The following is a 72089-nucleotide window of genomic DNA, read 5'->3' on the forward strand; positions in this document are numbered from 1 at the left end:
CATTACCTTCCAAAAGATCCTGATCCTAGGAATGTGGTTATTTATTTTCAACGATGTGAATGTCTTAGTTGAGTATTATTTATTTGTATGCGGTACATTTCACTGTGGATTCTTTGGTAAAACAGTCCCAATTTTGGCACAGGCTTTACAAACAGACTTTTATGATATGGACTCGACAGTAATGCCACAACATGCAAGTAACTGTTAATTCTAATGCCTGATCTGACCAGGGATTTCTGATATATAATGATTCATGTACAGTCAGATTTTCTGTCTATGTGCCAGTAAATCAAACCAGTGAGTGACTTAACAGATTATTTTCATCCTACTAAGAGAAACATTGTGAAATAGACCCTTATCTAAACTGTGATTAAATTAGACATAGAAAGCTGAAACGGTCTAAACGTTACCTAGTTTTTATTGCATTTTCACTGGCTATTGCCTAAAAAGAGGTATCTGGGTCAAGTGTAATACCACTAGGAGCCGCTTGAGGACACTAGTGCATGGTGGCTACCGGGTTTAAGCCTGGTAACCCACGAATAAGTCAGTTCGTTTGGTTGAGGGAAACCACATGGTTGAACCATAGCCCGCGTACGGAAAGCCTGTTCACTCCCTATTAAGCCCAATTGTACCGAATTTCGGTAGTTCCACCAGAGTTCCACTGGGGGGCGATCGCCCTGAGTGCAAAATGAATCGGAGTCTATGGAGCTAGACGGCTAAATTTGTCTCTTTCACCCGATTGCCATTGAGAAATCTCAGATTTGATTGTAGATTTTGCAAGTTCAACATGGGTTATAGGTCGAAAGTTGAATGAACGAGTACTTATGTCCTTTCGATTTCTTACAGGTTGAGTTGTTCTTGCCCATTACACGCTAGCATTCTGCTAATGAACGCTGATTGGTCAGTGAAGGACTGATTACGACCAGAGATACCGATTGATGGCATCGTGGCATCTGAAGCGGGACCAGAATGTGTGTGTGTATTTTCGGCATGGTCTTTTAAAACAACAAAACAAAAACTCTTCTAGCGCGTGTATTTACCTGTGTCAGCGGTGTTGTCGATGAAAAGAAAGTGCAGAGCGTGAAAGCACCAAAGTGACTGAAGGATTGCTGTAAAGCAGTATCTCTGGTGGAACAATGTGTATGACGTCATTGACATTTTAAAAGACTTTTTAAAGCAAATGAGTGAATCTAACACCCAGCAATGAGTAATTTCTTTCCCTCTCCTTTCAAATATACAACATTCAAATTACTAGACAAAAAATTATATCCTGAGAAAAGTGGATTTTTAGGGGTATAGCTCCATTGACCTCCATTCATTCTGAACTCGTCCTGTGAGCGCCCTCATATGGAACCAGAGTGGAACTGCAACCATTTCAGAAGCCGTAGGTTTACTGAGTGAACGTTCTGCCCATATTAGACATTCTCTGGTTGAACTAATGCTACCTGTCTACTAATTGGAAGTCCTGTTTTGAGAACTTGTAGTTTACGCTCAAACGTAATGTCTTGGTGTATTTGCAATGAATAATGACTGATGTTAGCGATTTTCTTTTCTTTTGTAGAAAGGACTTTTCATCATATATATCAGTTCACTTATATCACTATTGGACCATACCACTCTTGTTGTTTTACTTTCCTATGTTCATTATATGTGCATCGTTTGGATCCACTACATGTCTCCGGGAAGTGAGAGGTATGGATCTGGGTATTATCCCGCTGTAGCGAGGCTACAGGCGCGTGGCCTTAATAAACGTGTCGTTAAGGTCAGCGAGGCAAACGCCATTGATCTTCACCTCTCACTCACTGGATTATCGATTATATCATTGCATCGCTCTCAAATAACCTTGCGGATTTATACTTATCTCATCACCATCATTTGCACAGAGACAAAGACTGCTTGTTTGCTTATATTGTTTATTTTTGGGGCAATTTTATATAATATATATATATATATATATATATATATATATATATATATATATATATATATATATATATATATATATATATATATATATATATGCACTTTTGGAATAAAATAGGTAGAAAATTATATTTGGTGAGTGAAGTGGTTTTATCTTTCAGTACTGGTCGAATTTCTGTTGAACCCCCTCAGAGTAACACCCTAAAAATGACTCTACTAAGGTCATTTCCAGTCTGACCTTGGTGCACTTAAACTCCTCGGTTAAAGCAGAGACTGGCAGCTGCAATACTCCTTTACTATAAAGTCCCACTCTGCTGAGGCAGCGTGGAACTCCCAACCATTTCCTGATGTATGAACTTATTAACGCTTCCAGCTTATCCACTGTTGTCAAAGAAACCTCGTACACAGTCAATGGCCACAGCAACCTCGGCAGTAGACCAAACTGAAAGCACCAGAGTTTTAGTTTGCCTGGGAGAGCGCAGCTGTTTATGCTCTTCAACCCTTCCACTGCTTGTCGTCTAACTTCTCCCACTCGAACTGTGTCCTTTAGATCCCCATCGTACCATCTCCCAAGACTCTTCACTTCTCAGAAACTGTTGGAATTGCCTCACCATTAATGAAGTATGTTTTACTGTATCTACTACCTTGCCTTTAATTATCGAGATGCTCCTTGATTTAGAGGGCTTAAATTGCATTCGTGCCCATTCAATATTATCTGTTAACTTCCCCAATAACCGATTAGTGCAGGCTACTATTGTAGTCATGGTTGTCATGTCATCCATGTATGCTCTGATTGGTGGTAGTCGCATCCCAGAAGCCAAGCGCTCTCCTCCTACTACCCATTTTGATGCCCTAATGATTACTTCCATTGCCATGGTAAAAGCCAGTGGAGAAACTGTGCATCCTGCCATTATTCCAACCTCTAAGCATTGCCATGTAGTGCTGAATTCTGGAGTTGAGAAACTAAATTGCAAATCTCCAAAATAGGCTTTCACTAAATTTGTTATCGACAATAACAAATTGTCGATTTTGATAGTTCAATATACCTACTTTATTTTTGACAAAACATCCCATTCTATATATTTAACATATGAGCAGAAATTGGCGAACAAAAGCTTATTTGATGTGACAGTAGTCTATTTTACTGTAAAAACTTTAAAATCTATCCAAAACTATTAACGAAATCTTGTCTAAACATTCATATTTCATCTGTAACATATCATTTTTATGATGTATTAATATAGGGCATATAAATGTTAATTTGCAATTTAATATGTTGCTTTATACAAAGACATTTTATTTGAACATATTTCAGTCGATTTGTACTCATATCAGTATAGCAATATAGTTTGGGAAACGCTAAACTAGTAGACGTGTTCATGTTCATGTAAAAATAGCATGTTGTAGTGCCTGTAGTAAACAACAGCGCAAATCTGTGCCGTTCATTCACACATAGACACGCGATTCATATTTAAACAGTCTTTTTGCGGTTTATATACACTATATTGCGATTAGAACAAAGCCCTTAAGAATAAAGAACTTACTATTCACAATCCTCAGCTGGATCCATTGCTCCTTGAAATGAAACCAAAACCAGCACTTCTGAGGTAAATTTTTCCAGGAATATTTTACTAATACACTATTATTATTCCTCACAGTGTCGCATCCATTTGTAAAGTAATTGGATCTGATTAAGCTTGGTGTGTTTTAGCGAGTTGATGTGGGCGGGTTTGCATGGATTGCCTCAGATCATTTGCGTTTCAATAGCGCGCGCTCTCAGTAGGCGTGTTCACATTAGCAGATAATGAGTTGCCATGAGAACGTCTGACATCGCTCTTTTCATACAGATTACATAAACAGAATATTTGATTTCGTTTTGATTTAGATCATTTAAAAGTAGACACTTTAATTACTATAAAGATATATTGCTCTTACCTGTGTGACTAGTATTCGCTGAGTTTTGTTTAAGTTTAGAGACGTGCTCCAGACAAAATCTTCACTGAGACGGAGAGGCAGAAAGCATACCCTGTTTATTTTCTTTATTTTACAAAACCACAATATTTTGTTGCATTGTAAGTGGACACATAAAAAAGTAGACATTTAACAGTTAATTCTTTAATATTTCTTAAGTCTGTATGACCATAAATGACGTTGTATTTTAAGTCTATTTTGCTGCTATGTGAAAAAAAATCCAGCAAAACACGCCGGCGCGTTTGTCGACCCCAGAGGCTTAAAATCAATCTATTCTGAGTTGTCATAATCGAAATATATTTAAAAGTAAAGAATATCAAAAAATATCTTATGTTGTAATTAGGGCTGTCAAAAAATAACGCAGATTAATCCGTTCCGTATTGACCTTTGACTGGGAGCCGTTCTAGCCACCATTCGACTAAAATGAAGGAGGGAGACGAGAACGCGCTGCCTGGATCATTTACTTATAAAAAACGGCCTGATGGAAGTGTTGATAAAAATAAAGTCGTCTGCATTGTCTGCAGCAATGAATTTGCATATCACCAGAGTTAGTCAACTCTAAAATACCACATCAATGCAAAGCATCCGTTAATGCAAACGTTAAATCCGGAGGTATGACCTAGCACGTCCCGTGATACCAACTCTAGTAGTCAACGTCATCTTCAAACCACCACCATCTTAGCAAATCTGTATTTGACACGACTGAGAAATTCCCTTGCTAAATGGATCGCAATGTCTTGCAGACCATTTTCAGTGATAGAAGACAGAGGGTTAGCAGAGGTTTTGCAAATTGCCTCTTCAGACATAACATATAACCAGCCATTGCGAAACACCATTATGTTAAGAATCCAGCAGCTGTACGACACTGAAAACAAAACAAAAGGAGATGTATTGATGGGAGTGGAATATATCGCGCTGACAGGGGATCACTGGACTTCAGTTAGCAATCACATTTACCTTGGTGTTACGGCAAATAATAATAAAAGAGTTTTTGAACTTTAATGTCACTAATGCTGATTATTCATTGATTCATTTGAATTGAACTATTTAAAATACTTTAAAAGCAAAAATTATGTATGCGATTAATTTAGATGAATTAATCACAGAGTATGTAATTAATTAGATTAAATTTAATCGATTGACAGCCCTAGTTGTAACACAACTTACCTCAGTATCTCCAATTTACACTTTATATTCTTCAGTCCAGTACAGAGCATCTTCCCTCCTGAATCCTGCAGATTATTATTGTTCATGTTCAGCTCTTTTAGATTGGTATCTGATCCAAGAATAGTAGCCAGAGCTGAACAGCTTTTGTCTGTTAAGCCACAATCATTTAGCCTGCAAGACAAATAAATTACATCACGAAGTTAGGTGGAACATTTTTATATACAAATATAAAATATACATTTACATTATTTTTATTATATATATATATATATATATATATATATATATATATATATATATATATATGAGATACACACTGACAAAACTATCCTTTTCTATATATTAATTTTGATAGTCAATAATTTGCTCAATTAAATGAGACATGCTTAAATACAAATATTTTTGTTAAGATTTATGAAGTTATGCAAGAGCATATGTGCTTTATAGCAGAAGTTGAAGAGAACTACATAGTGAAAGTTAGTGAAAATAACTATAAACCAGTGTGTTGTATGATAACAATACTGTTGTGCTTCATCCTCTGCTAACTCAACCGCATAAATCCTAATGTATCATATTTGATACGTGAATGTCAAGACCTCTAAATTATCAATTTGATCAAAACTTGGCTGAAAAAAAATATGCTGAAAATCTACTACATGCCTTCTGTCATCTGATTGGTAGTTCATAATTTTTAGCAAGTAAACGGCCTTTCAGTTTAATTCTAAATCAGTGGTTATTTTTTCTTCTTTTTTTTTTTTGCTGTGAAATCTTTACTGATTAAAGTAAACCCAAGAGAAGAAACCTAAGATTTTCTTTATAGTTATTAATGTTTCAAGATTACAATTAGATTAAAGCAACTTTTTTTGTTGTTGAAAAAAACATGTTAAAATGTATATATCAGATATGATTCAACAGGCTTTTGATAAATGTTTATTTGTATCTCTCAATCACGTATGTATTGCATTGCAATATGTTTTGTCCGCCACAATTAAAACTACAGAACTAAAACTTATGAAATTTAAGATTTAAAATACAATTTTTTTGGGAGAAATAAAGTAACAACTGATAATATATGTATTTTAAATAATCTGTTATACCCTGGATTAGACCATAACATGACATAATGTATTAAGTGACTTACAGAGCTCTTTTGGAGGCTTTGATGACTGCCAATAATCTAATGACACACTCGTCTGATTTCTGGAATTTCTGAAGCTCAAACTCCTCCAGCTCTTTCTCTGATGTCAACAACACAAAGACCAAAGCAGACCACTGGGCAGGTGAAAGGTCACCAGATGAGAGACTTCCTTTGCTAAGCTGGGTCTGAATCTCATCCACCAGAGTTTGGTCGTTCAGTTCATTCAGACAGTAGAACAGATTGATGGATCTCTCTGCAGGAAGATTATCTTCTAATTTCTCCTTGATGTACTGAACTATTGCCTTGTTGCTCTGTTCATTGCTGTCTTGCTGTGTTAACAGACCTCGTAAGAGTCGTCGATTGGACTGGAGCGACAGGCCGAGGAGGAAGCGAAGGAAAAGGTCCAGGTGACCATTGTCACTCTCGAGTGCCTTGTCCACTGCAGTCTTGAGAAAATCAATCATGGTTTCATTTTTGTTTTCCTGTTCTGTAGACTCATGATCAAACACACTTGTCTTGTTGATGTCCAGAACCAGATGTGCATAAAGGGCTGCAATAAACTCTTGAATGCTCAAGTGAACAAAGCAGTACATGGTACCAAGAATGATCCCTGTTTCCTCCTTAAAGATCTGGGTACACATGCCTGAGTACACTGATGCCTTATAGACGTCAATACCACAGGCTTCCAGGTCTGTGTCATAGAAGATCAGGTTGTTTCTTTCCAGCTGATGAAATGCCAGTTTCCCCAGTGAAAGGATGGCATCTTTATCCCAGGAAACATCTGGTGTGTATTCTCCATCATACTTTCGGCGGCTCTGCTGGATCTGAAAGCGGAGAAAGTGTGTGTACATTTGTGTCAGAGTCTTGGGAGTGTCTTCAGTGTTTGATTCCTGCAGTGTTTTAGAGATATCATCAGCCTCAGTGTTTTTCACATTATTATTTCTTTTCTCCTCCAGAATGTTCTGGAGAACAGTGGCTGAAATCCAGCAGAAGACTGGGATGTGGCACATGATAAAGAGACTCTTTGATTGTTTAACATGATCTATGATTGTGTTGGCTTGAATATCATCCATGAATCTTTTTTTGAAGTACTCTTCCTTCTGTGTGTCACTGAATCCTCGTATCTCTGTCAGCCGGTCGATGCAGTCAGGAGGAATCTTACTGGCAGCTGCTGGTCTGGTGGTGATCCAGACGAGAGCAGAAGGAAGCAGATTTCCCTTCATGAGGTTCGTTAGGAGAACATCCAGAGAGGCTGGTGACGATACATCACGCCACGTCTCATTACAATCAAACTTCAGAGGAAGGCGACATTCGTCCAGTCCATCCAGGATGAACAGGACTTTGAATGGATTCCTTCTTGTAAGGTTCAGTCCTTTTGTCTCTGGGAAAAATTTAGTTATAAGGTCCATTAAACTCAGTTTTTCTTTCTCCTTTAAGTTCATCTCTCTGAATGGAAGAGGAAAAATTAAGCGGATATCTTGATTTTCTTTTCCTTCAGCCCAGTCCAGAACAAACTTTTGCACAGAGACTGATTTTCCGATGCCAGCGACTCCTTTTGTCAGTACAGTTCGGATCTCCTCGTCTTGTTCAGGTGCTTCAAACAAATGTTTGCATTCAACCTGTATCTCTTGTGCTTCATGACGCCTGGAAGCAACTTCAATCTGTCTCACCTCATGTTCAGTATTGACCTGTTCACTGCCACCCTGAGTGATATAGAGATCTGTGTAGATGTTATTCAGAAGTGTGGAGTCACCTTGCTTTGCTATTCCTTCAAACACACAGTGATTCTTCTTCTTTAGGCCACATTTCAGCTGAGGAATGAGGAACAGCTCATCTAAATACAGGAACAGAAAACAGATCGTTTTAGTCTTAATTGTCTCTCCTACATTTATAAGAGACAATCAGACAGATGCTCATGAGTCTCTTACCTTCTAGAGCATCAGCAGCTTCATCTTGCTTCATCTCTCTCAGGTAATGTAGTGTGAGATCAAGAGCTGCTGCTTTGATACTGCATCCATTCTCATTAAAGTCCTTCACTAAGTGTTGTGTGTTCTCTTTTTGTAATATTTTCCTAAAGTTTTCCAGTTCATGCTTCAGAAATATGATTATTTTGCTCTCAATATCCTAAAAACAAAGCAAATAAAATAAGAGACAGAACAACACAATTTAACCAGATCCACATCCATATTTGGTTGAAACTATTCATTCAGTAATTACAAATATTTGTAAAAGAAACCAGTTAAAAACCAAACACATCAATCAGCTGCCATTTAACACAAAATTTACAAAAACAACACTTGTCTTTTTACATTTTGATTATGTTATGGGTTCTTAAAATGTCTATTCTATTATTTTTGCAAAAAAGTTCAGTAAACTATTTGTTTGTTATAAATATAAACATGTATGAAAATGTGTTTTTCTACCTGGAAGATGCCTAGGAGATTGTTCTCGTTGTTCCTGTGAGTCTGAACGTCTGAGTCTAATGTCTCACATTGAAGCCTGTTAGCCAATAAAATAAAATACTGCATTTTCAGGCAAAATTGTATTATTATTTTTACCAGAGAACAAGAAAACATTAGCAATTTAAGTTTTCACAGTTAAAGTATAGGATCTATTTAAGTATAAACATACAGTGAATTCTGCATTGACAATAGGTATTTTGATATGTTGTGCAGTAATTATGTAAGCAGACTCAAATAAATGCATATTACAAAAAATATAATTATTATTCAAATAAAAATGACAATCTTTTTGCTGATGCTCCCTTTGGGTTTTTATAGCACTGCTGTTTTGGAAATATATTTGAACAAAGTTTTATGATAAATATTTGCTGAAATATTTTCTAACAGTCTATGTGTGATGAAATACCTTTTGTTAGTTGATGGTTTTCTCTCACTGAAGTTTGGTCCATCATCTTTTGAGCAGTCACTCTTCACAGACACCGAGCTGGACACATGTGAGCCTGATCTTACACTAATGACACAAAGAGCAGGACGATAAAAACACTTTACTACAGGAGATACTTCAGTCTCATTTGAAATGGTTTAATGTAGGGCTGCTTGAGTATGGCAAAAATCATATATAATCAGACAGCCGTTATATGTGTTGTTTAATGCGTTTAACATGTGGTGTTTTCCTCAGTGAATAACCTACATTGCACAGGTAAATTCTCCATCTGTAAATGCTAGAAATCTGCTAAACTTCAGACTTCACTGAACGAGCGCCGCCGCGCACAAAACACAGCGCAATAGAATAGGAGCACAACTAAAAATATTGCTACATTTTGCTAAAATATATATATTTTTTTACATTAAATGTGCCATATGTAGAATTTTAAACCTACAAGTAAGTGGATTTTTATGATAGCAGAATTGAAATGTGGTAATCAAATCTAGACTAATATAGTTACTAAGCTCAGATGAGTGAATGTGTGTTCCTCTTTCCTGTGAACATTTAGTACTTTTTTTTTTAGTTTTTTTTTAAGTTTATGTGTTTGTTTGTTTTTTGGCCATATGGCAGAGCCCTAATAGGTATCACAAAAAATATAATTCAAATCAAATAATTTTAATCTTTATGTTGATTGTAATTTGGAACGATGTTTGAAAGATAAAGTTTCATGATAAATATTTGCTAAAATATTTTGTAACAGTCAATGTGTAGAAATAAAAAAATAATAAACAAATGAAATACCTTTTGTTAGTTGATGGTTTTCTCTCACTGAATGTTGGTCCATCACCTTTTGACCGGTCACTCTTCACAGACACCGAGCTGGACACATGTGAGCCTGATCTTACACTAATGACACAAAGAGCAGAACGATAAAACACTTTACTACAGGAAATACTGCAGGTTTCATGTTTAATTAAGCCCAGTTTAACACAAATCAAATCTTGGTCAAAAATGAATATATATATATATATATATATATATAAACACCCCGCCTCATAATATATATATATTATGAGGGGCCGTACAGAATTCCTTCATTCACTCTCACACACATACATTCTCCTTTCACATGCATGTGTATATAATTTTGAGTAGTTTTTAGCCCAATGGCTGGGTAAATATAGGATAGAACACAGATTGGGCTAATATTACCAAGCATAATGGCTTGATAGACGGGATAGATTCTGATATATATATCAATAGATATATATGAGACAGATATGTATATCAATAAGGATTAAGTTCCCTTCATTGACACTAAACCAAAGTAAATGCGGCGTCTATATTTTAATGCAGTTGTCACGATTACCTAATTTGCCAATTAACCAGTTTTATTGATTGCAATTCAGACTTGAAGATATGGGAACATTTGAATAAGATACACAGTGTTTGTAATTAGACATTCCAGCACTTCAATTGTTATTTGGAATATGATAACAAAAAAAAAAAAAACATGATTTATAAATCCTTCAAAGATGGTCCCCATTTGTAAAACTGAAAGAGTATACATACAAAGAGTTACAATATAAACAGTAGATGGCAGCAGAAGTGTGGTTATTGGATCATATTATTATCATATCATATTCCACTTTCCAACCCGTTTTGCTTTTGAATTTATAATTAGGCTAGACATTATAAAATCACTAGGTTTAAAAATCAGTTGTCAAAGTTTATCTGGTAAAGTTTATGTATCGCAACTCCATAACACTTGCTCAACTGGACTTTCATAATTCTAAGCCCGTGTGTTCACCAAAGCGTTTTTAGCCGGCTGAAAACGCTGGGCGCTCTGCTGAAAACACCTAGCTGTGGGCGCTTGAGAGCGTTTTGGCAGCGCTGTGTTTTTTCAGTTGAGACGATTCGTTGATATGATACAGAATATCCACAGCACAGTTTACTTGTAACTGATTCCGTAGATAATTTGTTAAATTAAAATCTGGGTAAAAAGTGACAGTGATGAGCGCAGCGTTTTACCCAAAGTTGAACATTTTTCAACTCTCGGCGACCAGTAAAAAACGCCGAACGCTCAGCGCTTGAGCGTTAAATACTCGCTCAGCGCCTCGTTACGCTCATGGCGTTTAAAAGCACAAATGCTTGGTGGTGCCATCCCCCCCCCCCCCCCCAAATATTTTTTAAGAAATATTTGTTATTTATATATAAAATATTTAAATGTATATATAATATAAATTATATATAAATATATACAGTATATACATGCAAATATTTCTTAAATACGTGCATATGTGTGTGTATTTATATATACAAAATAATTATACACAGCACACACAGATATATCATGTAGACACAAACTTTTGTTTTGGATGCGATTAATCTTTTCCCAGCCCTAATAATTTGACAACTCTGTGAATATGAAAATATACAAACACTGAGATTGTGGGGGGTTTTTCTAATTGCAGTTTCACCAAAAGATGTCGCCCTTGGGCCTTGGCCTATGAACCTCTTGAAAATGACCGCATTATGCGCATAGAACAACAACGAAAAAACGTATCTAAGCGGTCTTCCTTTTCTTCTCAAACAAACTAACTGCATCTTAAACAGCCCAAGTTTCAAAATTTCCCGGGGGAGAAACCCCCAGACCCCCGTAAAAATAAAAGATTCAACATGCAGGGCTAAAAAAGCCTGCCCCGGATCATTTGCACTACTAACGACGCCCCCCTGGACATGCATACACGACGCAAGGGCGCCCGCGCTACAAAACTAACATTTTTATTTAAAACATTGTCTGAGTATCATCCCGCCGTCTCTTCTTTTTCCTTTTTTCCGCCCCCGACTCTTGGTGCCTTTTCGAGGCCATGTCTGAGGTCGGTGTCTGCCAAATTTGACATTGATTGAGGCATAATCGAACAGACCACTGGGAGGTGGGGAAGGGGGGGCACCAGAGGGAGACTGGCACAGGAGATTCACCTTTTTCTCGACTAATTTGGTCTAGGCCTATATTACTTTTGTATTGCTTTTGTATATTAACATGCTTTAGACATGTTTTATTTGTTATTTATACTTGTAGCCTATTGTGATGATTTTTCACGACCCAGATTTTTTGGTGCCCCCCCAAGCACTTGGTGCCCTACGCGCAGTGCGTGATGTGCGTGTGCGGAGCGCCGGCCCTGGTCGTTGTACAGAAAGAATGTTGTGACAGTTGGTCGGTGTGGTATTAGTCCCGCCCCTCCTCCACTGTGATTGGACGGCTGGGTAAAAAGTGACAGTGATGAGCGCAGCGTTTTACCCAAAGTTGAACATTTTTCAACTCTCGGCGACCAGTAAAAAACGCTGAACGCTCAGCGCTTGAGCGTTAAATACTCGCTCAGCGCCTCGTTACGCTCATGGCGTTTAAAAAACGCGGCGCTCCCATTGAAAACAATTGGAATTTGACCAATTGTTTTCAATTAGACCACCCAAACAGCGAGACTATTGTTTCTCAGAGCTTAGTGAACTGCTAACACTAGCTTGTGCTTCATCATCCAAGGTCATCTTGTGCTGTGATTTTAACATCCACATCAACACTCCCTGTTCTAATAGTACTCAATTAAAGACTGTTCTGGACTGCTTGGACCTTTATCAGAATGTTAATTTCCCAACTCATGCTCATGGCCACACACTTGACTTAGTTTGAACATCTGGTTTGAATGATATCTCCATCAGTGCTCTGGTTACTCCTATCTCTGATCATAAGCTTATTACTTTTGATTTTACATTACTTTGTCCAACTAAATGTTTTGACAATATAACCATCTCTTATCCTAAGATACTGCATCTATTGCCTTGTCTGCTATTTCTGACATTTTTGATTTCACCTGTCCATCTAAGATATTTGATTTGTACCACTCTGCTATCACTGACGTTTTAGAAGAGCAGCTCCAATTAGGACTAGGTCTGTTCCCTTTTCCTTTCCCCTAACGGCTATAAAAGCAAGAGTAGACAACTTGAACGCCTCTTTAAGAAAACCGGTCTAACTGTACAGTTTCCTGTGTTTTTGGACAATGTTATAAAATAGCCTTGAACACATCTCACTCTTCCTATATTTCTAAAATCATTAATAGTGCAAACAACAGTCCTAAATCAATATTTAACATCGTAAACGAGCTAGTCCAGGCATCCGTGCATAATGCCCATCAACAAGAATCTGATGACTTAAGCTTTTTTTTTCACCACTTTCAGGGAAAGCTGGATGCTTTATGTGGGACTTTTGGTGATGAACCGACCGCTTAATCATTTCTCAAATGATACAGAAATCCAATTCTTCTTCATGTTGGTCAGATCCCGCACCAACAATCCTTCTGAAACACTGTACCTCTGTCATTTCTGCTCCTATCTCACATCTTGTAAATATGTCCCTTATATCAGCCTCTGTTCCAGTTTCACTAAAGACGGCTGCAGTTACTCCTATCCTTAAAAAAACATATCTGGACCAAACTGACTTTGCTAATTATCACCCAATCTACAGTCTACTGTATGTCTCAAAAATCATGGAAAAGGTTGTTGCCACTCAATTGCAGTCATTTCTATCTCTAAGTGATCGTTTTGATATATTTCAGTCTGGTTTTCGCCCACATCACAGTATTTTATTAAAATTGAAAGTAAACACTTTTATTACTCGACCTCAGCTCAGCTTTTGATACTGTCTGTCATAAATTCAGAGATCGGTATCTCAGGAGCCGCACTATCCTGTTTTTCCTCCTATCTGACAGACAGAAAATACTACATCATCACCATGCACAATTATAAATCTCCCACTGTCATTCTCAAACAAGGTGTTCCACAGGGCTCAGTTCTCAGCCCATTACTATTTATTATTTACATAATGCCTCTCGGACAAATTATTCACCGCCATGGTTTTCAATACCACTGTTATGCCAACGGTATTCAGATATATACTGCTTTAATATATCATGATGACTCACGAGTTCAGTATTTGCGCAGATTTGTCTTAACAGCGTTACCCGCCAGAGTTGATTTTTACCCGCATTTGGCAGGTGTTAATTTCAAACCCTGTAGATATATATCTGTAATTAATCATGATTAAATTGTACCTAACATTAAAGTTAATACATTTTTTATTGTAATTATCACATTTAATCATCATCACAGTTAAATGTAGAAACAACATAAAATATATTTTAAATATTTGATCAAATAAGAAATATACAAAATTGAATAAAGTTATCAAACACTTCAGTCTTCACTGCATAAATTATAAATTAAATATAAATAAATTCTTATTAAAGCTATAAAATGTATTCAGATAAGAGCAGTGTTTCTCTTTTTTTCTTTGACTATCCTTAATAACAGACAGCAGCAGGATTTATTAGGCTGCCGTCACTTTAACAGCTGCCCCACATGACGTGGATCTGACATGCATCCAATTTTCTCAACTCTTTACGTCCATTTAACACTTTATTTAAATAATTTAAGACTGTGCTGGCAAGGATACTCGACAAAACAGACATTTTGGCATAATTTTGTGTGTTCTCTCTGTTCAAGTACGAAAGAGAACTCAATGCAGCCGAGTGCTCTCTGAAGAAGCTTTCTGTGCTTGTCAGTCTAGTCTAGTCAAGTCTAGTCACAACTGAGCCGCTCATGTGTTCCTCCTTCACGATACACACAGTAAAAGCTGAGTCGCTCAGTTGTAATGCGATGAGCATGAGCGATCAAAGCGGCTCAGACTTTTCTTAACTTTTCTCTATTTACGGATATGACGAGACACACATGGACGAGTGACACATGTACACAATTTCCCCATGAAAACCATCCCATCTACAATATAGGGCTGGGCGATAAATCGATTTTATCGATTAACTCGAATGTGTAGTTTACGTCGATTTTTTTTGAATGAAAATCGGTTTTCTCTTTAACAACCGCCGACGCTCCCCTCTGGGCTCCCGTAGTTCCGACCGGGCTCAGCGCTTGCCATGATAGAGATACACAAACAACATGGCAAATGAGCAGGACCGCGGCAGCAGAAGCACACCCGCCGAAAACATTTACAAGCTGAATCTGCAGGGCCGCCAACTCTCACGAGTTCACTGTGAGAGACGCAATTCTGTCACTTTTTACACGCTCTCACGCCACACATCCATTTTCTCACGCAGAGAAAAAACGCGAAGCAAATTGTCACTTTTTACACGCTCTCACGCCACGCAGAGAAAAATCGCGAAGCAACGAGGACACTGACACCGACAGACAAGACAGAGCAGGTTACTATTGATATGAAACAGATTCTCAGCTCTCAGATTCTGTCAATTTTATTACGAAATTCAAACAATAAACACCGTTTTGCCGCTTGTAAATGTGACGTGAAAGAACGCTGGCAGATCTCAGTTCAAGCGGCACGTGAACCAAACATCTGATACTCTTTACTACCAACTTACCGAAATGTAATAAAATCGATCGATCAGTGTTTTTCAACCACGGAAAGATGTCCATAAAACAGCTGGAGAACAACATATGTCACGTGACGTTACATTTACCTCAGGATGCCTTTTAATGACCCATAGCACGCATGGGTCAACACTAGTTGGACTTAAAATAATTGCTATAGAGAGGAGTATTTTGCTAAATATGATAACTATATTACACATGTATTATATTTTTACCTATATCATTGAAATAGTATAACGTTGTTATTATAAAAAAAAGCATTATATTTAATTTGAGTTAGTTTTAACCTTTAATAATACCAGCTGACAGGGCTCTCTGTATGTTTACAGCATTAGGTGAATTTTTCTTTTTTCTTTTGGAGAACAATTAACACATTAACGTATCTACTGTACCTATTTATCCAAAGGAATTTATATTGAATCAAGATCAGAATCAAATCACAAGAATTGAATTGAAATTGTGAAATTTGTGTTAAGCAATAATAAAAACAGTAGCATACCAGTAAACTTAATAAAATTATGTTTAGTTACCAAATAATTTGACAATCACAATACACTTATTGTGATGCAAGTTTTTTGTTTTTTTAGACATCCCCAATCCCAATCCACCCATTTTATTTTATGTTACATGTTCACTGTTTTCAAACACAGGTCCTGTCCTCTTGTCTTTTTGGCTTGTTGTTTCTAATTGCACTTTAATCCAGATCAAATCCCAGAAGGGAATATTAAAACAAAATAAAGTTAAAACTTGTTTTGAACAATTTCTTTGTCATCTGTAGATTGATTTTAAGTAGGGAGAGAAAAAAATCGATTTAAATTGTAAATCGGATTTTTTGTGAAAAAATCTGGGATTTTTTTTTAGGCCATATCGCCCAGCCCTACTACAATATAAACACTTATAAAAGGCTTATCATAGTGAATCAGGGTAAGACAAAAACACATTCTGAAGAAGGATTGATGGTGTATCTACTCATCATTTATGTTTACTTAATTTTGAACACAAAAAAGTTACATAGTGCACCTTTAAAAAAATCCAGATAGATTAGCCCCAGCGTAGGTCTGTGCACGCCACTGTTTCTAGCTATTATTTTTTTTCAGTGTTCATTTTTAGTATGATTTGATCACAGTCCTAAATCATCTACAGTCATGGTAGAAATGGTAAATAAATGGTAAATGGACTGCATTTATATAGCGCTTTCACAGACCCAATGGCCACCAAAGCGCTTCACACATTGCCTCACATTCACCCATTCACTCATTCACACACCGACGGCGGTGTCAGCCATGCAAGGCGCCATCCAGCTCGTCGGGATGTAGCTCGTCTACAGTCATGGTAGAAGTTCTGAACGTAAGTTAGTTATTAACTGTGACATTGTCTATAAAGCCCTGTTTGACATGTATATCTGAAATAATGTATTTCCACATTATTTACATTTACTATCCATTAAATGTGCACCTTTAAACCGTAATGCAATACACTTTAATCTGGGTTGTTACAGGAGGACTTTACATGTATGGTACATTAAACATATTTTACTGTGCTAAATGTTCCTGTACATTAAATATGAAATCAGTTTCAAGTTATTTTAACCCCCGACAATCTAAAAACATTTATCGGAAGTTCTCAGTTGTTTTGCACAGCATTTGACATGGCAATGGTGAGAGAAAACACTCCTTGTTGATCAGACTTTGTTCTGTACAGGACAAACCTGAAACTCCAGTAGTGTTTAAAATGATTCTGTGAAAACAGTCGCAGTCTTACCTCTGTTTCTCTGAGAGACTCATCTTAGAGAGAGAGTCCTTTCCTCGCTCCTCTGACATTACTGCAGATAAACTGCCACTGAAAACAGCTCAGCACTGGTATCTTTGTGTTGGTGAAGACAATCAGATGCTCAGCATGACCTGGACATGACAATGAGGCACTGAGATTAATATCATGATATTTCAGAGGGATAAACAAATGATGAGGAAAATTTAGAACTAATGACAAATGTTAAGCCAACAAACAACACACACACACCTCATGCACTGCACTTTAGTTACATCAGTGACACTGGACTCTGACTCACCATTATTCTTAAAGGTGTGTTGTGTAATATTTCTTAGGCTCTATTGACAGAAATGCAATATAAGATCCATAACTATGTTTTCAGTGGTGTATAAAGACCTTGCATAATGAACCGTTATGTTTTTATTACCTTAGAATGAGACATTTATATCTCCATAACCGCGGACGCCCCCTTCTATGGAGGTCGACATATTGTGTGGTCATTCAAATTCAAATTTATTTATAAAGCACTGAATAAAACAACACAGTTTACCATAGTGCTGTACAAGCAGTAAAACAGTGAGCAGAGAAAAAAAAAAAATATATATATATATTGACACTAGCACCCTTCACACTTATCTTGATCGAACGCTATCATAAAATAATGTTTTCAGATGGCTTTTAAACTGACTGAGTGTAGGAAGGTCCCTAATATATAAAGGTAAACTGTTCCATAGTTTAGGGGCTGCGACCGCAAATGCGCGATCCCCTCTAGTCTTCATCTTTGACCGAGGAACAGCAAGACGTTTTTTAAATTGTGATCGTAGCGATCTCATTGACTTTTGTTCCTGTATTAGATCGGCAATATAAGATGGGGCTAACCCATGTAGAGATTTAAATACAAATAGCAGAATTTTAAAATGAATTCTAAAAGTGACAGGCAACCAATGTAATGATTTTAACACCGGGGTAATACGATCGAATTTGCGAGTGCCTGTCAGCAATCTTGCAGCCGCATTTTGGACCATCTGTAGTCTATCTAGAACTTTATTTTGGGCACCATAATATAACGAGTTGCAATAATCTAATCTTGAAGTGATAAATGCATGAATTATTTTTTCCAGATCTTTGTGAGATAAAAAATGGTTAATTTTTGAAATCATCCTCAATTTAAAAAAACTCGTTCTAACGATTTCATTTATTTGTTTGTCAAATTTAAGTGCACTATCACAAATCATCCCCAGATTTTTTTACATGTTGTTTTCAAAACAGGCTCAGAGGACCCAGCTCGGTTTCAACTGTGTTATCAAGATCAGAGGGACCAAAAAGAATCAATTCTGTTTTCGATTCATTAAGGCTCAGGAAATTTGTAGACATCTAAGCCTTGACTTCATTTAAACATGCCAACAATCTTTCCATGGCAGTGGAGTCCTTTGACTTAAGTGGTATATACAGCTGTGTATCGTCTGCATAGCAGTGGAATGACACTCTGTATTTACGCAAGATTGAGCCCAAAGGAAGCATATAAAAAGAAAAAAAGAAGTGGTGCTAGAACGGACCCTTGTGGAAGGCCACATGATAAAGATGTCGAAACTGATGTGCACTCACCCATACGAACAGAGAATCGTCTATTTAAGAGATAAGACTTAAACCAATTTAAGGCATTTCCAGAAATGCCTACACATGTTTCAAGCCGGGATATAAGAATATTATGGTCAACCGTATCGAACGCCACTGTGAGATCCAACAGCAGAAGAACAGTCACATTCCCTTGATCTGTGGCCAAAAAGATGTCATTAAAAACCTTCAATAACACTGTTTCTGTGCTATGGTGCTTCTTAAATCCTGACTGAAGTACTTCACCAACATGATTTTCATCAATAAATAACTCTAATTGAATCAGAACACATTTCTCTAAGATCTTTGCCAGAAATGGAAGTTTTGAGATAGGTCTATAATTGCAAAGAGCGCTCGTATCTAGATTTTCTTTTTTCAGCAAAGGCTGGACTACAGCATGTTTACAATACTCGGGAACAGTCCCTGAAAGTAAACTTTTATTTATTATAGAAACCATATATGGGCCAACCGATTCTATGGTTTGCTTTAACATAGGTGTCGGAATAATGTCTTAGGGAGCAGATGTAGACTTCAGCTTAGAAACAATAATGTTAAAAGTAGAGATAGAAATAGGCTCAAATTGCGATAAATTAACAATAGTTTCTAGTGCATATGATGGCACAAATGTACACCGCTGTATATTATTCCGAACCTCTGATATACGATCGACAAAGAAGTGTGAAAAACTTTCACATAAATCAATTGACAAAACCGGAGGTGCCTCTAATTTAGGATTCAAAACAGAATCAATTGTTGAGAAAAGAAATCGCGGATTTTGGCGATTTTTCTCAATAGCATTTGCAAAGAAGCTCGTCCTAGCAGATTTTACAGCCCGTTGAAATTTAGACAGCGAGTCTTTCAACATTTCATAGGAGATTTGCAACTTATCTTTCTTCCATTTCCGTTCACATCTTCTACATTCCCTTCTTAGGGATCTAGTTTGTCCATTCAACCATGGAGTTGGTTTGTGTTTCCTATGCACCTGCCTTAGAGGTGCTACCTGATCAAGTGTGTCTAAGGCCCCGTCCACACTACTGCGTTTTCGTTTAAAAACGGAGAATTAAAACGAAAACGATCTCCGTCCACACCAGCGTTTTAGCTGCGTATTAGAATTGATCTCCGTCCACATTAAAACGACTGAAAACTCGGATCACGTGACCATTCTCCAACACTGTGCATGCACGTGCCGGTGTAAACAGGAAACGGATGGACTATTCCTCAGATTTGATGAGGAAGCAAGTAACGTTAGCTACCTCTGCAAAGATTAGAAAATGTCGAAGACCAGAGATTTCTTTTCATGGACCGACGACGAGGTGGAACTTTTACTTAAAGTTACAATGGAATACAAAACAGCCATGGCGGCAGAAAACACAGACTGGGAGTCGTCGCAAACAAAATACGGCGACATATTGGAAAGGTACCGGGAGCATTATCCATCGCCAGAGGAAGCCACAACGATGGGAAAGGTGTACCCCCACAATAAGGACGAAATCACTAAAGGTATGTATAGTAGGCAAAACTTTAACTTTAACTTTAACGCTCAATTTGACGTGGTTTAAGTTAGCCTGGATGTGTTTTAACAGGCCTAGCCTGGGGGGGACGGGACGCTAGTTATATTAGCAGCTAACCTTAAACTGTTTCGTGTTCACAGGGCAATGGACTACAAAACTCAAGGCAGTACGGATCAGCTACAGGCGAGCTGTAGATGCTGGTCGTCGAAGTGGCCATGGGCGAGTAGTTTTGCTCTATTTTGAGCTCTGCGAGTCGATTTGGGGAGGCTCTCCTGCAACGCATGCGATTCAGGGGGGTATCGAGACCGGCAACGTGGCGGCGGAGGCCACGGAGGAGTTCTCCAGCCCAACTGGTTCTGGGTCATCTGCTGACCAGTTTCAAGAGAGTGCTGTGTCTCCCGAGATGACGGAGAATCGACGCCAGAGACTCACCGCTACCCTGTGTGGCCACAGGAGAGAACGATTGAAGAGAAAACTCTCCGCAAATTCCGTTGCACAGGAAGACCTGGACATAAAGAGACAGCTCCTTAACAGACTTCAGGCAACAGACAACGAATTTGTGCAGACAATGGGCCGGTGGTCATCTACAATGGACCGTCTGAACTCAAATATTGAACTGCTTGTACAGCATATTGTGGGTTCAGGTAGGCCTACCCCTCAGTATATGCCTCCACAGTCACCACACACCATTCATGATAACCCATATAACTATGGACATATGCCAATAAGAAGGCCACTCCAGGAATACAATTCCCCAGGACATAGCCACCACAGCAGTCCACCTGCAAAGCACAGAGACTACACACATTTGTAAATGTGGTTTTAGTACAGCCTACTTAAAAGGCAGTGCTCTTGTAGTTTTATAATTGCATGGTGTGTTTATAATTAATAATTTATTTGCACAGTAAAGATTGTTTTAATAAAGACAATAAAAACTTATTCATTGTGTATTTGTTGTCTTTTTCATCTATCTATATCTCTAGGTTAGGTATATAGATATATTTACAGAGATATTTAGATGCAAGTATACACACCAGAGTACAAACTCACATACTCAGTTTTAGAGTCAAAAATTTTACTTTTTATTCAATCACATCTTTTTACAGGTAACATTTAATAATAAACATATGCACATTTTAAAAAACACATGGCAGTCAGAGCAAAAGGCAAAGGAATACTTTCACTGTACTGGGAAACCAGTTTTTTTTATAAACGTTAAAAAAATAAACGTTTTAGTTAAGGGTCAAGAAATGTCGTCAACACACGTCTCACTCGTTTTCCTTCATTTTCGTTGTTATCTGCTCTCACATTACAATCTCTCATGTGTGGCTGGAAATCCCTGTCATACTGGTGAGCAGCATTTATGCACTGCTCGTTTACAGGTTCATTGTTCATTTCACAATAATTGTGCAGAACAAAGCAAGCATATATCACATAAGGAAGGTTCTGCATGTTTATGTCCATCGGCCTTCTCAAAGCCGCAAACCGTGCCTTCAAACGTCCGAATGAACATTCGATCACCATGCGAGCCTTGCAAAGAGATAGGCCGTAATACTGCTCCTGTGGAGTAACTCCGCCATTTGGGTACTCCTTCATGAGGTACGGCATAAGGGGATAAGCTGGATCCCCCAGAAGGAACACGGGGACAGCTTCTTCACCTTCCACTAACTCTCTAGGGCAGGAGGGTATTGTCCCATCTTTTAGGTCAGCACAGAGCTTCGAGTTAGCAAATATGCGCACGTCGTGCACACTCCCCGGCCATTTTACAACAACATCCATGAAACGATACTGGTGGTCACACAAAGCTTGTACATTCAAAGAATGTTTTCCCTTTCTGTTTATGTAGTCTGTTGAGTTGGCCAAGGGTTGTTTGATTTCGATGTGTGTACAGTCAATTGCCCCCAGGCATTGTGGCATCCCGTGTGTCCGATAGAAGTTCACAACAAGATCCTTCACCTCGGCCTCTGTGCTCGGTGTTTTAATGTAGTCTGGCCCCATGAAAATTACGATGGCCTTACAGACCTGTCGGATGATTACTGAAACAACTTGTCGGGATAGTCCAAATGCATTTGCGGTTTTCCGAAGTCTCCCTTCGTCACTCATAGACATGTGCCGGTATTCGGTAATGCGATAAATCGCGGTAATGAATATGCACAATATTGTTATCGCGGGGACTTCGAAATACCGTGAAAAATAATAGATCCGAATTTAGATTTTTAGAACGCGCATCAGCTTATTTTCCATCAACCGCTTAAAAAACAATGCGTATATGCTGCGCAAAACACATGTGCACTTTGATGTAAACAATCCCCACATCACATGTATAAGCACTGTGTGCATGCAGTGCGCACTCTAGTCTAATGTAAACAATCCTCACATGGAGAAGAAGCACGGCGGAAGGAGGAACGCTGCCGACTATTTATCCCCCGCATGGCTGCCAACTCTCACGCATTCAGCAGCTTGAGACTCACGCAATTGACACTTTCACACGGTCTCGCGGCACACATCCATTTTCTCACCCAGAGAAAAATCGCGGAGCAAAGAGGACACTGACACCGACAGACTAGACAGAGCAGGTTACTTTTGATATGAAAAAAATATCAGCTCTCAGGTTTTATAACGAAATTCAGACAATAAATACTGTTTTGGTGCTTGTAAATGTGACGTGACAGATCGCGCGCCTCAGATCAAGTAAACCGATCATCTGTTACTTTTTATTAAAGATACAGTACAACCCACCGAAAGGTACGTACTTTCGATCAATCAGTGTTTTTCAACCACGGAAAGAGGTCAATAACACTGCAGGAGAACAATTATGTCACAGAGCGTTACATTTACCTCAGGAAAGCCATTTAATGTTAGTTGACTATAAGAAAATAGCTATAGAGAGGAGTATTTTGCTAAATATGTGCACTATATTATTTTAATATATGTTTACTTGTCATTATATAATTGTTATTATATTGAAAATTACGGCATATTACATTTTTATATTTATATTATTATTATATTTATATTGTATGCATTATATTTAATTTCTCTCTGTATGTTTACAGCATTATGTGAGATATATTTTTTCTTGAGAAACATTTAAATGCAGGCTATCTACTGTAGCCTACCTAATATTTATCCAAATGAGTCAATATTGAATCAAGATTGAAATAAAATCCAAGAATTTAATTGAAATCATGAAAATTGTGTTAAGCAATAATACAAACAGTAGCCTCAGTAACCATGTAAACATTATAACATGTTGTCACTAAAAAATAAAATTAATGTTTTGACAATCACAATTACACATTGTGATGCAAGTTTTTTTTTAGATACCCCCAATCCGTCTGTTTCTCTTGTGCAATTAAAATATCGTGATAATACCGTATACCGTGATAAAAGCTCAATCAATTAATCGCAGCATGAAAATTTGATACCGGCACATGCCTAGTCACTCAGGTAATACAACGTGCACGCTACCTTTGTTAATACATCCACGGGGATCCTCATTTTTGTTGTTGCTCCTTCCACGTGCGGACGTAGTCTTTCGCTGAGGTTGATAAGTGCCGCTCTGGACATTCGAAAGTTTTCGCACCATTCCTCAGGGACCACAACTTGATTTTTAAAATTATCCCACCATGCGCTGGTTCTTCCCGGCTTAACCCAAAACCGACGCTCCATGTACGGTTGATACCTCCGCTGCACACGGGAATTGTCATAGATCGCTCGAATAATAGTTTGCCTCCGGCGCATGTAGGCAGTTATAGCATTGTAAAATGCAGAATTTGCTTGCACAACAGCTGCTAACAAAGACATCAAAGTCAGTAACGCTTGTAATTCGTTATCCATGTTGCACTCACTAACATCAGCTACGTAGTCCAGGATGTTTTTGTTTGTTTTCTTCCGGTGACGGGACATGTGATGGGTGGCTGACGAATCAGGGAAGGATACGTCATGGGTGATGACACCCAATCATAGAGCCGAGCGTGACCTTCTACGTCATCGTTTCTAAACTCCTCCGTTTTGTCCCGTCTACACTAAAACGCCCTCCGGATATTCAAAACGAAAAACGGAGCTGCAGCGTTTCTAAACTTCTCCGTTTTGGGTCTTCGTTTTTCCCGTTTTAGTGTGGACGGGAGGTGCAAACGTAGCAAAAGGTCTCCGTTTTTAAACGAAAACGCAGTAGTGTGGATGGGGCCTAAACAAACAGAATTAAAAATATTAACGACTCCTCCACGCTAAACTGGGGTGATAGTACGTCCATTTTTTTATCCTGCATGTTTCTAGCGTAGCCGTCAGCGAACACACAGCGCTACAGAGCGCGTTTCCTCACTACCTTGAAAAAGAAGTCAGTATAAAGACCTTACTTAATGAAACGTTAAATTTGTATTACCTTAGAATGAGCAGTTTCTGTCTACACACACCGCGGGTTCCCTTACATTGAAATGCGCCGACATGTTTCTACAGTGGCCCTAAACGACAAACGCATTTCGTTACTATGTTGCTCTTCGTGCAAGGAAGCAAGCTTAGTTCAGCTAATAAGAATTACCTGTCGGCCACCGTAACTTTTGTTAGTTGCCATTTGTAACCTCACCACTAGATGACGCTAAAATCACGCACCTTTAACGATGGGTATCGTTTGGGTTTAAAACAGTACCAGTGAACAGTAAAAAAAAGGGTAAAAAAAAAACTCAAACAATGAATGAAATTAAACAACGGCTTTTTATCGAATTATTTTTTAATAAATTCTTAAAATTGAAAAATATATTGAAATTTTAAAGTAGCCTATACTTAATCCTATAAATATAAGTAGCCTAAAAATGTACAATAAAACCTAAGCCCCCTAACCCAACTACAATAATTTAACACTAAAAAACACACTAAATAACAGTTAGGCTACAGTAGTCCTAATAACAGTAAAGTAGTCTGTATTTGTATATGCTACAAACCAGCTTTAAATTTCATCAATTCTTCTGCAGAAATATGACCACATGTTTTGCCTTCTCTGGCCAAATACGACACCTCTCCTGACTTATTGCATGTCCTGCACAAGGTGAGGTTATTTTAGAGCGCTTCACCGTAAATGCCGTGACGCGAAACCCCTCGTGGAAGAAGAACACCGTCATGTTTACAGTAGTGATAATTGACCCTTCGCTAAGCCACGCCCGAAAATCGCCACTGGCCAATCATGTTTTAGCAACCGTAACTAGGCGCGGGAGGTCTGGCAAGCTTTTGAGGGAGGGAAACATGCTGAAGCGTTGTGCGTATGGATTGTGCAAATCTGATACCCGGTATCCTAAAAGTTTGGATGGGGAGTGGAATTTTTTTCCTTCCCGAAAATCTAAAAGTCAAGGGGAGAAATGATGTGCGTGGATCAGCAGTGTGGGAGACCCCATTCACAACTACATGTCCACAGGATTAACAAAAACACCTATTGCTTGAAAGTTGGAAATAATTACGGTTCTTTGTTCATTATGCATATATTTTAACGTAAAATAAGACTTTAAAGACAAGACGGAGGGTCACTGACATACTTTAAAATATATTTCAGCATTTTGTTAATCGACGGCCTACTAACGTTACCCCTGACTGAGTAACTTTAACCCAATCCGATCGCGGCTCCCCCGGTGTTAGTGTTATTCCACAAGATTTATGGATAAACTGTTTGATTTATAATTATTAGATTAGTTTCACATTTCACTTACCCTGCTGTGCACGAACATAGCTGTTCCTCAATTTGTGTGTTTCCCATTTGAATGGTCAGCGTATGAGGCGCTGCTGCTGCGACTATAGGCTTTAGCTTCAATTTTTATGAAATTATTCTCTAATCGGTTGCATATTATGTCGTGGATATATCCCTCGAATGCATACTGCAGTCCCTTTTGTCTTGCTCTCTCAGATATTTCACATGTTCGCCAAAAATTACTAATCTAATTGGGAATGTCTGACACCGGTGCATACACACTGTAATAGACGTGCCAGACACGAAAGCTTGACAGGCGTAGCAACAGTAACTAAGGAGGGCGGGGCTTAGCGAAGGGTTAATGAGCGCTCATTGGGATCAACTGAAGGCTGGATTTTCAAAAGTATGTGAAGTTTTTGGCTCTATTGTTGCAGTAAACTTGCACAACGTTATTGAATGATTCATTTATTAGATGTACGCCGGTCTGTTATTGTAGGAACGTCGACTTTACATTTTCACCGTAAACATGAACAAAACGAACTGTGATTGGTTGTGTTACATGTCAGTAAGTCCTTGGCTGATATTTTTTATTCTTAAATACATGTGAATGCGATTTGTCATTTAAGAAACCTTTATAATAATCATGAATCATGTTAGTTGATCTACAACTCACAATGGGCGCCATATATGCACCGCAGTTCAGAGAATTATCTGTCAGATTTAACGTTAGCAACACGTCAATTCATCCACTTCTCCCGAAATACATGAAAGTAAGTGACCAGTGAAGTGAGAGAAGAATAGAGTACATTTTATAGTTACCCACACAATGTGTATCTGGTCATCAATTTATAATTGAATGGATTATTATTGCCGCTTCCTAGACATCAGTGTGTATTTTACTAACTATAATTGTAGGCTATTGTTGCTAATACTTATGTGTATTTAAATGTCTGAAACCTAAAATAAGCTTATGTGGCTGAAAACACTGAGTAGTTGTGATATATGACAGCGGTGAGCGCGTCTGTCTCTGCTCAGCGTCAGCTGAGATCAAGTTGATGATCACGCGATCTGAACGTTTTGCCTCTTGCTTGCTTAGTTGTGGACACTAAATATTCAGAAATATTATTGATCTGCCAGTACTGACACTGTTGTATGAGAACTGAACTGAGCTGGGCGAAGACATTTTCTCCAGAGCTGTTCTATAGATAAATTAACTAAATGAATAGCTTTTTTTTACCACAGAAATGAATCAACACTGAACTTACTTAAGCTGGACAATGACATTATTTTCTTCAAGAGCTGCTGTACAGCAGAAACAAACTGTTGCATTATTATCACTGTTAAGCTGCTTTAAAACAATCTGTATTGTAAAAAGCACTATATAAATAAAGGTGACTTGACTAAATCATGGCCGGCTTTAGTGAGAACAGAACAGCAATGAAAATATGTATAAACATACATTATAGCGATATTCATTATAAAAATGCCTAAACAAACATTATTTAAAATGCAACCGAATCTGGCGTTGGGCTCACCTCTCATATCCGCCATGTAACATGTGATTATACTAAACTATTATTTATTAGGCTATGTAAAGAAAGCATTATACTGCACTCATGTCCCAATATCCTCGTAAAACAGCATCCTTTACATGCAGAAATGAGTTTGGATTGGAATAACAGCACAGCGACAGTTTGTGTCAATCAACAATCGTGGGAGGGGCGTGTGAGCGTGTGTCACAAAAACGAACGGCTCGATTTAAGGCAGGGGAAAACATATAAGGAGATTAAAACAAAATCACTGGATGGATTTTTATCATTATATGATGGATGTGTACAGGCACTGCCAATACACATTTCAGTACAATCAACTTGTAAAAGTGCATGTACCATTATATGACCCCTTTAAAATAAAAAAATGAACTCATTCTTAAAATGTAAACATTTACTTTTTTGTGTATTCACAATAAAAACTAAATGTTCTTTCATAGAGCGTCACAATAATAACACCATAATAAGGTGACACACCTGAAGTTAACTATGTAGGGAATGTTTGTGGAGTTGCTCGGGGGTGCGGATGCTGAAAGAGTATCTGTGTAGACTAGGATTGTCACGATACAACAATTCCAGTATTCAGTACCAATACCATTAAAATTGTACAGTTCTCGGTACCAATTCCAGTACCACAGCAAAATCTGCTGGAACCATTTGTCTATTTTATGTAACGCAACAACTCTAGGTAAAGCTTCTGGATCGGGATTCTGCGAGGTTGGCCAGAGCGACTGCGCCGATGGATTCACCTTTTCTAAAGGCTTGACTGATGAGTGCACTTTCTCTTCTAACGAGGACCTTCTTCTGCTTCCAAATCCAACAAGGGTTTAAAACAACTCTCACCCCTTTTGTTGCTCACAGAACCACAGATAGAAGGATTGTGCTGTGTTTTTAACAATAATGAACTGTGTGTTACTGCTTATTCTGGTGTGCTCTTCTCTGCCCTGGTCCAATTTGGTTATTACAGTATTTTTAATGGTTCACAGACACTCGTCCATCAGTTTAATTCTTATTTAACATTAATATTATAGAAGCCCTAGGGTCTTAAGAGGCCAAGCATTTTTTATTATTATTATTATTTTTTGCTTTCTCCTGACTTAATTTTCTCGTCAAACATTTGGAAAAGCAAGTGCAGAACGTGGAAACAAGAGCAACAGGAAAAATGAAAATATGAGCGTGATTATTATATTATTATATGATGCTGGTTATAAATGCGGTCCGCCTTGCTCTGATGTCATGCTGACGTGTGTCTGAAACTCGAGCACAGCGAGGCGGCCGTGTCGGATTCTACAGTTTCTATCCACCGACTGATAACCAAAAGCATGATGGGAAATGACTGACGACACAGCTTAATGCTTATTGGCTTAAACTGATGTATTGTTCTCTTTTAAAATTCTTGATTTTAAAACTCTGATATCATGTTTTTATGTGTATACATTATGTGTGAATATTCCTAATCTGTCTGACAGTAGACTTGTTTGAGATGCGCCTTGCCTCGCATGAAATATAGGCGAGAGTAGCGGCTGCAGTTCGAGGAGGAGTGAAAGAAGCGCAGGCAAGCCGGACAGTTCTCGCTTCTCGCAGTGGATCTGACTCCTGCGAGATCAATGATGGATATCGCGGGATTCACGGGATTCACGCTCGTGCACAGTGTTGCTAATAAACTGGATGTAATTTAAGTTGTTGCTTTTATATGAAAATAAATATAATGAACAAGACACCCAAAGTACTTGTTATTTAATTCCATTCCAAATAAGTATTTATCAATATTTTTTTCTTTAATACAGACATAGGCTATGTGGTTTTTTTTTATATAATAAAATAACATTGCATAAGCCATAGAGATCGCACTGTCCGAGAGTTTGGGAATATTCACACATAACATATACACATAAAACATGATATCCAAGTTTTAAAATCAAACATTTTAAAAGAGAACAATACATCACGGTTGTTTAAACCAATCAACATTAAGCTGTGTCGTCAGCAAGTCGTTTCCCATCATGCTTTTGATCAGCGCAGTCGGTGGAGAGCAACAGCGCGCGCCTCTAGAATCCGACACGTGCGCCTTGCGCTCGCGAGAGTTTGTTGACACACGTCAGCATGACATCATAGCAAGGCGGACCGCACTCGGACACATTTCTAACTGGCATGCGTTACGCGCTGATCACCGGTGATCGGTTCTGTGCAGATTTTGCTCATCTCAAACAAGCCTAGTGCTATACATACAGTCGGCAACTAGTCACAGTTGGGGGCGTGGTCTGGTGTGGCGAGGGTGGAGTCGGCGTGGGGGAAAACACCGCGAACATCGTGTGTATTTGAATGACAAAAATGTCGTATTGCGAGTCATTGACGCATGCCGACCGGCAACGGTACATTGCAAAATTAATTGCAATAGGTTATGATTGCCCTTATTTAATTAAAAACTGGCTCAATGACCCAACCAAATGGCCGGAGCTGTCGCTTCCAGACATATTTTGTTATCTGGTTGAATCTCCAGCTAAGACATCGTGGTAGCTGGTAACATTAACTCAATCAACTTTCGTATATGTTGCATACTATAACTCCATAAAACCTTGTCACTTACCAATTGTACGTATGCTTCGCTCCAAACTATTAATCCTTTTGTAAAACGGTGATCAGTAGTACCAAGTTGCCGAGGGACTGTGCTGACAGTGATCCCTAAAGGCGGCCATACACTGTGCGATGTCTGTGCGATTTCAGCAAGGTTCCTACTCACACTGAACGAGTAAATCGCATGCGATGAAAAGCCAAAGCTCAGGATTTATGTGCTCACACTGTAAGTGTTGTTGCATAAATACTTGTTTTCATGATGCGTAATTCATTCATTCCTCAATCTCTTCCAGCTACAATGCAAGCCCTTCATAGTCCACAAAGTCTGCAACTGGTATCTCAAGCCCCACCAACTTTAGTGCCTATACCTCAAGTGCAGAACAGCTCTGATTTGGTCAACGTGCTAGCAGAAGCTATAAGTGCTAATCGTCTTCCAACTCCAGAGCCCTCGTTATTCACTGGAGATCCTTTGAAATTCAAAGACTGGCCATTCTCTTTTGAAGCGTTAATTAACAGGAAAAACATTCCAAAGAATGAAAAACTGTACTACCTTAGAAAGTACCTAGGTGGCACCGCAAAGAAAGCTGTCGAGGGATTTGTCCTACTAGGAACTGAAGCAGCATATGACTCAGCCTGGCAGCTGCTTGAAAAACGTTTCGGAGACCCTTTCATTATTGGGAAGTCCTTCAGAGACAAGCTGCACGCATGGCCAAAAATAAGCTCTAAGGATGGTTGTGAACTAGGGGAATTCGCAGACTTTCTTAAGAGCTGTGAGGCAGCAATGCCCTACATTAAAACATTGGAAGTTCTCAACGACTGCAATGAGAGTCAAAAAATCCTGCTGAAATTGCCAAACTGGTTGGTGTCCAGTTGGAATCGCAAAGCAATGGAAGTCAGACAAACAAGAGCTGAGTACCCACCGTTCAAAGAGTTTGTAGACTTTCTGTCGAAGGAAGCAGATCTCGCTTGTGATCCCATATCCTCAGTACAGGCGCTCAAGAATGTGGAAAGTGAGAAAATAAGGTATCCACGAAGCCAACCCATACGAGCCAAGACATTGTCTACAAACACAACAGAGAGCAGCATTCCATCATGTGTTTTCTGCAAAGGAACAGGACATGTCCTCGCCAAGTGTAAAAGGTTCCTGGAAAAGACAGTTCAAGACCGCGTCAAGTTTGTGCATGCAGAGAAGCTTTGCTTTGGATGTTTGAAGGCTGGACATCACTCGAGAAGATGTGATAACAAGAGCACATGTGAAAGGTGCCAGAGGAGACATCCAACATGTTTGCATGATGACAAGTTCAATGAACGTCAAAGGTCATCACCTCAAAAGGGAGAAGAACACTTAAAGTATAAAGCAAACATCAAAGAGATGCCTGCAACCACAAACAGAGTCGTCCAAGACGGCGTAAGCACACAAAAATCTCCAAGTGTTCCGGTCTGGATCTCATCCATAAAACGACCAGATCAAGAAGTTCTTGTCTATGCGCTTCTAGACACACAGAGTGACACAACCTTTATTCTAGACGAAGTGGCCCAGGATCTCAACATAAACAAAGAAAATGTCAGTTTGCGACTATCCACAATGTCTACAAGGTCGACAGTCATACCCTGTCAAAAGCTAACAAACCTGCAAGTGAGAGGATACAACTTAGAGAAAAGGATTCCATTACCATCACTTTTCACACAAGAGTTTATCCCAGCAGACAGGTCGCACATTCCGACTTCTGAAACTGCCCTAAAATGGCCTCATCTGAAACAATTAGCAGACAAGATTCCACCACCATTGGACTGCGAAGTAGGCCTATTGATTGGTTATAACTGTCAGCAAGCTCTTCTACCAAGGGAAATCCTGGCTGGCAAAGAGAACCATCCATACACACAGAGAACTGATCTCGGCTGGAGCAAAGTCGGCTGCTCAAATACAAAAAGTGACTGCAGTGATGCAATAGGAACCATAGTGTCATAGAATCATAGTGCGACAGGTGACGCCTGCAGTGCATCAATCAGTTGAGTTAAAGAGGGAAGTACACTTTGCTTGCAGAACTCAAGTCAAAGAGATTAGTCCAACAGACATCATTAAGGTTCTCGAATTCGATTTCGCAGATCACACTACAGATGACAACCTGGTTTCTCAGGAAGACCTTCTCTTCTTGTCTAAGGTAACGAAGGGTATAAAGCACAAGGAAGACGGCCACTACGAACTACCACTTCCTTTCAAGACAGATAAACCTAATCTCCCAGACAATAAGCAATGTGCTGTTCGAAGGCTCACCTCTTTAGAGCGAAAGTTGAGAAAAAACGAGCAGTATAACAAGGATTATGTCTGTTTCATGAATGACATCATAACCCTAGGAGATGCTGAGAAGGTCCCGTGGAATGAACTCGATAGTCAATCAGTGTGGTACATTCCGCACCACGGAGTCTATCACCCCCACAAACCTGGGAATATCCGTGTCGTTTTCGACTGTTCAGCACGTTTCCAAGAAATCTCTCTAAATGATCATCTGCTGACCGGTCCGGATCTGACCAACACATTAGTCGGAGTACTATGTCGATTTAGAAAGGGCCCAATAGCCATTATGTGCGACATTGAAAGAATGTTTCATCAGTTTCACGTCGCAAAGTAACACCAAGACTACTTAAGGTTCCTCTGGTGGGACAAAGGCGATCTGGACTCCAAACCATCAGTGTACAGGATGAAGGTGCATTTGTTTGGGGCAGCAAAACTCCCTGAACTTTGGACTCAAACATCTGGCATCTCAGGGTCATGGAAAGTTCAGCGAGGAGTCCATAAAGTTCATCCAAAGATGCTTCTATGTCGACGATGGCTTAATAAGCGTAAAAACAATCGATGAAGCCGTTCATCTGGTGAAAGAGTCTAGAGCTTTGTGCAGAACAGGAAATCTGCGGCTACACAAGTTTGTGTCCAACGAAAAAGAGGTGATCGCCTCAATACCACCAGAAGAATGTGCACAGACCAAAGATCAAGACATGGCCCTAGGAGAATTTCACATAGAGCGAGCACTTGGAGTTCAGTGGTGCGTCGAAACTGATGAATTCAAATTCAGAGTCGTGGTTAAAGAGAGCACACTGACAAGAAGAGGAGTTCTCTCTACAGTCGCCTCTGTCTACGATCCGTTAGGATTTGTATCCCCCTTCATATTAGTCGGCAAACAGATCCTGCAAGAGCTATGTAGAGAAAAGGTAGGCTGGGATGAAGATCTCCCCGAACACATTCTGCCAAGATGGGAGTTATGGCTTAAGGATTTGCCACACCTGGCAGCACTGAATATTCCAAGAAGTTACCTTCCATCACATTTTGACTCAGTCATGCGTTATGAGCTACACAACTTTTCAGATGCAAGTCTCAATGGATACGGTGCATGTTCTTATCTCCGAGCAATAAGTGAAACAGGACAGATCAGTTGTTCACTCGTCATGGGGAAAGCAAGAGTAGCCCCTACCAAGCTAACGACCATCCCAAGACTTGAATTGTCGTCAGCTGTGACTTCAGTCCGCAATGGCGATGTTGTCAAAAGGGAGCTCGAGATTGAGAACTTAGAAGAGTATTACTGGACTGATTCGAAGGTGGTTATTGGCTATGTGAACAATGATGCCAAGAGGTTCCACACATTTGTAGCCAATCGGATCCAACGTATAATATCTAGCAAGAATCCTGAACAATGGCGACATGTCAGCTCTGGAAATAATCCAGCCGACCACGCCTCAAGAGGACTGACTTCAGTTCAGTTGAAGGAGTCTAACTGGCTGAAAGGACCTGACTTTCTCTGGCAGCAGAATCTTCCATGTAAAGAGGAAATGGTGGGAGAAGTTGAAACGACCGATCTTGAGTTTCGCAAATCCCATGTTCATGCAGTCAAGATGAAAGAGGTGAATTCAATGGTGAACCGCTTCAAAAAGTTTTCTGACTGGTCCAGAGCAGTGAGAGCTACTGCTAGGCTAAAGAGATTCATCAGAGAATTCAAAGGACATCAGTCAAGAACAAAGGAAGCAACTAGCCTTGAAGAAAGAAGAGAAGCCGAAATCTTTATTATCAAGCTGGTGCAAGAACAAGCCTTTGCTGGAGACATTCAGAAATTCAAGCTCCAGAAAGAAAACACCCTGAACAAGCACAACAAGTTAAGCCAGCTGAATGCCTTCTTGGACAAGGACAATGTTCTCAGAGTGGGAGGACGATTATCTCGATCAGCCTTACACCATGATGTAAAACATCCTGCAATACTTCCGAAGAAATCTCATGTGTCAGCCCTTCTAGTTAAACATTATCACGTGCGTGTACATCACCAAGGAAGAGGCATGACCATGAACGAGCTGCGTGCAAATGGAATATGGATTCTTGGCTGCGGAAGTCTCCTCACATGTTTATAAATGCGTAACTTGCAGGAGATACAGAAGAGCCACAGAAGTCCAAAAGATGGCAGATCTCCCTGAAGATAGAACAGAAATGTCCCCTCCATTTGCCTATTGTGGCATTGATTGCTTTGGCCCCTTCATCGTAAAGGAAGGAAGGAAGGAATTGAAACGCTACGGATTGCTGTTTACTTGCTTATGCTCCAGAGCAATACATATAGAAATACTAGACGACTTAACAACAGATGCTTTCATGAATGCGCTTCGAACCTTTGTAGCTATTAGAGGACCTGTGCGTCAATTGAGATGCGATCAGGGAACAAATTTCATGGGTGCCAGGAGAGTGTTTTCTGAGTTGCTCAAAGGAATTGACCAAGAACGTCTACGAGCATTTGGTTGCGAATTTGTAACGAGCGTCCCATCAGCAAGTCACATGGGTGGAGTTTGGGAGCGTCAAATTCGAACTATCCGAAGCATCTTAACCGTTTTGCTCGACAAATCCGCAAGCAGACTTGACACCACATCGCTGAGAACGTTTCTCTACGAAACAATGGCTATAATCAACAGCCGGCCACTAAGTGTTGAATATCTGTGACGATCCCACCGGACCAGAGCCTCTCACTCCCAACCATATACTAACGATGAAATCATCAGTTATTCTGCCCCCTCCTGGACAGTTTTGCAAAGAAGATCTCTATCTGTGCAAACGTTGGAGAAGAGTGCAGCTCTTAGCTGACGAATTCTGGCAAAGATGGAAGCGGGAATTCTTGCTAAATCTTCAACAACGACAGAAATGGCAAAGAACAACACGGAATTCACAAGTTGATGACATTGTGATTCTACAAGATGACAGCTCACCTAGAAACGAATGGAAGCTTGCCAGGGTTGTAGAAGTTCACCCTAGTGCAGACAGTATGGTGCGGAAGCTGAAGCTACTAGTCGGAGACACTACTGATAAAGGACAGCCACTAACTAAAAGAGTCTACCTCGAAAGGCCCATTCACAAAGTAGTTACCTTACTTGAATCTAACTAAGTCACATACACAAGATTACATTCATTCAGTCTTACAACACTTAATTGCCCTTTTGTGTATAAATCCTACATTTCAAGTTAATTAGGGATTTGGTGGGAGTGTAAGTGTTGTTGCATAAATACTTGTGTTTTCATGATGCGTAATTCATAATTGCTGTTATAATTTCATGTAACAAATAGAAATTCATTTAATGTAAAGATAAAATAAATTACATGCTTAAGAACTAAAGGGTAAAATAAGCTGCTAAATAAGACGTGGTTAACAGTGTATTTATCTCATTCTGTGTATTTACGTTTGTCCCGGAACTAATGTTTTCTGTATGTGTTACCGCTACAACGGTTTAAGTCATCACACACTTCCTTTGGATTCAAGCGGAGCAGATGGCTTCAAGGCTTTGTTAAACTGCACCAAAGTTGCAAATGTGATTTTTGAAGTTAATGCAGATGGTTAAATGGACTTTCAAGAGACTTTAAAGAATTCAGTAACCTCTTTTCACGACAAGCGGCCAACGAGGTATTATTATATTGTCTTTATTGATCTGGATGCTGTTTGTATTTTCTCTGCTAAGCTAATGTATTGGTTTATTTGTATTGTGTTCATTACAATGTAGTTCTCACGGTGTATGGCATGGTGTATGGCACAGTGTACAGAACTGTTGAACGAAGCTTGGATGTACCAAGAGACCAGACGTGCCCACAGCAATAAACGCCCGTTTCAAAGAACTGACCTGTCTGTGTTGTCGCGAAGAGAGCTACACACACTATACGGTCCGAACGTCGAGCTGCGACTTGACTGCTCACACTATACGTGTGAAATATGTGCGATAATCCCCCGTGCTGGGTTGGTAGACGATATCATGTATCCAGAGATATTGTCAAAACAAGCATCAGTTATCAATATCAAGATGATTTAGCACTTCCAATTTATTAATTAAATTATTATTAGTATTATTGTATTAGGGAAGGCTAATATTATTATTAAATTGATCTGCTATTATAATTAATTTGTACATCACCGCAATGCACTGTGAGGATAATAAAATATTACATAGAAGCTTACTCCTCAAGGAATAATAAAATAATAATAATATAATCATATGCCTATAATTCATTGTAATTGATCTAAATGTTTTAGACAATTTTCAATGAGGATCCTCATTGAAAATTGTCTAAAACATTTAGGCCGATTATAATATGTCCGAACACTGCAATAATTAGTCATCAATGAAAATTAAAAACAGGTTTATTTCAAAAACATTGTTTAACAAATTAATAAAAGAGGCACGGTTTTACATCGCAGGTGGATTGGAAGACGTGGGTAGTAACTGGACAAACTGGAGGTAAGCAACAGTAATTTGTAGCTAGTTTGAACTACAGAACTTAAAGAGTTCCCTCTTTTCGTTTTTTTTTTCTGCAGATTGAAATGGTTAAAATCTGTTTTCACGCAGGCGCAGTGAGGGAAAAACACTGAGTTTAGGGCAATCGGTTCGTAGCTCTGATTCAACTGTGCGATATAGTATAGATATTTTTGCTATCGTTGTTATCGTTGTATGCTTATTATCTTTATTATTCTATCTTTGTGGATTTGCTTGTTCACGTGACAATTCGCATCACATTCGCGGGAATCGCGGCAGAATAACGTCTGAATACCCAACATTAATGGCATCAAACATGTCTCTGTTCTCGGGCCCATTGGCATCAAGTTGAACTCCAGCTGTTCAAAGTCTGCAAGTTTCAAGTCTGAGTTTTGGGTGTTTCAGAGATCATGCCACTGTCAACAGTACTTCCAGTAGTGGCCACTGCCTTGCAGTGTGTGTGGGCCATATACACCTTTTCAGAAGGGACAGCATATTCTACATCTCTCCTTGAGTCAGAGGCTAAACCCCTCCAAGGTTTGGTTAAAACCCCTCCAAGGTCTGCAGCAGCTGTTACAGACCATGCTGAACCTTCTAAGAACCATGCCATGATCAAGGAGATCATCCATAAAAGGTTTATGGATTAAAGTGCAACCACTGAGCAAGCCCATGAACCTTTTTTGGTCCAGGTTACAACCATATAAACTCACCTAAAGGATTATTAGGAACACCATACTAATAGTGTGTTTGACCCCCTTTCGCCTTCAGAACTGCCTTAATTCTATGTGGCATTGATTCAACAAGGTGCTGAAAGCATTCTTTAGAAATGTTGGCCCATATTGATAGGATAGCATCTCGCAGTTGATGAAGATTTGTGGGATGCACATCCAGGGCACGAAACTCCCGTTCCACCACATCCCAAAGATGCTCTATTGGGTTGAGATCTGGTGACTGTGGGGGCCATTTTAGTACAGTGAACTCATTGTCATGTTCAAGAAACCAATTTGAAATGATTTGAGCATTGTGACATGGTGCATTATCCTGCTGGAAGTAGCCATCAGAGGATGGGTACATGGTGGCCATAAAGGGATGGACATGGTCAGAAACAATGCGCAGGTAGGCCGTGGCATTTAAACAATGCCCAATTGGCACTAAGGGGCCTAAAGTGTGCCAAGAAAACATCCCCCACACCATTACACCACCACCACCAGCCTGCACAGTGGTAACAAGGCATGAGGGATCCATGTTCTCATTCTGTTTACGGCAAATTCTGACTCTACCATCTGAATGTCATTTTTCCAGTCTTCAACTGTCCAATTTTGGTGAGCTCTTGCAAATTGTACCCTCTTTTTCCTATTTGTAGTGGAGATGAGTGGTACCCGGTGGGGTCTTCTGCTGTTGTAGCCCATCCGCCTCAAGGTTGTGCGTGTTGTGGCTTCACAAATGCTTTGCTGCATACCTCGGTTGTAACGAGTGGTTATTTCAGTCAAAGTTGCTCTTCTATCAGCTTGAATCAGTCGGCCCATTCTCCTCTGACCTCTAGCATCAACAAGGCATTTTGGCCCACAGGACTGCCACATACTGGATGTTTTTCCCTTTTCACACCATTCTTTGTAAACCCTAGAAATGGTTGTGCGTGTAAATCCCAGTAACTGAGCAGATTGTGAAATACTCAGACCGGCCCGTCTGGCACCAACAACCATGCAATGCTCAAAATTGCTTAAATCACCTTTCTTTCCCATTCTGACATTCAGTTTGGAGTTCAGGAGATTGTCTTGACCAGGACCACACCCCTAAATGCATTGAAGCGAGAAATTGAACAGGTGTTCCTAATAATCCTTTAGGTGAGTGTAGGTGCATGTGTGTAAGTGCACACATAGATACATTACACGCACATACATATATATATATATATATATATATATATATATTAGGGATGCACAGAATCCAGGATTCGGCTTCGGATTCGGCCGAATATTGGGCTTTTTAACGGGGTTCAGTTTCTGCCGAAACGTATAATTTTTTTTCCACCGAACCGAACCCAGGGCTTGCACTATACGCGCGCTACGTCAACGTCACGCCGCCGTTGATTACGGGAAGGTGTTTACGTTAGGCTTGTTCGACTTGAACCGGCGCTGCACAGACCGATCAGTGAATGACATCAAAGTACTACGAGAGCGAATAGAGAGAGCAGACGGCTTCTTGTGCTTTTGAATTGCTCTCGCGGTATTTTGATGTCATAAACCGATCGGTCTGTGCAGTGCCGGTTCAAGTCGAACAAGCCTGTAGTGTAACGCGTTGTGTCAGGAAAAAAAATAGGGATAGCTCACAGCTAAAGTTATTGCAGAGGCCAGACAGACTTACGGAGGCGATCGGCATCTCACAACTCGCACTTTATTCCCCAATCGAACTTGTGTAACTGTCTGTCACGTGTTCTACCGTCCACAGAGTTATTTAACAAAATAAGATAAAAATGAGCATCAAACAGAAATAAATAACCCGCATACATGGGGTGTTCGAGGCGCATGGCACATACAATACAGACTGCAGACAGTTCAACAGGGAGCGCGCAGCTCTTAAAGGGGCCACGCCTTATTTCCACTCGTTACAGTAAGTGGACTGTTCGAATGCAGTATGCTGTGAGAAAGTGAAAATGGAACTCGTGAGGAGATAAAGTGTTGTTTGGCAGTACTTTCAGTCAAAAGAAGGCAATTCAAGTCGAGCTACATTTTAATTTGCAATGCCAATTTGTCTCGTGGTGGCAAGGACCCTAAACAATACACAACTTTGCCGCTGTTAAAATGCATAATGTTGCTTATTCTTTTTTTCTCTTTTTTTACAGTCAAAATAAAATAAAATGAAAAATCCACGTTGTTTACTTCATTAATGTGTTTACTGTGTTAACTCTCTGGGGTCGAGAAACGCGCCGGCGCGTTTTGCTGTTTTTTTTCCACATAGCAGCAACATAGACTTAAAATACTCCGTTATTTTTGGTCATATAAATAAAATCAACACATGATTATAAACTATAGAGGGTCTTCTTTTTTTGTGTACACTCACATTAACATCAAAACCGTGTGCTTTTGTAAAATGAAGAAAATAAACAGGGTGTGCTTTCTGCCTCTCTGTCTCCGTTAAAAATTTTTCTGGTGCACGTCTCTAAACTTAAACAAAGCTCAGCGAATACTATTCACACAAGCACGAGCAATATATCTTTATAATCATTTAAATTTGTACTTTTAAAATATCTAATTCAAAACTAAAATAAATATTCTCTGTTTATGTAATCTATTAAAAAAGAGAGAGGTGTCAGCCGATCTCATTATCGTTCTCTCAGCTCATTATTCTGCTAATCTGACACGCCCACGGAGAGCGCGCGGTATTCAAACGCAAATGATCTGAAGCAACACATGCAAAGTGTCAACGCCCCTCATAAACGCGATAACACAACAAATGTAATCATCAGATTAATGTAGCCTACTATTTCTTCTTGCGAGGCTGTGTGAGGAATAATCCTGGGACATTTACCTCAGAACATGTGCTGTTTTTTTTCATTACGAGGAGCAACGGATCCATCTGATAAGTACGTTTTTTTTTATTATTGTTCTAATCGCGATATCATAGTGTATGTAAACCGCAAAAAGACTGTTTAAATATGAATCGCGTCTGTGTGTGAATGAATGAACTGAACAGTTTTTACCAAACCCTATTGCTATACTGAGATGAGTGGAAATCGCCTGAAATATGTTGAAATAACGTTAAAATGTCTTTGTATTAGCAACGTATTAAACTGCAAATTAATATGTATGCCCTAATATAGGCTCATAAAAACAACAAACGATATGCCTATGTTACAGACGAAATATGAAAGACAACATTTCGTCGACTAGTTTTGGATAGATTATTAACTGTTTACTGTAAACTAGACTACTGCCACATTGAATAAGCTTTTGTTCACCAATTTCTGCTCAAATGTTATATATTAGGCTATGTTTGTTTTGTCAAAAATAAAGTCATCAACTAGGATGCTATTATAGTGTTTGTTCCAATGTAGGCTTTATTCAAACTAATGAATCCTTAACTTTGAAATATGTATGATAAAATGTATACTTTAGTTTTTACAAAGAAATATTACACTTGAAATATTGTTATTTTAATTGTTGCTGTAATTGTAACCTTTTTAATAAAATAGCAAATAATATATTTACAAGGTAGATGTAAACAAAATCTTAAAAGGTCAATATAAGCCTTCTCTTCAAATTATTTGTATTGTGTTTTATTAGTGACAAATTTGGGGAGAGGATACATATCCAAAACTTTCTGAAAATACAGTATGAGAATTAACTACACAATTACTAGAAATGTTCACCTTGGATATTATACAATTTGCAAGCAAAAATACAAGTGGAAAAATACTATTTTTTTATAGATGTTTCCAACTGTGAACCAATTTTGTAGTATATATACACATTTCTTTTCTTGTGTCCTTGTATTCTTTCTTGTGGCTCAGTGACACACCTGTGAAAAGCTCATTATGCAGGCTCATTAAGCAGGTCTTTTGTCTTCACAGGTGTGAATCAGACCATTATACATGAGTCACGCCCATTTCGCATATTGCCTTTCCAAACAAAACGTGTTTTACTAAATTTAAATCAATGTATTGTTTTATGTGAATAATTTGGAAGGATGATTTTAAGATCATTTTGAAGCAAAAATCCTAGGCGAGAACATCCATTAGTCAAAAGTCTTGTGGACACATATTTAGTATGTGTTTTGTGGCCTTATTTCAGAGACTTTAAGTTTTAGTTTTTTCAATAACCATGCATAAACAATATTCTCTCAAAAATACAAACATGTACATACATCTTGCTAACATATTATGGTAGCCCTGTTTGTGCTATATAGAGTGAATTTACACCTTTGCCATTAACATGTTTATAAATAACTGAAAAAAGCACAAATGTTAGAGCATGTCAGAACACCTCCAGGACCCCAAAACACATAGGACCCCAGAGGGTTAAAGAAAGTAACGCGGCCGTTCAGGGAGATAATGGACTGAGGATGAGAGTAGGATTCGGTATTCGGTTTTGGATTCGGCAGAATCTTAACCAGTGGATTCAGTATTCGGCCGAACCCCACAAATCTGGATTCGGTGCATCCCTAATATATATATATATATATATATATATATATATATATATATATATATATATATATATATATATATATGTATTAGGGGTGTAACGATACATGTATTCGTATTGAACCGTTCGGTACGAGACTTTCGGTTCGGTAATTGGTACGCATTACAAACCGAACGATTCGTTGGACCATTTTTCCTGCCGACCAAAATCTGCGCCACCACAACGTTGCGCAACATCAACCAGCAAACGTAATGAAAGCGGAACGAAACTGCGCTACTTTTGTGCTTCACGGATCGTTTATCAGTTCGGACCATCAACATCAGTGCAGTGCGAGCCGATCTTGATCAAGCGACACTGTTACTACAGCGCTGAGAGATCCAGTAAATCTGTTTGTTTAAACAAAGCATTTGAATTCGCCACTGAAGTAATAACGAGATCTAGTGAGAAACATTCAAATTTCTGCATTATTAACGGACCAAACAGCGCTGATGTGGAAACCAGGAGAAACATTGTTCCATGAATGAACTAGTTATAGGTTTCAAGTCCACAGATCAGCAACATTCACCATGGATTTAATGTAGTAACACTCACTGTAACCATGAAAGTTTGGCAGGAATAGTAAAATGTTTTCAAGTACATCACACATCTTTTTCCAGGACTTCAAAACTCAAATATTATCATATTTAAATGTTATTTTTAATGTGATGACCAAAACATTATTTGTTCATCCTTCAAAGATTACCCCCATTTATAAAACTAAAAGTTTCAAGATGTAGGAAAACTCACACTTTCTTCTTATTATAAATAGGACATTTCTCTGGCATTTCTTTCTCTTTGCTGTATCGAAAACGCCCCGAACCGTGACACCACTGATTTTTCAGCATCATTACTCCAGTCTTCAGTGTCCTTCAGAAATCATTACAATATGCCGATTTGCTGCTGATAAACAGCATTTATCTGAAATAGAAAGCTTTTGTAAAGCTTTTTAAAAGTAAAATAATAAATTGAATTCATGCCATGTACATCAAGTATGCTTTCAATGATTTTGCCATAAAGAAAACGTTATTGCTTAGATGATGGCTTTACACATACAGTTGCTGTAGGACTGAAATCACAACCGTTATTATACTGTTCACTTTGATGCTAATAACTGTGATCTTGCTTTTTAACGTTTAGGTTACTGCAGCTGAGTTGGCCCATGTTTACCACACTGTAAAGCACAATATGAGCTATCTCAGTGCTGACTGTGCTAACAAATTACTGCACTGGACAGTCAGTGACTGAGATGGTGAAGAAGATGTCCTGTGGACGTACAAAAGCGGAGACCATTGTCAAAAACGTTCTTGCCCCCGAGTCAGTTGCTGAAGTGGGTAATATTTTGAAGGACTCGAAACCCATCCCATTTTCCACTCAAACAGACGCATCTAACAAGGGCAATCAAAAGATGTTTCCTCTGTCTATTCAGTATTTCACTCCTGAGAGTGGAGTATCCCTAAAAATGTCTGATTTTGTGGAGAATCCTAATGAGTCTGCTGTATAGGATCAAGTCATACAAATGTGAATTATGGTGGTCACAACTCAGTTTACACAAAGCTGAAGAAGAAAAACAGCTTCCTCCTAACAGGCAACAGTCTTGCCCACATTGTCCACAATACAGTAAAACATGCAAGATGAGTTGTCAGTGGATGTAGAGAACATTGTTCTCAAAATCGATGCATTCTTCTCAAGCTCCCCAAAAAGAAGAGAAAAACTCAAATAATTTTGTGAGAAAAACTGTCAAACCTTCACATTCCCGATGAAAGGATTTTTAATATCATAGATGGACTGTCAAAAGAAAACTTATTAAAGATGTATAATGAGGGCATGTGCCATCAGGTATGTGAAGAAATGGTTTGACTTCACTGAGGACAACTGGCTCTTTCACTGAAGCCTTTGTCTCTCCAGTCTGAGAAACTTGACTTTGGTGATATGGAGAAGTTTGCAGAGAAATTTAAAGGAACACTCCACTTTTTTTGGAAATAGGCTCATCTTCCAACTCCCCTAGAGTTAAACAGTTGAGTTTTACCGTTTTTGAATGCATTCAGCCGATCTCCGGGTCTGGCGGTAGCACTTTTAGCATAGCTTAGCATAGATCATTGAATCTGCTTAGACTGTTAGCATCTCTCTCAAAAAAATTACCAAAGATTTTAGATATTTTTCCTATTTAAAACTTAACTCTTCTGTAGTTACATCGTGTACTAAGACCGACGGAAAATGAAAAGTTGTGATTTTCTAGGCTGATTTGGCTAGGAACTATACTCTCATTCCTGCGTAATAATCCGGGAACGTCACTGCCGTACCATGGGAGCAGCGGCGCAATGATATTACACAGCGCCTGGAAATAGTCCCCAGCTAGGTAACTTCCAACCTGACCGACACTAAGTTTGTGTAGTTGCAGCCGGCAAATTAGGTAGTGGATTTACCTGTGGATTTAGGATCTGCACCAAAGTAAATGTCTTCTGAATCGTCTCTCACAAATGTCTGCATGGTTACAAGGCACGCTCGCTGTGTGTAAGAAGTTCTAGTTTAACTGTCTTAAGTCTCAGCATATTCCAATGTATCCAATGTGTAAGTATGTAGTATAAGGCTTCCGTTGTTCTGTATGAATGTCCTGCCAACATCTGTTGGTCATTAGGAAGGACCTCTGGTTTCCTTATGCTATACATTGAGAAAAGCTTTTCTGGAGACAGACGCATACGTGACGATCTTAGCCGGAAAACTGACCACATCTGGATTTTTTTATACCATGTGTATAGGATATCATATATGATGTAATGTATGTTCTTATTGGCCAGAGTTGCAATACTCCCATCATATTCTTACTATATATTCTATAAACCAGGATCAGGGGTGGAGAGCTTCTGCCTCCCCAGCGCTGGTTCATTGTTCATTCAGATGCTAATAAAGACCGGAATGAATGGCACGTCTTGTTGGAATCTTTATTTCTAACACTGTGCAAGCAAGTCACGTTGGTTATGTTGACGGAAGTTAGCCTATTTTCCATCATCCACAGGCTACATGGAGAGGATATTCTCCATGAGGAAAAACAAGTGGAGTGACTCAAGGGACAGATGCTCTGTCGAACTCATGAAAAGCGAGCTGCTTATCACCATGAACTTCAACACACTGTGTTAGGAATTGAACAAAACTGTATTTCATGACAAACAAATCTGTCACAGTCACTAGGTTCAGCGTCTGCACTACACTTCCCAGCATCCCTCATGTCTTCACACCTGCACTCACTCCACCATTACCGGCACCTGTCATCATCATCACCATTATCACCTGTGTTCAACTCATCTATTTTCATTGGTGTCTGTATTTAGTTCCTTTCTGTTCAGTTAGTTTTTGTCCGTTCTACTTTGTATTTACGTGTGTGTACCTTCTGCCTGATTTATGTGTTATAAGTAAACGCTTTGCAATTGTACCTTTGGACTCCTCGTTTTCCTCTGCCTACATGACAAAATCCTTCCAGCTGTGAGAAATGAGAAGTACTCATGGAAAAAATGAGTAGGTTCAGATAACAAAAGAAAGAAAAGTGCAATCTTATCTTTTTTTTTAGCACTTTAATCTGTTGAATTCTTGCACATTTGTTTTCACTGTTCATAAAATTATTTTTTCTACATTTACTGTAACTTTTCTACATAGGATATGTTTACATTTAATCAGTTATTGTGTTTATAAAAAAAGTTGGGCTTATCAAAGCCTATTACATGCACATTAACTTTAATAAACTCTGTTTAAAAAAAAACACTTAAAAATAAACATGCTCTTAAAGGAACAATCTCCTCCTCATAGTTTGTGTTGTCAGTTCTGTAGTGGTAGGCTACTGCTCAGGCAGTGGTTTGTGTGGAACAGGCGTGACATTGTAATATGACATTTTAATTCTTTTCAGAATTAAATGGTACGTAAATAGCTAAAGCACATTTTTTAGCTCAGTTAAAAAAACATACTTTTTATACACATACTTATCTTCTGACACTGAAATGGCATAAACGTGGTAAATTACAAATATTTTGAGTGTCTCTAATACTGTCCTTTATTTTCCTATAAAGAACAAAGATCGTCCCTTATTCTCCTTTGCTGAAGTTGGCAACCCTAATCTTATCTAGCACTTTATGACCGTTAAACTGAAGTGTCTCAGCTTCTGTCAACATAAAGCCCGCCTACTTTGATTTGATTGGTCATCTCAAATACATTGACATTGAAGAGCGGTGAAAGACCAATGACAGCTCAGATGAGAAGGTCGGTTATCTTGGTGCTGTGCAATATCATAATAATTCACAACATTCTCTTGGTCGGCGTTACGTCACAAATCATGTGACCTGCATAGCAACAAGCTGCCGCCGTGTTTGAAGGGTAAAACAAACCGAAGACACAGCCCGAGGCAAATCAAAAAGGTATCTATTCACAGAAGTTTTGCTGTGGATTATGTCAGTTATGGGTACTAACGGACTATTTTGTATTAATGATGCATGATATCTGTGTATGCGAATGTATGTCGGTGGTGAGAAGTGAATGTAATAAAACACTCATGTTAAGCGCTTTGTGACTAACGTTAGCTAACGTTACCGCTACATGTCTGATAAAGGCGCTAGCAGCTATATGAATACAGATCTTCTTCTTCTATTACAGAATGTCTTATCAATATATATAGACAGTCTCCTAGCGCCTGCATTGACCAGGTACCTGTGCTGTCGCTTGTAGGTTTAGCATTACAATTTTGTCCCTATTGGCATCCAGCTGAGGCCTGGAAGAACAACCCAAAAGCATGGCCCAGGCTCGAGTATCCAGACATATACAATTACCTCATCAAATCCCCTCGTATGAACACCATGTGTACATATCATGTGTCCTACACTTGCAATCATGTTTAAATACCCATCAAGCATTGATTACATTAACTATGTAATCGATTTTTTATTCATAAAAAAAAAACTGTTCATTCAAAAGCACTGTGTTACAAAGTGGCTGTAATGAGCTCAGTCTGTTAGTGGCACAGCTTGTACAATGTCAGTGAGGGACACAGTTTTTTCAAAAAAGCCAACAAAGGCTAACTGCATAAATGTATAGTTTTTAGGCATGATTCTCGGCGCTTGTTTATCTTCCGCTTTCGTGTTGCTTAATGGGGGGTGCTTGTTTGTTTTACCCTTCGCCGCGTTGCTATGCGCGCGCAGTGCATTATAGGAGTAAAAGTCCCGGATGTCCGACCGTGAGAATTTATTGTATACAGCTCGGAAAATACGGGCATGTCTGGTAAACATTAATCTATGCTCCGCCTTCAGAAACGAACATGTCGTGTCACTAACCCTGATTTAAACATTCACTATCCGGAAAGACTGCAATTGTCCAAAGAATAATTTTGATTTCACATTATACAAAACGACATCATAAAACTGGAAATAAACCTTTTTAGAAAAAAGCATTAGGCTATTCATTTCTACTAAAAATGTTCAATAACATGGTTTGTTTGAGTAATTCCCGGCTGGTTTTTGGTCGTTCTACTTTTGCAACAAGTTATAACTTATTTTATAACTTCATCATTATCACACTAACTCATGTGAAATCCGCTCATATTCCCCCAGATAACTGTAATGGTGTAAGTATTAAAGCTTACTTGCAGTAGTTCAGACGCTCTTGTCCTACAGGAACAGAATCCAGAAGTCTTTAAACACTTTCAGTTTGAGATCGCTGTTAGACTCACCTGTGCGATCCTGACTGATGTGTGTCACGTGGTATGATTCAGTCTTTAGCAGAAATCAGTTTAGTCTGTAGCAAAATATATTCTGCTTTTTTTAATCTAAAGACTTTTAATGTTTAACACTATTAACAGCGTTCTGGGTCAGGGGATCTCTGGATAATCCGTAAATCGTTTGTAATTATAAAACGAAAATACCGTTTTTCTGTTTTTTGTTTCAAAACGAAAAACCAAATAACCGTTTTTGGTGTAGGAATCAAAAAACGAAAAACCAATTAAAAACGGCCCGTTTTTCGTTTTTGGCGATCATTTTATCGTTATTCCTCTTTGAACAAAGAATGAAGAGAGTCTTTGAACTTCAGTCAATTTGTTTTTCGTTTATAAACCAAAAACGGAAGTCACGTGGTCTATTCCTTTTTTGGAAGCGAAAGTAACCGGTAACACTTTCAAAATAAAAGTAGGCTAACTATAGTTAGCGAGGTGATTGTAGACTAAAACTGAACTAATATAACGTTTTTTAGTACAACTAAAGTAGCACTGGGTATGAAAAAAAACACTTTAGTTAACTGAAATAAAAATGTAAACTAATAAAATAATAACTCTGGCTGTTAGGGAGAATTAAACATTTGTAAGACCATTGGTGACCTGCAACTTCAGATTAAGACAAGTGAACTCATTTTATATGTAGCTTAGGATAGCAGGTAGCCTATTTATTTACAAGTTTCTTATATATATATATATATATATATATTTTTTTTTTTTTTTTTTTTTTAATATAAGTTTCTATTATTTAATTCACATTTTAGTTTTGTAACATATTTATAGCCCTTCTTGCTATGTGGAAGCTCAACCAGCAGAGGTCACTCTACCCCCTTCTGTGCACCGACTCCTTCTGTGGGACAACAGGCAACAAGCGTTTGACCTTTTGACATGTGTTTATATCAAGAGAAGAGAAGGCAAACACAGCTACCAACAGAAGCTAATCACTGAGTTTGAAGGGTGTGCAGAACTTCACCTGCCTTCCAGCTCCTCTTTCTATGGCACTATAACTGCTAAACACTCTCAGCTTCCACCATCTATTGTTACTGTGTCAAAACAAAACTCTTCCAAAACAAATCTATAAAGTTGTATACTTTTTCTTTTTCTTTTGCATTTTTCTCCAGTGTAATATAGCCTACTTATTATGTTAGTTAAGTAGATTAAATATTTGTTATGCAGCTTGTAGTTCTCATTAGCTATGTAGACCTACTTGACAGCCTACCCATGACAAGATTTCACCGCACGTTACTGGATATCAGTGATGTGTTGCCGGGACGTGTAGTGTAACGAGGCTCCATTGTTTGCACCATATAACGGAAACCTTCATTTTCAACCACACTGAACGGGCACATGTCTTTACAAATGAAATGAACTACCGACTGGGTTATTTTGGTTGCACGAGTTGAAGTCGTTGGTAATTTGTGCGTTTGAACTTGAGCAAGGCTGAGTTCCCAGCCAACATTTCTATGTGGGGCCCATATGGGTTTGAAATGGGCTGAAAAATGGGCCCCATGTAGGATTGTCCGCGGGTTACATAATGGCCCCATGTTAATTGCCCAGATGAATTTCATTTATGATTGGACTTGGTACTAGGTGGGACCCAAGTGGGCAACATGCACAAGACCCATCTCGGTCCCAACTTTAACCCAGTTGACATTTGTATGTGGGGCCCATGTGGGTTTAAATTGGGCTGAAAATGGGCTCTTTATGGGATTGTCCGTGGGTTACATAATGGCCCCATGTTAATTGCCCAGATGAATTTCATGTAGGATTGCACTTGGTACTAGGCGGGACCCAAGTGGGCAACATGCACAAGACCCATCTTGGTCCCAGCTTTAACCCAGCTGCTAATATTTGTATGTGGGGCCCATGTGGGTTTGAAATGGGCTGAAAAATGGGCTCTGTATGGGATTGTCCACGGGTACCATAATGGCCCCATGCCAACTGCCCACATGGATTTCATATAGGATGACACTTATAAACAGGTGGGCCCCAACTGGGCTACATGCACAAGACCCATCTTGGTCCCAGCTTTAGTTTTTTTGTGGGTACTACAAGGTTACTACATGGGCTGAAATACGGGCTGTAAGTGGGTTTGTGCACGGGTTCCATGTTGGCCCCAGCAACTTACTCATTTATGTTTTATGCAGGATTTCACAGGGCTTTAGGTGGGGCCCAACTAGGAATCTCATGCATTTGGCCCAACTAGGGATCATCTGGGTTCCATCTAAATGAGTAGCAACACCACACAAACAAGTTTTAAAGCATTAGAGCACACAATTAGATTTAAATCTTTTCAAATTTCAATTTTATTGAAATTACTCATCATATTATGCTATATTCTGAAATTCCAGAGACAATATTTAAAGAAGCAGATTTATGTCAGATTAAAGAGTATCTCTTTAAAGTTATATACCTAATTGTTAAAATACATATTTTGAACCTGTATTTGACCCAGTCTTTACTGAAATCTTTGAACAGGAAATAAAAGGGGACAGTTAGAAGAAGCAGAAACTATACATTTATCAGTACAGCTTATACTGCAGACAGTCATTTGTGTTTCTTGCCAGTGGATCTGTGCAGTCTTCTTAAGAGCCTCTGCAAAACAAGAGGGTTTTTAGAGATTATGATTTTAGAGAAATCATGTTACTTACACGTCACAATACCTTATGAAAGAATAACAACTTTTACTCAGGATAAAAAACAAAAACAGCAAAAAACTTCAATTGTAATGGTTATGGTATTGGAATGTCACTGGAAGGGCATTTGGGAAATCAATAGAGAATTACTGTTTATTTATTCAGATTATTCTGATTTCATTTTGTATTAACAAAACCAGTTTATAAAGTATGAATATGCGTGTTTGAAAGCATCAATTCATTCAATGATCCAAGTTAACCATTAAAAAATTTATAAACAAAAAGAATAATAATACATTATTTGTCTCAAGACTTTTGTCATTTTAATATTAGGTAGTTTCTCACAATCAGTTTCTCAGTCCATGATAGAATGAATGGGGAGAAAAGATGATGCATAATAAAGTATTTTAATTATTTTGATTGCTAAAGATTTATGATTGCTTTTAAACGTAAAAATATAAAAATTTTATTCTTTGTGTCTTTGGAAAATAATTAAGGTGATCACATGTGTGGATGATTCTTAAATTTCCAGGACCTGAAATAGGTAAATTTAAGTCTGCTTTTTAAACAACGGAGGATGGTTAGTTTGTGACAACGGCAGGAAACTGCATATTCGTGCAGTGCGTGCACGGCAAAAGATTAAAATAGATTTTAAGCTTGTGACTTTTAAATGCACATTAATCCGATGACTTAGCATTCATATAAAAACTATGTTCAGATTCATCAATCAGAATGATTTCATTCTGATCAAAACAAAAAATGTCCATATAAAGTGGCTACTGACAGCACCAACGCAGATTTAAATGTTCACTGTGATCTTACTTGACAAAGGTTTAAGATAAATTGTTGTCATTTAGGAAAATATTGCGTGGGTATTTGAATCAAGATCAAAATCTTTCAACAATTGCAGCTCTAATTTCTGATAATATATGTGGCTCTGTATATTTCTGATATGTAGAGATAGAGAAACTTTAAAATTAAAATTAGCCCATGATTAATTCACCCTCAAGCCATCCTAAGTGTTTATGACTTTCTTCTTTCAGATGAATACAATCAGAGTTATATTAATAAACACCCTGACGCTTACAAGCTTTATAATGGCAGTGGATTGCAACCATCAGATTGAAGCTCAAAAAAGTGCATCCATCCATTATATAAGAACTCCACAGGCTCCGGGGGATTAATAAAGGCCTTCTGAAGCAAAGCCATGAGTTTGTGTAAGAAAAATATTCATATTTAAAACTTTATAAAGTAAAATAACTAGCTTCCGGCCAAACGAACATACGGATTCCACTTCAGGGTAAAGCGCAACTTATGCGCAACTAATGCGACGTACTGTTGATATTTACACTATTAATAAAGTGTACCTAAAGTATACTTGCAATAGTTTCACTTTAGTAATCAAATACACTTAATCTCAGCACTACTTCCAGATAACTAGAGTGCATTAAGTACAACATTTGTTGTTCTTATTGACTTTAAGTTTATAATTTAGAATACCAAAGTACAATTGCAACGTATTTATATTAAGTACATAAATATGTAAATGTCTTTGTAGTAAACTTGGCATAAAATAAATGTTTCAAATATATTTTAGTATTTTTTTCACTAGGGTTTTCTTGTGTTTGAATTTTAAACTAGCTGACAACATTGACATCAGAGGCTACAACATTACATATGTGCTAATACGCTAATCGCGATTAGCATCTTACTATAATCAAAGGTGTGCTTTGATGAAGCACACCTTTACTGTCAATGGTACACACACACACACATATACGCAGGTTGTAGTAAGATATGTCCGTTATAAAACTCTTGTGTGTACACAGAACATTTCTAGGAAATGAACTCCATTAACACAAAATGTGTTTATCTGTATTATATATTCTACCTTGAACTATATTAACACTCTCATCCACTTATTGTAATACCTAATGTTTAAAATGTTTTAATGTTTAAAAAGATAAACATTTTTTATCGTACCTGATATGCCAATATGTTTGCAGGACCTCACACATCCAGTCCGACCTTCCTCTGTGTTCACATCAGCTTCTGTTCTCCTCCGTTTACATTTCACAACGCAAATTAGTTCAACATAAGAATTTAACAGGCATAAGGATTAAGGAAAACCTGGGTAATCTTGCCGAGCAGTAGCACACACACACGTCGTCATCAACTCAAACTGACGACGTATTTTCAAAAATGACCAGTAAAAAGGCGCGCACAGTTGTCATTGGCCAGTTACGTAGATGACAGTCAGATTAACCAATCAACCAATATCGTCCCGGGTTACGTATGTAACCCTAGTTCCCCGAAGGGACGGACGCTGCGTGAAATCGCAGTGGGAACGCCCTCAGCGTGACGCGTCTGAAGCATGAATGAAATCAGTCAATGGAGAGAATGAGCGTACGGCGAGTGACGTCATCGACCAGGAAGCTATAAATATCCCCTGAGTACACAACACGCCAGCTTAAAAGTTACTGAAGCAGCGACCCAAGGGGATGCCGAGAGTATGGCAGGACACGCAGTGTCCGTCCCTTCGGGGAACTAGGGTTACATAGGTAACCCGGGACGTTCCCCTTCAGGGACTACCGCTGCGTGAAATCGCAGTGGGAACGCAATACCCACATCCCCATACGACCAAATCCCCGTCGTGTGTCATTAGGAGACACAAACCGACGAGAGAACCTGAGCCCCGGGAGTGGAGCTAAGATCGAGGGAATAAAATCTAACGAAAGTGTGCGGTGAGGACCAGCCTGCCGCATCACAAATGTCCTGAAGAGAAGCTCCTGAAAGAAGAGCTGTAGAAGCAGCCATACTCCGGGTGGAATGAGCCCTTACAGCCAAAGTGAAGGCTGATGGGCCGAACCATAAGCAAGTGGGATGGCCTCGACCACCCACTTGCTCATCCTTTTTCTAGATGCAGGACACTCTTTCTTAGGTGACCCAAACAGACGAACATTTGTTCCGATCTCCTCCACAGGGCAGCTCTGTGGACGTAAGCATCAAAACCCAAACTGGGCGCAGCAAATTAATTTTCTCCTGGTCTGACGTCAGAAAAGGCGGAGGACAGAAAACCTGCAGAACTATAGGTCTAACTGAAACAGTTGGAACCTTAGGAACATAACCTGGTCTCGGAAAGAGAAAGGCCTTAACCAACCAGGAGCAAATTCCAGGCACGAGGGAGCCACCGAAAGTGCTTGAATATCTCCAATTCTTTTTAGAGATGAGATAGCGAGAAGAAGGATAGTCTTTAGAGTAAGAAACTTTTCCGAAACTTCCTCGATGGGCTCGAAAGGAGCAAGGGAGAGACCTTCTAAGATGACGGCCAGATCCCAAGCTGGTACCCTTGTGCGAACTGCAGGCCTCAGCCTCAAGGTGACACGAAGGAAGCGAGACATAAGCGGGTGTTTCCCGAGGGAACCTCCACTTGAAGGGGTGTGGTAAGCAGCTAAGGCCGCCACATACACCTTCAGTGTGGAGTGGGATAACCCTGTGGAGAGACGGCCCTGCAGGAAATCCAGGACTGTACCAACCGGGCAGTTAACTGGGTCCTGCTGGCGCTCTCCACACCAAGAGGTGAAAAGTTTCCACCTCGCGGCATATAACTTCCTCGTGGAGGGAGCTCTGGATCGGAGGATGGTCTCAACGACCTCAGCCGAGAGACCAGAATCTATGAGCTGGGCCCCCTCAGAGGCCAAGCCCACAGCCTCCATAGCTCTAGACGGGGGTGAAGGATCGACCCACTCGCCTGAGAGAGCAGATCTCTCCTGATCGGTATCTCTAGGGGAGAGCCGTTGAGGAGAGACACTAGGTCCGCAAACCATACCCGGGCCGACCAGAACGGGGCTATTAGCAGGAGACCGAGCCCGTCCCGGCGAACCCTCTCCAGAACTCCTGGGAGCAGAGCGATCGGGGGAAAAGCGTACAAGCATGACCTCGGCCACGGATGTACCATCGCATCCAACCCCAGCGGGGCTGGATGGCTGAGAGAGAACCACAGCGGGCAGTGTGATGTTTCTCGAAAAGCAAATAGGTCTACCTCGGCAAGACCGAAATGTTTCCATAGGAGTTCCACCACCTCGGGGTGAAGACTCCATTCCCCGGGCCTCGGCCCCTGTCTTGACAGGATGTCTGCCCCCTGATTTCAATACCCCGGGAGATAAAAGCTCTCAGAGAAAGAATTTTCCCCTGGGACCATAGAAGGATCTGACGTGACAGTTTGTAAAGCGGGCGAGAACGCAAACCCCCCTGATGGTTGATATAAGAAACCACCGATGTGTTGTCTGTCTGGACAAGAACAGGGTGGCCCCTTAGGTCTGGGAGGAAGTGTTTCAGAGCCTGAAACACCGCCAACATCTCTAGGCAGTTTAAGTGCCACAGACGATGATGGTCCTCCCACAGACCCTGAGCCCACCCGTGAGAGAGGCATCTGTCATTAGCATAACGCGACGACAAGGAGCTCCTGACACAGGGCCTTGGGACAGAAACCAAGGATCTTTCCACATGATCAGGGCGTGATGACACCGTCGCAAACTCACGATCATGCGAAGCGGATTTCCCCTCGGGGAGAATTCCTTGGTCCTGAGCCACCACTGTAACAGTCTCATGTGCAAGAGGCCAAGAGGTATCACGTTGGACGCCGCTGCCATGAGACCTAGCAGTCTCTGGAACTGTTTTACAGTGGATGACTGGCCTAGCTTGACCTGATCTACTGCAGCGAGAATCAAAGCAATACGAGCAGGTGACAATCGTGCCTGCATCGTCGTTGAATCCCACACTACACCTAGAAAAGTGGTTCTCTGTAATGGAGAAAGAACACTCTTTTTGGCGTTGAGCCTCAGCCCCAGTCACTTGATATGAGCAAGAACGACATCTCGGTGCCGAACCGCCTGTTGTTCCGATTGAGCTAGAATCAAGCAATCGTCTATATAGTACAGAAAGCGGATGCCCTGTAACCTCAGCGGGGCTATAGCAGCATCCGTACACTTCGTGAATGTTCGGGGTGACAGTGCTAGGCCGAACGGAAGAACCCGATATTGGTACGCTTCGCCCCCGAAAGCGAACCTCAGGAACTTCCTGTGTTGAGGGAGGATAGATACATGGAAGTAAACGTCCTTTAGATCTATCATGACAAACCAGTCCTCGGATCTGATTTGAACATCCCCAGTGACAGACACAGCGCCCTGTAACGTACTGGCAGGGAACAGCTGGTCTGGGCACTCCACAACCCTCCTCGGAGGGGGCGAGCGTCCCTCGGGAAATCGCTCGCCGAGTCTCTCTACGCCCTGTGAAGGCAGGGTTAGTAGAGCAGACCACTGAGGGCATCGGAAAAGACAGGGCACCGTGTTCTTGTGCAGTGAACTCAGGTCTTTCACGATAGGGACCACCCTCAGAACCCTGACGTTCAGCACGTCAGGATTTTTTTTTTTTTCGATGAAGTAGTATCCTAACTCCCTGCTGGGTGGGGGACCCATTCCGCCAGGAACTCTACTAAGGGAACCAGCCTCTTGAGGCTGGCCTCCGGATGAACATCCCGAGTGACAGACACAGCGCCCTGTAACATACTGGCAGGAAACAGCTGGTCTGAGCACTCCACAACCCTCCTTGGAGGGGGCGAGCGTCCCTCGGGAAATCGCTCGCCGAGTCTCTCTACGCCCTGTATAGGCAGGGTTAGTAGAACAGACCCCTGAGGGCATCGAGAAAGACAGGGCACCGTGTTTTTTGTGCGGTGAACTCAAGTTTTTCCCGATGGGGACCACCCTCAGAGTCCTGACGTTCAGCCCGTCAGGACTTTTTCGACGCGGCCTTTCTGGCGACAATGACTGTCCTCAGATCAGTCCTGCCCCGAGAAGGCCGCGCCGGAGAGCACCCCGCTTCGTCCCTCCAGTTTCTCTGCAGGGGGGCACGAGACGTGACACTCCGCTTCTGCTGTGCTCTTTTTGAAGACGAACTCGACGAAAGACTTTGCTCTGGTTGAACATTCTGCGTGACAGACACAGTGCCCTGTAACGGCGCACCGGCAGGGAACGACTGGTCTGAACACACTAGAACCCTCCTTAGAGGCGGCGAGCGTCCCTCGGGAAAACACTCGCCAGACCCTTCTACGCCCTGTTTCGGCAGGGTTAGTAGGACGGGCCCCTGAGGGCGCCGGGAGAGACAGGGCACCCTTAAGGGAGGTGAACGCAAGTCTCTCTCGGCGGGGACCCCCCTCAGATTTCCTTTGAGCAGGTCGGCCTGAAAAGCCTGCATAAAAGTCATCGTATGCAAACATGCAGCCGCCTGCCGAGCCACCGAGTAAGCCTTCCCCACCAGCACAGAGGTATATATATTTATTTATTTATTTATTTTTTGGTGGAAGAGCCGGTGCTTTAAGTGAAGACGATGAAGCAGGAGAGAGATAGCTCGCAAGCGTCTCCTCCGCCTACAGCATCGTCACATAACCAGCAGATTTAGCACCAACAATGTTACCATAAGCATTGGACTGATTTGTGTAAATTCTGCTTGAAACCGGTCTAACCCAGGTCTTTGAAACCTCAGCATGAAGATCTGGGAAGAACGGTAAGCACCGGCTAGAAGGTTGAGGTCGTGCAGACAGAAATCTATCATCTAGATTGCTTTTAATTCTAGAAACCTGTCTATCAGCTGGCCACTCGATACTGTTATTTTTTTTATTTTTTTTTAGCTTTTCAACAGCCCGAGATAATACATCCATCAAACCTTCTTCATTTGCAGTATAATGTGATAAACTAGTTTTCTCTGATAATAAACTTTCGACATCCAGCTCCTCAGAACTGGAAAATCTCAATTCAACATCATCATGTGCCTCCACCCGGGCAGAAGTAACCGCCGCAGCGCGTGCTTCCAGAGCCGGGTGAGAGGCACTAGATCTCGTCGGAGATAGCTGAGATAGGGCGGAGCCCGTCTCAACGTCGCCAGCGAGATCCATCTGCGAGCCCCAAGACAAGCACCGCCGCTCTGCCTCAACAGAAGCGGGACCCGAGCCTCGGGGAGCTCGCAGCAAATCACTCTCCTCGAAGAGCGATCGCCGCGAGCGCAGAGTTCTCAAGGGAAAACGCTCGCAATGCTGACAATCGACTCCCTCGAGAGCCGACTGGGCATTGCTGCACTCCCAAACAAGCCACACTTAGCTCGTGTGAATCCCCACCCGTGATGTGCCGAGTACAGGGGGGAACACACTTATTATACTGCTCGCTCATATTGGTTTTTTTATATAAAATATATATAGTGAAAACTCCTGACAAAACAGACAAACACAATCGACAGATTCAGACACACACAGAGCTGCTGAAGTAACTAAAAGCTGGCGTGTTGTGTACTCAGGGGATATTTATAGCTTCCTGGTCGATGACGTCACTCGCCGTACGCTCATTCTCTCCATTGACTGATTTCATTCATGCTTCAGACGCGTCACGCTGAGGGCCTTCCCACTGCGATTTCACGCAGCGGTAGTCCCTGAAGGGGAACAATTGTTTCAGCGTGGTAATGGAAAAGTGTACTTTTCTTCTTTTCTTTCTATTTTTTTTTTTTAAAGAAATGTGTGTTTAGTTTTATATGTAAACTATATTATTTGATTAGTTGGTCAAATAGTGTTTTGATGACAGTGTGTGAATAAAAATGCAATCCTGCGCTTTAGGCACACACAAAATTGTAAATTCAAACAAAATCACACAGAGAAAAAAAGTTTCTGCTGCACTTCTCTCTTGAAATTATACATTATTATTATTATTGTTAATAATATGATTATATTTTCACATAAATTTAGATTTTTGAAGTGGTGTTTTGATCAAAATATTGTACAATGCTAAAATAATAACAAAATAATAATTAGAAATAATAATAATTCAGAGGTTATCTATTTCTTGAAGACATGACAAAAAACGTTTTCAACTGTTTAGCATTAAACGTTATATTAAACGTTACACAACGTTAAAAAAAAACTGACATTATTTCAACCATATTTTAACCTTGAGGGTCAGTCGTGCCAACTACGACTGAAAAGAAAAGTCTGTATAGTTGACCTCAAAAGAAAACTGAACACAAAACGCAATATGCTAAATGAATGAAACTGCACTTTATTCTCTATTCCTGTATATGCTGCAAATATGATTTCTGACATTGGATTTTTCCTTCAAATCATGAATTTTCATTATTTCTTTCTTTACTTGTGCTATTTCATCATCTGAACTGATGTGCCCCTTTTAATAATCAAACCCAACCCTAACCCTAACCCTAACTCCAATATTCAAAATCTCTAGAATTACATTGTCACTAACCGACTGACGAGAAAACTCTGGAGTATCTCCATTGAATAGGGGCATATGGCTGTTGCGGGGTTTGATTTCTTCTACCCATCTCTAAGCCATTATAATTCCATTATTTTGATAATTAGCTTCTGTAACCTGTTCTTCATATTGTACAGTGACCATTTTCTGGATATTTTGAACCATTTGTATAGATTTTAAAATAACTATATGGAGATAAGCATTTTGCAGTAACTGACAAAATCACACAACTAAAAGTTGACACTTTGAATATTTAATGTCAATGTTGGAACTAATGTCTGCTGAACACCAACACTCCAGGACTGGATTTGAAGAGGCCATGGCCTATACTGTACCCACATACACTATATTGCCAAAAGTATTGGGACACCCGTCCAAAACATTGAATTTTGGTGTTTCAATCACTTCCATGGCCACAGTTGTATAAAATCAAGCACCTAGCCATGCAGACGCTTCTACAAACATTTGTGAAAGAATAGGTTGCTTTCAGGAGCTCAGTGAATTCAAGCATGGTACCAGGTTTCCACCTGTGTAATTAAGTCCATTTGTGAAATTTCCTCACTACTTGTTATAATGATTGTACAGATATGTTATTTACAAGTGTATAGTTTATGATGTAATTTACAGATGCACAATTTATATTTATTACATAATTCATTATTATATTCACAATTATACTTGTATGTATTTCCCCATTCCGGACCCATATAGAGATTACCTATGTGGTTACTACCTTGGGCCAGTGTAGGCAGCCTATATGGGACTGATTGTGTTTATCCTTGTCTGACCCATATGGTTTATCAAAGTGGGCCCCATATCTTTTTCCCATTCATAACCCATATAGAGATTACCTATGTGGGTACTACCTTGGGCCAATGTAGGCAGCCTATATGGGACTGATTGTGTTTGCCCATGTCTGACCCATATGGTTTGTTGAAGCGGGCCCCATATGTTTTTCCCATTCATAACCCATATAGAGATTACCTATGTGGGTCTTAGCTTGGGCCCATGTAGGCAGCCTATATAGGACTGATTGTGTTTGCCCATGTATGACCCATATGGTTTGTTCAAGCGGGCCCCATATGTTTTTCCCATTCATAACCCATATAGAGATTACCTATGTGGGTCCTAGCTTGGGCCCTTGTAGGCAGCCTATATAGGACTGATTGTGTTTGCCCATGTATGACCCACATGATTTGGCGAAGCGGGCCCCATATTTATTTCCCCATTCATAACCCTTACATTTACATTTAGTCATTTAGCAGATGCTTTTATCCAAAGCGACTTACATTTGAGGATTAAACCAAGCGAGTCATCGTGGAGAGCCAAAAACAACGCAAGAAGTGCTCAGAATACAAAGTTCAAACATTGCTCAGAGTAGCATAAACCAGACAAGCGAAGAGATTGTCCTTATAGAGATTACCTATGTGGAAACATATGGAACTGAATGTGTTTGCCCATGTATGACCCATATGGTTTGGCCAACCGGGCCCCATATGTTATTCCCATTCATAACCCATATAGAGATTACATGTGTGGTTACTACCTTGGGCCCATGTAGGCAGCCTATTTGGGACTAATTGTGTTTGCCCATGTCTGACCCATATGGTTTATCAAAGTGGGCCCCATATTTTTTTTCCAAATCATAACCTATATAGAGATTACCTATGTGGGTACCACCTTGGGCCCATGTAGGCAGCCTATTTGAGACTAATTGTGTTTGCCCATGTCTGACCCATATGGTTTATCAAAGTGGGCCCCATACTTTTTTCCAAATCATAACCTATATAGAGATTACCTATGTGGGTACCACCTTGGGCCCATGTAGGCAGCCTATTTGGGACTAATTGTGTTTGCCCATGTCTGACCCATATGGTTTATCAAAGTGGGCCCCATATTTTTTTCCAAATCATAACCTATATGGAGATTACCTATGTGGGTACCACCTTGGGCCCATGTAGGCAGCCTATTTGGGACTAATTGTGTTTGCCCATGTCTGACCCATATGGTTTATCAAAGTGGGCTCCATATGTTTTTCCAAGTCATAACCCATATAGAGATTATCTGTGGGTACTACCTTGGGCCCATGTATGGAGCCTATATGGGACTGATTGTGTTTGCCCATGTCTGACCCATATGGTTTATCAAAGTGGGCCCCATATGTTTCCCCCATTCATAACCCATATATAGATTACCTATGTGGAACTACCTTGGGCCCACGTAGGCAGCCTATATGGAACTGAATGTGTTTGCCCATGTATGACCCATATGGTTTGGCCAAGCGGGCCCCATATGTATTTCCCCATTCAGAACCTATATATAGATTACCTATGTGGCTACCACCTTGGGCTCATGTAGGCAGCCTATAGGACTGAATGTGTTTGCCCATGTCTGACCCATACGGTTTATCAAAGTGGGCCCCATATATTATTCCCATTCATAACCCATATAGAGATTACATATGTGGGTTCTACCTTGGGCCCATGTAGGCAGCCTATATGGGACTGATAGTGTTTGCCCATGTCTGACCCATATGGTTTGGTCAAGCGGGCCACATATGTTTTCCCCATTCATAACCCATATAGAGATTACCTATCTGGTTACTAGCATGGGCCCATGTAGGTAGCCTATATGGGACTGATTGTGTTTGCCAATGTCTAACCCATTTGATGAACCCAGATGGGCCCCACTTGTGTTGCCCATTTTGAGCCCATGCACTCATTTCCCATTAGTGACCCAACTAGGACCCATATAGGGAGCCCACCTGTTTTTGCCCATGTGGGACCTTCTTAGCTGACCCAAGTGGGCCCCAGATAAGATGCCCATTTTGGGACCATGCCCGCTTGATACCCATGTAGCCCAAGAATAAACCATGTGGGGCCCACATATACATGTTGGCTGGGTTGTGAGGGGTCGACTCGTTTAGCTTGCTGTTCGCTTAACTGAGTGTCTGAATGGTGTGTTGCTAAATGTGACCTCAAATTCGTGGTATTACCAGAGTACTTGATTTTTCCCAGACACAGTTTACAAACTGCATGGTTCTTGTCGATATCGGTAGTGCCCTCTTTACTCTGGAAACCAAAATGATTCCACACTTCAGCAGGGAATGCAGCGGGAGCCGGTCTTACACGCGGTTCAGCCATAGCTATGTTGTTAGTTTCTAGCAAAAAGTTAGACACTGTTAGGCGAGGACACTAGTGGTGTGTCTCAGCATAGCCATCTAGTGGTAGGGATTTAAACACAACATAAACATGAACCACGGCCTTACCATGAATATTTTTGCACGTAAACTAAAAAACTAAAAAAATCGATATTGCGTTTTTTAAAACAGAGAGAAATCCTCCGCGGGCAGAACCAACAAGGCTGGCAGTAGTGATGATGTGACATTTGAACCGAGACGTCGGAGCTTGTGTCGAGAAAAAGTGGGCGTGCCAGATGAAGCCGCGATTCGAGGTTTGTGTTGTTAAATCGCGTGACTAATGACAAACGAGGCCTCGGTTTGTGTGGATACGTCATCGGTTCGGTCTGAGTGTCGCTCCGGATAAAGGGGGTTCGAAACTCGCGCCACCTTGTGGCTGTTGTCAGGAGTAGTAGACGCAGGTGTAGTGTGTCAGAGAGTCAGAGAGTTACCCCCAATTTCCACCAACTGCGGAACGGCTGCGGATTCGCTCCGGAATGGCGGCGGTGTCAATAGGTTTCCATTAAAGTCAATGGCCCTCATTTATCATTCTTGCGTAGAAACGGGCGTATATGTTGGCGTAAGATTATGCTTACACTCCTATCACCGCCTGATTTATGAAGCTGTGCGTACCTTTGAAATCCAGGTGTACGCAATACCTGCCCTTGATAAATGCCGCGGCTGAAAACGATCGTCATTAGAATAACACGCCCCTATATATTCAAGTATCCGCTTCCCCCACGCCCTCATTTTACGCCATGGCCACACGGAAGACGGCAAAGAGGAGACACTTCTCTGGAGATCGAGACCATCACCATCATGAAAAATTATTATTAAATCAAACAACAATATTGTTGATGATAAATTCAAAGTTAATTGTATTTTTTTTTTCAAAACGCTATAAATCCATCCATTTTTTGTCTAAAAAAACAACAACAAAAACAACAAGAAGAGAACATGCAACATATAATCACGGACTCATACTATAAATTAATATAAATTAAATAAGTGCAACTGCATGAAATAAATAAAAGCCAAACAAAATAAATAGTAAAATAAATTAAATAGTAAAAATAAAATAAATATTTCCAATATCACGTTCCAATATTATCCACCACATAAAACAAATAATTTAAAAATAACACACAAATACAGTCCTTAAATACAACAATGTTAAAAATACATTCAAATCATTTAGTAACACATTTAGGCTAATAGTAGGCTAATTTGTGCCGAACTTGAAAAAAGTAATGATAATAATATTCAGGCCTACTATTAGGCTACGTGTTGTAGCCATTAACTAAGTGCATTTAGTTTCATATTTGTTAAAAAATAATAATGTTATTTTTTCCCCATCTATGTTGATTATGAAAAGTGAACATAGGCTAAGATAGGATGCGCAATATATCGGGAGACATGCTCAGACATGATTTTGGCCACTTAATTAAGTTTTGTTTTGTAGAAAGCCTTTTTTTAAAGTGAATTTCGTTTTGTATAAATTGTATCTTAATTTTAATATTTAATATTTATATATAACTAATGTTTGCTGAACACCAACACTCCAGGACTGGATTTGAAGAGGCCATGGCCTATACTGTACCCACATACACTATATTGCCAAAAGTATTGGGACACCCGTCCAAAACATTGAATTTTGGTGTTTCAATCACTTCCATGGCCACAGTTGTATAAAATCAAGCACCTAGGCATGCAGACGCTTCTACAAACATTTGTGAAAGAATAGGTTGCTTTCATGAGCTCAGTGAATTCAAGCATGGTACCAGGTTTCCACCTGTGTAATTAAGTCCATTTGTGAAATTTCCTCACTACTTGTTATAATGATTGTACAGATATGTTATTTACAAGTGTATAGTTTATGATGTAATTTACAGATGCACAATTTATATTTATTACATAATTCATTATTATATTCACAATTATACTTGTATGTATTTCCCCATTCCGGACCCATATAGAGATTACCTATGTGGTTACTACCTTGGGCCAGTGTAGGCAGCCTATATGGGACTGATTGTGTTTATCCTTGTCTGACCCATATGGTTTATCAAAGTGGGCCCCATATGTTTTTCCCATTCATAACCCATATAGAGATTACCTATGTGGGTACTACCTTGGGCCAATGTAGGCAGCCTATATGGGACTGATTGTGTTTGCCCATGTCTGACCCATATGGTTTGTTGAAGCGGGCCCCATATGTTTTTCCCATTCATAACCCATATAGAGATTACCTATGTGGGTCTTAGCTTGGGCCCATGTAGGCAGCCTATATAGGACTGATTGTGTTTGCCCATGTATGACCCATATGGTTTGTTCAAGCGGGCCCCATATGTTTTTCCCATTCATAACCCATATAGAGATTACCTATGTGGGTCCTAGCTTGGGCCCTTGTAGGCAGCCTATATAGGACTGATTGTGTTTGCCCATGTATGACCCACATGATTTGGCGAAGCGGGCCCCATATTTATTTCCCCATTCATAACCCTTACATTTACATTTAGTCATTTAGCAGATGCTTTTATCCAAAGCGACTTACATTTGAGGATTAAACCAAGCGAGTCATCGTGGAGAGCCAAAAACAACGCAAGAAGTGCTCAGAATACAAAGTTCAAACATTGCTCAGAGTAGCATAAACCAGACAAGCGAAGAGATTGTCCTTATAGAGATTACCTATGTGGAAACATATGGAACTGAATGTGTTTGCCCATGTATGACCCATATGGTTTGGCCAACCGGGCCCCATATGTTATTCCCATTCATAACCCATATAGAGATTACATGTGTGGTTACTACCTTGGGCCCATGTAGGCAGCCTATTTGGGACTAATTGTGTTTGCCCATGTCTGACCCATATGGTTTATCAAAGTGGGCCCCATATTTTTTTTCCAAATCATAACCTATATAGAGATTACCTATGTGGGTACCACCTTGGGCCCATGTAGGCAGCCTATTTGGGACTAATTGTGTTTGCCCATGTCTGACCCATATGGTTTATCAAAGTGGGCCCCATATTTTTTTCCAAATCATAACCTATATAGAGATTACCTATGTGGGTACCACCTTGGGCCCATGTAGGCAGCCTATTTGGGACTAATTGTGTTTGCCCATGTCTGACCCATATGGTTTATCAAAGTGGGCCCCATATTTTTTTCCAAATCATAACCTATATAGAGATTACCTATGTGGGTACCACCTTGGGCCCATGTAGGCAGCCTATTTGGGACTAATTGTGTTTGCCCATGTCTGACCCATATGGTTTATCAAAGTGGGCTCCATATGTTTTTCCAAGTCATAACCCATATAGAGATTATCTGTGGGTACTACCTTGGGCCCATGTATGGAGCCTATATGGGACTGATTGTGTTTGCCCATGTCTGACCCATATGGTTTATCAAAGTGGGCACCATATGTTTCCCCCATTCATAACCCATATATAGATTACCTATGTGGAACTACCTTGGGCCCACGTAGGCAGCCTATATGGAACTGAATGTGTTTGCCCATGTATGACCCATATGGTTTGGCCAAGCGGGCCCCATATGTATTTCCCCATTCAGAACCTATATATAGATTACCTATGTGGCTACCACCTTGGGCTCATGTAGGCAGCCTATAGGACTGAATGTGTTTGCCCATGTCTGACCCATACGGTTTATCAAAGTGGGCCCCATATATTATTCCCATTCATAACCCATATAGAGATTACATATGTGGGTTCTACCTTGGGCCCATGTAGGCAGCCTATATGGGACTGATAGTGTTTGCCCATGTCTGACCCATATGGTTTGGTCAAGCGGGCCACATATGTTTTCCCCATTCATAACCCATATAGAGATTACCTATCTGGTTACTAGCTTGGGCCCATGTAGGTAGCCTATATGGGACTGATTGTGTTTGCCAATGTCTAACCCATTTGATGAACCCAGATGGGCCCCACTTGTGTTTCCCATTTTGAGCCCATGCACTCATTTCCCATTAGTGACCCAACTAGGACCCATATAGGGAGCCCACCTGTTTTTGCCCATGTGGGACCTTCTTAGCTGACCCAAGTGGGCCCCAGATAAGATGCCCATTTTGGGACCATGCCCGCTTGATACCCATGTAGCCCAAGAATAAACCATGTGGGGCCCACATATACATGTTGGCTGGGTTGTGAGGGGTCGACTCGTTTAGCTTGCTGTTCGCTTAACTGAGTGTCTGAATGGTGTGTTGCTAAATGTGACCTCAAATTCGTGGTATTACCAGAGTACTTGATTTTTCCCAGACACAGTTTACAAACTGCATGGTTCTTGTCGATATCGGTAGTGCCCTCTTTACTCTGGAAACCAAAATGATTCCACACTTCAGCAGGGAATGCAGCGGGAGCCGGTCTTACACGCGGTTCAGCCATAGCTATGTTGTTAGTTTCTAGCAAAAAGTTAGACACTGTTAGGCGAGGACACTAGTGGTGTGTCTCAGCATAGCCATCTAGTGGTAGGGATTTAAACACAACATAAACATGAACCACGGCCTTACCATGAATATTTTTGCACGTAAACTAAAAAACTAAAAAAAATCGATATTGCGTTTTTTAAAACAGAGAGAAATCCTCCGCGGGCAGAACCAACAAGGCTGGCAGTAGTGATGATGTGACATTTGAACCGAGACGTCGGAGCTTGTGTCGAGAAAAAGTGGGCGTGCCAGATGAAGCCGCGATTCGAGGTTTGTGTTGTTAAATCGCGTGACTAATGACAAACGAGGCCTCGGTTTGTGTGGATACGTCATCGGTTCGGTCTGAGTGTCGCTCCGGATAAAGGGGGTTCGAAACTCGCGCCACCTTGTGGCTGTTGTCAGGAGTAGTAGACGCAGGTGTAGTGTGTCAGAGAGTCAGAGAGTTACCCCCAATTTCCACCAACTGCGGAACGGCTGCGGATTCGCTCCGGAATGGCGGCGGTGTCAATAGGTTTCCATTAAAGTCAATGGCCCTCATTTATCATTCTTGCGTAGAAACGGGCGTATATGTTGGCGTAAGATTATGCTTACACTCCTATCACCGCCTGATTTATGAAGCTGTGCGTACCTTTGAAATCCAGGTGTACGCAATACCTGCCCTTGATAAATGCCGCGGCTGAAAACGATCGTCATTAGAATAACACGCCCCTATATATTCAAGTATCCGCTTCCCCCACGCCCTCATTTTACGCCATGGCCACACGGAAGACGGCAAAGAGGAGACACTTCTCTGGAGATCGAGACCATCACCATCATGAAAAATTATTATTAAATCAAACAACAATATTGTTGATGATAAATTCAAAGTGATTGTATTTTTTTTTTCAAAACGCTATAAATCCATCCATTTTTTGTCTAAAAAAACAACAACAAAAACAACAAGAAGAGAACATGCAACATATAATCACGGACTCATACTATAAATTAATATAAATTAAATAAGTGCAACTGCATGAAATAAATAAAAGCCAAACAAAATAAATAGTAAAATAAATTAAATAGTAAAAATAAAATAAATATTTCCAATATCACGTTCCAATATTATCCACCACATAAAACAAATAATTTAAAAATAACACACAAATACAGTCCTTAAATACAACAATGTTAAAAATACATTCAAATCATTTAGTAACACATTTAGGCTAATAGTAGGCTAATTTGTGCCGAACTTGAAAAAAGTAATGATAATAATATTCAGGCCTACTATTAGGCTACGTGTTGTAGCCATTAACTAAGTGCATTTAGTTTCATATTTGTTAAAAAATAATAATGTTATTTTTTCCCCATCTATGTTGATTATGAAAAGTGAACATAGGCTAAGATAGGATGCGCAATATATCGGGAGACATGCTCAGACATGATTTTGGCCACTTAATTAAGTTTTGTTTTGTAGAAAGCCTTTTTTTAAAGTGAATTTCGTTTTGTATAAATTGTATCTTAATTTTAATATTTTTTTTTTATCAACCAATTGCCTGGATTTAATAAATAAGAAGCCAATAGCAGACAATATAATCATGAGTCATGACATGTAGGCGCGGGCGCGGTCCCTTGCATTGCACGTTAACTGGAGCGCATCTCATTACAAATTAACCGAAACTCAGTATATGCCTCACAGACATGAGAAATATATATATAAAGAAAGCTTGAAATATCTTTAAACGAAACAATTATAAACGAAGAGAAATAGGCTACTCTCTCTATAGGTGCGTTCACTACGGAGATGGTGATCATCAATTTCATCTTTGCAGACACAACACTAGTTTATTAATAGAAATTAAATACAAATTTATTTTTAAAAATGGCGTGTATATCGTTTTGGAAAAGAGCTCCTCATATCTTTTAGTTTGTCAGTGCGTTTTGTGGTGTTAGGAATTGTTTTTCTGCGCATTTCCGCACTAACTCAAAACGTGCGTACATGTACACCACCTCCTGACCTGGCGTAGGATTTGAGCGTGCCATACGCCAACGTCCATATTGATAAATATCAAAGTCACCATGGTTTTGGGTGTACGCCAGGTGTACGCTGGAAATTTGGTGTACGTACTTTTGATAAATGAGGGCCAATGTGTGTATTTTCACTGACTGCGGAACGGCTGCGTTCCGACTCCGTCCCAGGTCCGGCGACCGCAGCCCTCCGGAGCAGATACACAGAGTTTCTATTTTTGCCGGATGCCGGAGAGCGCCGCAGGAAGTCAAGCACAGAAACACAATAAAACATCCGGTAATTTACTAAATAAAAATATACTTTTTCCTTTTCCAACAAGAACAATAGTTAACTTTATTTACACAGCATACTACTTTCCCAATGCATTCAAAAAGGAACCCAAAATAAACATTTAGTATTTTATAAGTTGATTATATAATTATAAATATTGTACTAGAATCACAATAACCTCCACAAAAAAGGGAGATCAGCACAGAATTGTTTCCCCTGTTCTCCTCTGGATGGAAACAAACTGTTGCTGGTTTTGTGGTTCTGTTTATAGAAACTACATCCTGTTATATCGCGTGATCATATGTAAATTCGCGAGATATCGTGTGTCCTCGTGACTTCAGCTGTCAGTCATGGCCGCAGCCGCTCCGCAACAAATCCGGATCTGGTAGGTATTGAAGGACGGCGATGCACGGAGCCGACACGCAGCGGAGCCGATCCGCAGCCGTCCCGCAGTTGTGGAAATCCAGGGTTAGAGAACTCTCATTGTCATTGTCGTTATTGAGTCATATATGTGTTAGGGCTGTATATTATGACATTATATCCGGTTAGAAGACTTATAGTATATTGTTATTATTAATTATAGTAGCTATATTACAGTCTTGTTATATTAATTAGATAAGATTATTTGGATTGCTTTGGATTTTTGGATCTGGACTGCTTTTTGTTTTGGATCGCCCTTTTGGATTTGTTTGCTTTTTGCGACTCTTCCTTTCTCCTGGTAATGGAGCCGCTAGTAAGAGGAGATCCTCCCAGTCTGACCTCAACAGAAGCATCAGTATCCTCATTTATACCAGCTGGCACTGGCATTTTTATGTTCCCCTGCATCCTCTGTTCCTTGTGAAAGGATATTTTCCGAGGCTGGAGAGGTTTTGTCCAAGAAGAGGAATCGTCTAAACCCCAACACACTTGAGAAAATTCTGTTTCTCAATAAAATTCTATTGTAATCCCTCCTTCCCCCACCCCGAACTGCAGTGTTGCAGTTTGCTCCTCTATATCCCCAGTATGGCGTTATTTTTTAGTCAAAAGTTATGAGTGTGTAAGACATGCTCACGAGCACATTATGTTATTTCACACGCGCAAAAATGAACCTTCAGCTGGCATGATAAAAGTACTCGCGCACAAATTCAACAACCGAGAGGTGTACAGGTAGCTGCGAGCGAGCGCCTGGCATACTCTCATAGGTTAACTCTGCTTGTACAGTGGAATCCTGCTCGCGCGCAGCGGGCTTCTGCTCGCGGACTGCTGTTTTGCTCGCGCAGTGGATTTCTGCTCCCTCGAGTCTACATGACTTTTGACAATTTGGGGGCGGAACCAAGGAGGGCACTGACCCTCTTAAGATCGGTCAGTTTCATCGTAATCACAACCACAGGGACATCCTTGTACCTTGATTGACAGTTCTCATTACATTCTATTTTGATCAGTGGTGTGTGCGTGTTTGTGTATGAGAGAGAGAGAGAGAGAGAGAGGTGATCGAACAGTGGAAACATAAAAACATACTCCGTCATTTGTTCATAGAGGTTATCATTCAAACTGCAAAGCTAAAAATAGATGCAGAATTATTTTTTAAAGGGTAACTAAACCCTAAACCAACTTTTTTTAGTTAATGATCTGTAAGAATGGGGCTTTTTTAGTAGCCTACTGTTCATTGATTCGAGTAACTTTTTTGACATTTGTGTATAAAGTGTTTTAATTCTACAATATATGGTGTAAAAACGTCTGAGTGCTGCCCTCTTCAGGTTGAACGGTGGCTACTGCAGTTGAATTTTCCTATTGGATGTATGGGTGGTTCGTGACGTAAGGGTGGTTGTTGGTGACGTAGAAAAGTTCCATACAGAGGGATGCGTCTCAGGTGCACGCCCCCCTCCGCTGGGCTCTGCCCACTTTTTCTGTATTTTTCAAATATTACCAGTGGGTGGAGTAGTTACCCTTTAAAGTCTTAATAAAAATGAGGCTCGCGAGGCTTATGAGGAGAAATGTAAACAATGAGCGCAGTTCACACAAGGAAACTTAATGAACATACAGCGGTTAAAAAATTCATGCGGGGTTTATATATTTATAACATATGATATGTTACAGTTAAGCAACATCACAAGATCACGAGTGCTGAATACCATCACAATTGAAAACGTGACACTGATTTCATATGACAGTTCAATAAACAAGTAATTAATATCAAGTCATTTACATTTTAGACACAATATTGACTGTTTTTGTCCGAGCAGCGAAAATAGTTCAAAACAAAGATCACAGCAGAACCACAGCGCAGCTCACCGGAACAAATAACTGCATTACTGTATGATTCAGCACTTTGAATGAATCGGTTGAGTCAAAGATTCAATGAGCCATTAAACAACTGCCTCATTCCTGAACGATTCAGCCGTTTGAACGAATCATTTGAATAAATGACTCAATAACTCACTCATTAAGACGGTCATCTTTTTTAAAGTGTGAAGACCCCTCGGGCGGCCAGGGCGGTGAAGACCCCTCGGGCGGCCAGGGCGGTGAATGACCCCTCGGGCGGCCAGGGCGGTGAATGACCCCTCGGGCGGCCAGGGCGGTGAATGACCCCTCGGGCGGCCAGGGCGGTGAATGACCCTTCGGGCGGCCAGGACGGTGAATGACCCCTCGGGCGGGCCAGGGCGGTGAATGACCCCTCGGGCGGCCAGGGCGGTGAACGACCCCTCGGGCGGCCAGGGCGGTGAACGACCCCTCGGGCGGCCAGGGCGGTGAACGACCCCTCGGGCGGCCAGGGCGGTGAACGACCCCTCGGGCGGCCAGGGCGGTGAAGACTCTGGGCTGGACGGGACCAGCGGTGAAGTCTCTGGGCTGGACGGGACCAGCGATGAAAGCTCTGGGCTGAACGGGACCAGCGGTGAAGGCTCTGGGAGAGCGCTGGCGAGCAGCTTGAGCGGAGCTGGCAAGGCGAGGCGTCTGGGTGACGCCGTCAGGGCATGACGCTTGCGTGCGCCGTCAGGGCGAGACGCTTGCGTGGCGCCGTCAGGGCGAGACGCTTGGGTGGCGCCGTCAGGGCGAGACGCTTGGGTGGCGCCGTCAGGGCGAGACGCTTGGGTGGCGCCGTCAGGGATGGCAGTCACCTCTGGAATGGTGTCTGGGTTAGGAGCCACCAGACAAGTCATTGAGGAGACCTTTCTCCTCCTCCTCCGTCTCCGGACCACTGGACTCGGGACCACCGGAACTAGGACCACCGGACTCGGGACCACTGGAACTGGGGCCACCGGAACTGGGGCCACCGGACTCGGGACCACTGGAACAGGGACCACCGGACTCGGGACCACCGGAACAGTCACGGAGGAAATACTCCT

General features: G+C 40.3%; 1 protein-coding gene and 1 long non-coding RNA gene across 5 annotated transcripts; one reads left to right on the forward strand and one right to left on the reverse strand.

Moving 5' to 3' along the window:
- Positions 1–4643: 4643 nt before the first annotated feature.
- Positions 4644–48260, reverse strand: LOC143724221 (protein NLRC3-like). Of its 4 annotated transcripts, none has more exons than XM_077217194.1 (9): positions 47797–48260; positions 17303–17442; positions 9890–9994; positions 9068–9172; positions 8623–8698; positions 8128–8323; positions 6203–8033; positions 5062–5232; positions 4644–4759 (listed from the first exon to the last, which is right to left on the reverse strand). In XM_077217194.1, exons 2-9 carry the CDS (start codon positions 17359–17361, stop codon positions 4735–4737), a joined length of 2568 nt encoding a protein of 855 aa, XP_077073309.1. In that variant the 5' UTR covers positions 17362–17442; positions 47797–48260; the 3' UTR covers positions 4644–4734. The 4 variants fall into 4 exon arrangements, with proteins under 4 accessions (XP_077073309.1, XP_077073310.1, XP_077073311.1 ...); XM_077217195.1 differs by having other exon boundaries at positions 17303–17404; positions 47797–47867; XM_077217196.1 differs by lacking the exon at positions 9068–9172 and having other exon boundaries at positions 47797–47866.
- On the forward strand, positions 39843–42178 carry LOC143724223 (uncharacterized). The gene is made up of 2 exons (XR_013197288.1): positions 39843–39909; positions 42057–42178. It is a non-coding gene; the product is annotated as an uncharacterized LOC143724223 (long non-coding RNA).
- Positions 48261–72089: the final 23829 nt, after the last annotated feature.

Source organism: Siphateles boraxobius, unplaced genomic scaffold (genome assembly GCF_051911475.1).
Source record: "Siphateles boraxobius isolate OS27281-9 unplaced genomic scaffold, OSU_SipBor_1 70, whole genome shotgun sequence".
NCBI classification, from domain to species: domain Eukaryota; kingdom Metazoa; phylum Chordata; class Actinopteri; order Cypriniformes; family Leuciscidae; genus Siphateles; species Siphateles boraxobius.

Coding starts and splice junctions, on each gene's coding strand:
- LOC143724221 (XM_077217194.1), bottom strand. CDS start 17,361: ATGTCAGAGGAGCGAGGAAAGGACTCTCTCTCTAAGATGAGTCTCTCA. Junction 9,995..17,302: donor AGTCTCTCAGAGAAACAGAG/GTAAGACTGCGA, acceptor TTGTGTCATTAG/TGTAAGATCAGGCTCACATG. Junction 8,699..9,067: donor AAACCATCAACTAACAAAAG/GTATTTCATCAC, acceptor ATTGGCTAACAG/GCTTCAATGTGAGACATTAG.